The sequence below is a fragment of the Schistocerca americana genome, chromosome 1 (genome assembly GCF_021461395.2).
Source record: "Schistocerca americana isolate TAMUIC-IGC-003095 chromosome 1, iqSchAmer2.1, whole genome shotgun sequence".
Lineage (NCBI taxonomy): Eukaryota > Metazoa > Arthropoda > Insecta > Orthoptera > Acrididae > Schistocerca > Schistocerca americana.
The window spans coordinates 1,111,037,004-1,111,109,092 of NC_060119.1; the positions used below are offsets into that span (position 1 = coordinate 1,111,037,004).

General features: G+C 41.6%; 1 protein-coding gene across 1 annotated transcript; it reads left to right on the plus strand.

Moving 5' to 3' along the window:
* Window positions 1-3,998: 3,998 nt before the first annotated feature.
* On the plus strand, window positions 3,999-43,198 carry LOC124596684 (uncharacterized protein DDB_G0290685-like). Its single transcript, XM_047135888.1, has 5 exons — window positions 3,999-4,007; window positions 19,247-19,327; window positions 24,768-25,977; window positions 26,045-28,423; window positions 43,011-43,198. The coding sequence occupies exons 1-5, from the start codon at window positions 3,999-4,001 to the stop codon at window positions 43,196-43,198; spliced, it is 3,867 nt and encodes a 1,288-aa protein (XP_046991844.1).
* Window positions 43,199-72,089: the final 28,891 nt, after the last annotated feature.

The window sequence follows — 72,089 nt, forward strand, 5'->3', positions numbered from 1 at the left end:
AAGTTCTTTAAACATCATTCTAACATAGATAGGTCTGCAGGTAATTATTATTAACATAAACTTTAAATCTTCATCTTGGGACACTCGGATTGCACAACATGTGGAAAGGACCCTGTCTAGGTTAGTTGTGAGGATCATTAATTGATAGGACAGTTCTGGTAAAATTTAAGTTGTTATTGACCAGTATGTAGCAAAAGTGACACTGGCCCACACGAATACAGTACTAAAACTTTCAACCTGTTCGTATCGATGAGGCGGTCGGCAGGCGGCGAGATGGCGAGGCACAAAGCACACATGCATTTACAGCAATGGCTCTTGAAATATTGGCACTTCACTTCTTCATAGCGTCGCAATACTTTTCCATTTAGTGCCTATGGAATATTGCCATGCTGTATAGGCATCGGAAACGGCGCATCCGAGGCTCAACGAAATCACGTTTTCCAGGAGAGCCTCCTCGATCCAGAACGTGTTTCTTAGACCGACGCCCAACTCCGACTACCACTGCTGAGCCCGTTGTGCCGTACCGCGCCCGTGTGCATTTTCCCGCGCTCGCCTGCCATCCACCTTTTACCGCTCCCCTACAGACAGGGTATTCACCAAAGGTTTTGCATTCCACATATCCTAATACATTGCCTACGTATGGACCAGGCATACAATTACAATTTTCACATCTTACAATAGTTTCAACATTAGTTCCACTTCCCTTCGATTACAACATTGCTGGAAATTGAACATAAACATTAAAATTCACATCGGAAATTGTTTATATCTTCTTCAACATAATGGCATGAAACAAAGAAGAAATGAAAACAGAACATCGATTAGGCTAATTTATTGAAATTCAGGGGAAAAATTTATTATAAGTACAATAGTATAGCGTTAGTGTTGTTACAAGTGGATCGCAATGGTTTAGTCAAAATGGATTGCTGCTTCGTAGCCTCCATCCCTGTCGACGGTCTCAACAATGGAACTTGACCCGTGTCGTTGCATAGAAACACTTGGCTGCTTTGATTCCTTGCAGTGATTCGTTCTCGACGCTATCACTCAAGTTTGTGAGAAGTTACCATCTGTATACGAGGGGCACTGGTGACAGCGAACTGCTCAGTGACGGCAGTGATCACTAAGAGAAGCTAACTATTGTCGACGACTTCTGCTGGGACGCAGGAGGAGGCGGTGGCGCTGTCCGGACACAGGGACGGTGAGTCAGCACAGCAGCTCACAGCTAATGGCTGGCTGTGTAGTTAAACGTGGAACAGGCGAATAACGAACGCGAGGGATGCGAGAGGGAGCACCGGCAACAAAAATGAAAAAGATAGCAAACAGTCTAGCTCGGATAGGGAGCCTACATGTACACGGTGAATGTATTCGTAGCAAGCCAACTTACGGTGTGTACCACTACTATCCAGTGCGTTTTCTGTTGTATTTCCGAAAGGAGCATCCGAAGAACGAAAGTGAGTTTAGGCACGAATCCTTGGAGAGAAGAGATGACCAGCGTTTGCGGCAGACTGCAGTTTGATTCTGCTGGCTCTAGAGTCGGGTCAAGAGGAATTCCCGATACTATAACACCGGCTTTGAGCAGCAACGTACTGGTAATGTCTACCGTGACGTCATTTCTTGGGCTGCTTTTTCAACTGCATCTTTTATAGCACTATTTGATGTCATATTTTCATTGCTTTCGAAATTTTGTAAACTTCTGCTGGGTATCTACTTCTGCAGCTACATAACTGCTCTACAGTACACACTAAAGTGCATAGCAGAGGTCATAGTCCCATCAGATTAGGGAAAGACGGGGAAGGAAGTCAGTCGCGCCCTTTCAAGGGAACCATCTCGGCATTTACCTGAAGCGACTTAGGTAAATCACGGGAAACCTAAATGAATATGGCCGGAAGCGCTTTTCAAGCGTCGTCCTCCCGAATGCGAGTCCAGTGTGCTAAAGACTCCGAAACCTCTCTCGGAGGAGGGTACATAAAGCGTGTCGAGCGGATGCGGAAAACAGTGCAGCCAATGTCGCAATGCGGAAACCGAGTGATTTATCTAATGTTCAGAACGGCATGATCATTGACTTGGGGTCAACGGCGGACGCGTTTCCGAAATGGTTAAGTTCGCAAACTTTTCGCGTGTCCTCGTCGTTAAAGCATACCGTCCACTGCAAAATGGAGCTACACTATGTGATCAAAAGCATCCAGACACCTGGCTGAAAATGACTTGTAAGTCCGTGGCGCCCTCCATTGGTAATACTGAAATTCAATATGGTGTTGGCCCACTTATAAGTCAGCTGCTAATTCCCAAGGTAAAAAGTCAGGATGTGAAAAAATGGCAGCAAAAGAGGATGTGTTCATCACACAGAGGGTATTCACGGGTGTTGCAATGATGAAAGCTTAACTTCATGATGATGATATTGAAGCTGAAACCATCTCTGAATGGTAGATTATCACAGTGTGTCAAGGGAAATGAAAAATAATATGTTCAGAATGTTATCTTAAGGATGTGGCTTTTCATATGAAAACCATGCAAAACTTTTTCCTTCCCGTATATGGTCAACTTACTTAATGTCCTGTATATGATAATACTGCCGACGGCCTTGCTGCAGTGGTAACACCAGTTCCCGTCAGATAATCGACGTTGACCACTGTCGGGCTGGGCTAGAACGTGGGTGGGTGACCATCCGGTCTGCCGAGCGGTGTTGGCACTCAGCCCTTGTGAAGCAACCTGAGGAGTTACTTGATTGAGAAGTAGTGGCTCTGGTCTCGGAAACTGACATACGGCGGGGAGAGCGATGTGCTGACCACATGCCCCTCCATATCCGTAGTATCCAGTGACGCCTGTGGGCTGAGGATGAGACGATGGCTGGTCGGTACCTCTGGGCATCCTGGCCTGTTCGGGAGGAGTTTAGTTTTTAGTGTAATACGATAATACTAATAGCTGAAATTACTGGCATTATGTTTTGATTCTTGTATGTTTCCACAACAAACAATGCTGTAAAATGTTTATCTGTTGACTGCTTATTTCTCATCCTCAACTATCTCCCAGAGCTGATGTCCAGTTTACACATCAATGGAACGGGAAGAAGCCCTAAAATCTGGTACAATGGGATGCACACGCTTTTTCATGTACTTCAGAAGGGTTAACAGAGAACAGATGTAGATCTAGATGTACGTTAATAAATATTTTGCGTGTAAGTGCTGATTTGAGACGAAGAGGTCAGTGTAGGAGAGGAGTAATGGCCGCATCAGAGCAGCTGGAAGAACACTGTCCCAAAGGTAAAAGGTTTATTCCTTCATTCTTTGTCGCTCTTGGGTCTAAGCTCACTTTTAGCTGCACACCAGCACCACTTTCAACAGCCTTGAGCAGTGAAACTTCTATTACAAAAATAAACAGAAACGGTGAATATGAAAGTACACTTTTAAACTATGTATCAGTTTGTTCATCATTTTAGGAAAAGAATTCTCCTGTCAGTCGTTTGATTAATGTCTTGAATGCTGTGATTATTCCAAAGAACTATGATTACAGCGAACCATTTATGTACAGTCAGATCAGTGGGTCGCAGTGGTTTAGTCAAAATGGATCGTCGCTTTGTAGCCTCCGTCCCATCGACGGTCTCAACAATGGAAAACCGCGCCACTTGACCCGTGTCGCTGCATAGAAACACTTGGCTACTTTGATCCCTTGCGCTGACTCGTTCACGAAGCTACAGCTTAAGTTTGTGAGAAGTTACCATCTGTATACGATCGGTACTGGTGACAGAGAACTGCTCAGTGACGGCAGTGTTCACTACGAGAAGCTAACTGTTGTCGACGACTTCTGCTGGAACGCAGGAGGAGGTGAAGACGCTGTCCGGACACCAGGGACGGTGAGTCAGCACAGCGGCTCACAGCTTATGGTTGACTGCGTAGTTAAACGTGGAACAGGCGAATAAGGAAGGCGAGGGATGCGAGATGGAGCACCGGTAACAAATATGAAAAAGACAGGAAACAGTCTATCTCGTATATGGAGCCTACATGTACACGGTGAGTGTATTCCAAGCAAGCCAACTTACGGTATGTGGCTGAGGGTACATCTAGTACCACTATTATTGAGTATGGGCCGCAGCTCGTGGTCGTGCGGTAGCGTTCTCGCTTCCCACGCCCGTGTTCCCGGGTTCGATTCCCGGCGGGGTCAGGGATTTTCTCTGCCTCGTGATGAGTGGATGTTGTGCGATGTCCTTAGGTTAGTTATGTTTTAGTAGTTATAAGTTCTAGGGGACTAATGACCATAGAAGTTAAGTCTCATAGTGCTCAGAGCCATTTGAACCATTTTTTATAATTCAGTATGTTTCCTGTTGTATTTCCGAAAGGAGCATCCGAAGAACGAAAGTGAGTTTAGGCTCGAATCCTTGGAGAGAAGAGATGACCAGCGTTTGCGGCAGACTGCAGTTTGATTCTGCTGGCTCTAGAGTCGGGTCAAGAGAAATTCTCGATACTATCCACCGGCTTTGAGCAGTGACGTACTGGTAATGTCTAACGTGACGCCACTTCTTGGTATGCATTTACAACTGCATCTTTTATAGCGCTATTTGATGTCATATTTTCATTGCTTTCGACATTTTTTAAACTTCTGATGGGTATCTACTTCTGCACCTACATGATTGCTCTACAGTTCACACTCAAGTGCATGGCAGAGGCTTCATCGAAAGCTCCGTTTCGCTGCCGTTCCACTAACGAATAGCGTGTGGAAAAATGAACACTTAAATCTTTCTACAAGAGGTTTGATTTCTCTTATTTTGTTGCAATGGTCATTTCTCTCTATGTAGGTTGCCAACAATAAAATATCCTGACATTCAGTGGGAAAAGTTGGTGATTGACATTTCGTCAGTAAACTGAATAACCGGCATCCCAACTCGCATCTCATACCTGTGACAGTATCTCGCCAATTTCTTGATAATATAAAACGAGCTGCCCTTCTCTGAGCTTGCTCGATGTCCTCCGTTAATCCATTGGTAAGGATCCCGTACAACACAGCAATTCCCTAGAAGAGGACGGACAACATTAGTGTTGTCTCTTTCGTCGATTTCTTGCATCTTCTGTGTATTCTACCAATAAAAGGCAATCTTTGGTTCACCTTCCCAGCAACATTATCCGTGTGATCATTCTTAATTAAGTCGTTCGGAACTCTTACTGCTAGGTATTTAATCGAATTGATAGCCTTTAGAGCCGGTGTGGCCGACTGGTTCTAGGCGCTACAGTCTGGAATCGCGCTACCGCTACGGTTGGAGGTTCGATTCCTGCCTCGTGAATGGATGTGTGTGATGTCCTTAGGTGAGTTGGGTTTAAGTAGTTCTAAGTTATAGGGGGCTGATGACCTCAGAAGTTAAGTCCCATAGTGCTCAGAGCCATTTGAACCATTTGATAGCCTTCAGATTTGTGTGATTTATCGGGGAACCCAAATTTAAGAGATTCATTTTAGTACTCATGTGGATGATCTCATATTTTTCATTATGTATGGTCAATTCCCATTTATCGTACCATATAGACATCTTTCCGAAATGATTTTACAATTTTTTTCATGTTCTGATGACTTTACTATGGGAAACAAAATATTATCTCTTCTTTTTATGAGGGCATTACAGTATTTAGTCGATTTGTCAGTCTTTTTTTTCTTTGTGATAAAGACGTTTTTAATTCCTCTTCTGTATTATGGTCTCCACTGCAGTTGTGGTGCTATATTTAGCGATACTATAGTCCGATCCACTAGCTATGGCAGTTCGCCCATGGTCGAGGCACAGGTCCGGATTGCGTTGTTCACTATTCGAAACGGCAGTTGCGGTCCGCGCGTGGGCGTCGTTTCCGTTTGAAGAGAGTGTATATCCTGCAAATTATGTCTCTCGCTTGCTTCTGCAGAATTTGTCACTTACCACCACCACCCCGAATGAGGTGGGCCAGTAGTTAACATACTGGACTCGCATTCGAGAGTTAGGTTTTCCCTGATTTCGCTACGTCGCTTCAGGCAAATACCGGTCTGGTTCCTTTGAAAGGGCGCGGCCAATTTCCCTCTTCCTTCGTCCCTAATTTGATGGGACCAAAGACCACACTGTTTGGTCTCCTCTCTCAAACCAACCAACCAACCACCACCATCAGCGATGACAATATGCGACGAATGGAATAGAAATTCACCAAACAACTCGCTACGATCACGTTTAATGCTCGCATTAGCTATGGCATTAACAGCAGAGCGCTCACAAAACTATTGAATGCTCATTGGCTTTCGGCGAATGTGTGACGTAAGTGCACAGAACGAACCTAACTCGACCGTTATCGTTCGTGACTCCAACTATAGATGCGTATTATGTTTATGTTGTTTATGTGTGATTGATTATAATAATTGCAATTCGAACTATTTTTCCCAGTGTAGTGAACTGTGGTAACCAAAACTGCCTGTGACATTTACATTTCAAAATATCGCGAATGTTATGACGCTATAGTCACCGTGCCCTTTACAACGTAAGTCGCATGTTCGCTACGGCACTGGTCAAAACCGACGGACAGTACTGCAAGTCCATCTCGCATAAGGATCGTATGGACAAAATAAGTGAGATTATAGCTCGTACAGGGGCATACAGACTGATTTGCAAATGGAATAGGAAGTGGAGTGACTCTGCAGTGTTTTGTGGAGTGTGTTCTGAAAGGGTTCGTGGTAGAAATAGCATATATAATCTCGATAAGGGTATCCTCATAAAACCTTAATTAATAACTGTTCTTCTGTTTCTACTTTTTCAGAGTGATTTTCGACGATATAACAATCTACATTTAGTGTTTTCTTTTGCACAGAGATGATGTATATTGAACTGATGCCATACTCACATTAACTTCAAATTTTAAAAGCATTTCGAGTCGACGTTGTTGACATTGCTTTCTTGAGTCTTCACTGGTGACTCTTGTAGTTTAGTATTCCGATGCCCTACTTGGAATTTGGTGTGATGTTGATAGCTCCAGTCAGCACCTGCTGTGAGGGAGGGACGGTTGCTGACGAACTGCAAGTGCCACACGCCGCCCAAGGAATATTTCAAACAAATTATAATATTCGAAACCTATAGTTGACTAATACAAAATATGATAAAAGTAAAAAAGACGCTTTTGTGTGACATTTTGTCACGTAAACTTTATTAAGAACTTATTATAGACCCGCATGCTCATTTAAGGATGATGAGGGTACAGGAAACGTCGCGTCTCCAACGCTGAAAGGAAGAATTCCGAATTTAACGCAGCTAAATTCCATACCTTCACAGTATACAGATGTAGAGTTTGCGACGGAAATACTAACGATTAATCTTAGACGAAATGAGCTGTTGTTAGTTGACTAACATGTACTTTCAGTACGCTCAGAAAATACAGCCTTACCTTGCAGGTCTAAAGATTTGGGCAATATCTGGATGTAGAAGCAAACGCGTTTTCACTTCGCATGCTAACGCCAAATTCAGGTTTTGATATAGTGGAAGAACAACTGAAAGCGGGTTTAGCTAGAACAACATACCAGAAAGCAGCAGGATAACCCGAGTGTCAATTAACAATACGAAAAAGAGATGAATCACTGGAAATAATTGGTGAAAGATATATGGAGAATGCCCTGCAACGTGGCAGCAAACGAAATAAATAACGAACTGTATTTCCGCACTAGGAAAAAATCTGGGCTATTACCTACTGATCGGGAATCATTAGCCAAAGCATTAATGGAGTCTCGGATCAATGATCACAAAAAGGTTGACAATACGAAAAAGCAGCGCTAGCATTCGATAGAAAAAGTCCCCTACAGAGTCAAAGAAGATGTACGAGTGATGATAACGAAATATAAAGAATCAGAGAGAGGCGATTTTTGGCGTTCTCCCAGCGTAATGGATGTCCACGAAGTTTTGGGATTGAAACCGGATGACCATGGTTTCCAAGTTTCAAAATATCGACTTACAACCATTCAGCCGTCTTCTAAAGATAGCCGAATGTTGTCAGCCGAATTATCGTGGCAAGATATCGACATCATGTGGCTGTAATCCCGAAACCTTTAGGTATAAACGCAGAGGTATTACAAGCGCCCACATTTCTCGATGGTCTCTTCCTGCAGGGGAGAATTTGTCGAGTATTGGAGACAGCAAAAGACGTTTCCTTATCGAAAGAGAAACCACACGTACACAGGAAACAAAATCTTACAGGCCGAAATGTTATTATGAATATTATTGGAAGTACAGCAGGAACTGTAATGTAGCAGGCTGCAAGAGCGTAGACACGTTTTTCGTGTGAAAAATTTTAGTTCGGAAGATAAACGAAATCCGCAGAAGAGTTGCTTTGAAATTCAAAACATTTGCCGAGGTGGGCCGGGAGAGACCTTGGTGATTGCAGGCCGTTTGCCGAATGCACACGGTTTTCAGTGTGTACGTAAATATCACCTGCAAAGGGTACATATAACCTGCAGATGAAATTTCCTCTTCCATTTTTTAGCTCAGTCAACAGTTTAGTTAGTAATTAACGTCAAAGTTTCTCGATTATAGGAGCCACTTATGGAATCCTCTTATGACCAGAACAGATACTGTACTGGAGGATGACTTAATGGACGATGGATTGACGGCATATATAAAAAAGCAGGCCAAACTTGGATAAGAAAAGCAGAGTATTGAGACGCATGGGAAAGTCCGAAAGATAAATATATCTAGTAGTGTTGCAGTAGCTGATGACTGACTACTTGTTTGTATTGAAGGATTCCTCTGTCGTAAAAGAGAGTTTTTAAGGAGATACGATGTTATTCTACGCTGGAATACATTTCTTCTGTCTTCGAAACACTTTATTTCCATGAGCAGATTATGAAATAAGTGAATGAAAATATTTAAAATACATTAACTCACTGATTTCTGTGTTCACAAAGTTAGTAATTATTCTTAGGGCAAAAAACAGATGAACGTAAAGATTCATATGTTTTTTTTTCTTTTCAGTTTACATTTTTATCGAAAGGTATAGACAAGATCTTAGGACTCTCTGTCCTGTTTATTAGTTTTTGTTGTCTCACTTTACCAATAGGAGGTGGGGTCCTTTCGAAATTACAAATGTGGATGAACTGTGTTTTCTCGCACTTTAAAGACAACCCATTTCTCTTGCTATTTTCTCTGTTTGTCTGTCTTTACTCAGCTCGAAAATAATGTTTTTATAATATTCTAAATGTACTAATGATCTCTCCTGATTCAAATAAAATGGTACATCATTAGCACAGAGCAAAGAAATTAATGGGTCTATGCTCGAACAGTGCAAAATGCCCATTGTGGCTTTCTACCCATGCACATGACATAGCGTTCCCCCTCGTATTACTCGAACTTTTCTGTGCAACATTCTGCGTCTTGTTTGCTAAGTATGAAGAGAAACTTAATTGAAGAGAAACATCGAAGAGAAACATAATTTCGCTAACAGAATGCTTTGACTAACACAATCATATGCATCCGTGAAGTTGCTGACGGATCCAACAACTCATCTAAAATTTTTATTGTCCGTTTAGAGAAGTATAGCGATGCCACAGTAGTGAAACCCATTTGAACTTCAAAGCGCAATTAAGTAAATATAGTACTTCAGCACAGTTGAGTGATGGCCATTAAGTACGTTACCTTCGTAGGAGGTTTTCGAAAGTGATATAAGGGGTGAGACTGACCAGTAGTTATTGACATCTGTGGAGTCAGCTTCCTTTTATAGATATCTAACAGTGGCGTATTTTAGTGAGGCTGAGCGAGCCCTCTGATTTAATGATGCGTTCTGCATGTGGTTAATAACATTACATATTATTTGATTTGTTTGTCGAAAACGTCGCCAAAGCCTGGAAATGACAGTCGATGACTAGGAAATACTAGGCATCTCTAAAGCAGCTGAAATATCTGATGAGGCGGTAAGGCAAAGGCAACACTTCTTGGTGCGAACTGAGCGCCCGTGCTAACAGCTGAGTTATTTCTCAGTTACAGGCCGTACTATATGCATCAGAGCTGCAATTCGACAAACTCCTTGGTTGCTCAGTTATCCCTTTCGGGACCACATCGAGAATAACTGCAAACTGTCCACCGCTGTACGTCGCGAGCTATTTTGCTACACCGAAAGACCTTCAAAAATCGATCTGTCTCCAGTGGATAATGGGCAACATCGGCATAAAAAATGAAGTCGCGCTCGCTAAACTGCCGAAACTGCGCAGAAAGTGTCATCCACTGTACGAGTAGTGTCACAAAATATAAGAGCGAAAGCAGGAATTTCAATAATGGTAGACCAGAAATGAAAAATAAAGAATAACAGCATAACCTTATGTCAGTCCGTTTTAAAATAGCCAGAGGACATATGACGATAGTAGGGATTTATAGTTCAGAAGAAGGCAGAAAAGGAGAGATGGAAATATTCTACCAGAAATTACAATCTGTTATCAAAGAGGTTAATAAAACTGATATACTATACTTGTATGGAGACTCATGTGAGAATTTTGCACATATAACGTCTTTAAGGTAACTAATACACTCGATATGGAAAGGGATATTCAAAGTACACGTGGCCTGGCAGAGGTTCTAGATCAGTCATAGTCTATGTGGTAGATGATAGAAAAGGAGAAATTCTAGTGGACAGTGTTACAGCATATAGGCCTAGAGGTTGTGATATATATATATATATTAGAGAGAGAGAGAGAGAGCAATCATTATCTGCTGATGTTTAAAATACTTCTAAGAAGTATATGGTCAAAACTCAAGAAACAGTTTACAGCTAGAATAGAAAATGAAGGAAATTACAGACCTCTATCAACAAAGATTAAACAGATATTTGGTAGAGAATGACAAAAAGAAGGATACTAATGAGGAAAGTCAGGATATAAATAACTGTATGAAAGAAGCAGTAAACGAGGTAATGGGCAAACAAATCACCTAGAAGCGAAAGAAAGATCTGAGAACATGGTACAACGAAACTGAAAAGCCTAAGACGGATCCAGCTAGACAACACTGCATAGCTTATAGAAATATTGCAAAACCCCTAACAATAACAGCAAAGGGTGACATTTGGTAAAAATTTGTGAATGAGGTGAAAAATGATGTGTATGGGAGTCAACACTTCGCCCATAAATTATTAATGAATATAAATAAAACAGAAAGAGACAACTCCCGAATGGATGTGATAACACATATGGATGAACTGAGCATTATAAAAGTATTTTGTTTAACTCTGAGGCAGATATTTGTACTAATCCTGAAATTAGGAGTGGAGAATTAGTAAAAAATATTGACTACCTTAATTTAGGAGAGTAAGAGACATTAATAAAAAATCCAAATAATAAAAACAGAGGGCATAAATATAAAACTCGTAAAGAATGGTGTATTTTTATTCAAACTCCGTCTTCTTCTTCTTTTTCTACTAAAGATCTACTGGCTTACAATATGGATCCCCGATGCAAGGTTAACGGCCACTATCTCTTCTATGTTTACGATGGCGAAACCGATAAACCCACAAACTATAGAGTTATAATTATTTTAAATTCTATCTGTAAATTGTGCACCGATATATTAAAATACTGGTTAAAGCCAATTGTGGAATCACTTTTGGAAGAACAACAAAAACATTTTCGAAAAGGGAGCACTTGTACTGATGACCTCTCACCCTATTAGTGAGAAATTGTACGAACATTCGAGCCTGAAATCGTATTTTTTAGTTCTTTAGTCTTTTTAAAAAGATACTTCAACATTAATTTAAGTTTTTATTTCTTCCCTGTTTGATTCTGTAATTTCAGTTCGTGTGTGGAATAATAATCATTGTAAACGATGCAACACTCGTTTTATTTATATCCACGCTATCAATCTGTGCAATTATCATGTTAATCTTTTTCTCTATGTTCTACGTCTTATATACGAAAACCCTTCAAGTTAATCTCGTCTCACACTTGCGTAACTTCGTGTTTGTTTGTATGGGCCACGGTCCGAAACCATTTAAAGCAGCAAAAATAGGCACGACGTAGTTCATCTAACGCTGCTGAGACCGTGACTTGGGTCTCAGCTGGTTCGGGGCATCCTAAATTTCTAGTAACAGATGACATCTTCATGCTATTACGTTATGAACTCTGTCAATAGGATGCATTGTGTTGACGACAAAAGTACAGACACGACTGAGGCATTCTGGGTTCATCAGACAGTTTGTCCAAGCAGGTAGTATGGATTTCCTATGCGGAGAGCTGAATTTTTTGATCTGGAATAAACATGGCCATCTTTTGCAGTGACCACTCAACTTTTCACTTTCCATTCCGTCTTGATACCTGCATACACTAATGGGATTTCGAATAAGGAGGCGATCTGGAATGTAAGGCCCATTTTCTCATTAAAAACCCATTCATTCAGTAGAAAAAGCTTTAAAATTTGTAGAGTCCCGGTCATAAATTTCCAGATCATAATATGGTAAAGCGGGGGAATTTCAATCTACCGGATATTCACTGAGACACTCAGGTGACCAAAACCGCTGCCAACTACAGAGTTTTATGTGGAATGATAGCTTTATCGAAAATTACACCAAGCATGTAAAAAAGGGACGACGAAGTCGTTAGAGACGAAGTACAGGATCAGACTGGAGAAGGGTGAGGAAGAAAATCGAGCGTATCCTTTTCAAAGATACCATCCTAGCATTCCCCTCGAGTTATTGCGGCGAACCCCGCGAACGTAAATCTGGATGGCAAGACGGTGCTTGAACCGCCGAATGGTTCAAATGGCTCTGAGCACTATGCGACCTAACTTCTGAGGTCATCAGTCGCCTAGAACTTAGAACTAATTAAACGTAACTAACCTAAGGACGTCACACACATCCATGCCAGAGGCAGGATTCGAACCTGCGAACGTAGCGGTCGCACGGTTCCAGACTGTAACGCCTAGAACCGCACGGCCACTCCGGCCGGCTTGAACCGCCGAACTCCAAAAGGCGCTTCCTGTGTCATAACAACTGTGCCACCTTTCTCGGTCTTTGTTTAGAAAAACGACTCACTAGCTTTAAGTCTTTCATCTTCCGCCGACAACCAAACACGAAATCTTCTGCTCAGTTAATGCAGGAAATCTGTGTCCAGTGTTATGTCATCATTTACTACAGGCTTTATAAGTACTGTTACGTCCACCCCCGGTAGCTGAGTGGTCAGCGCGACACAATGTCAATTCTAAGGCCCCGGGTTCGATTCCCGGCTGGGTGGGAGATTTTTCTCCGCTCAGGGACTGGGTGTTGTGTTGTCCTAATCATCATCATTTCATCCCCATCGACGAGCAAGTCGCTGAAGTGGCGTCAAATCGAAAGACTTGCACCAGGCGAACGGGCTACCCGACGGGAGGCCCTCGTCACACGACATTTATTTAGGACTGTTACGATAGCTGGGAAAATATTTGCCTTTATCAAATGCAACAATAAACAGACAGCAGATTACCTGCACAGTCAATAAAAGACATCCATTTTTATGGCTGTCAAGGTGTACTATCAAGAGAGAAAAATCAGAGTACTGTACAGTACGCTGTAGAAACGTAAATATCGTTCAGTATCAAGCAAAATCCGAAAGCACCTCTTATTCAATACTGGTGACGCGAAGTTACTATGAAAGCATACTTCAGGAAATCAAAATCTTAATCACAATCAAAACATCAATGAAGGCAAAACAAGTATAAGCTTGACACAGCGAGAAATGTCCAATGAGTTCGAAATAAGCGTTTCTACTTACCAACGTAATCAAAAATTGTAAGATGTTTGGTTTCTGTATATTTTTGTGATTCATTAGTCTTCTGATTGGTTTCACACTGCCCACAGCGTATTCTTCTCCATTGCCAATCTCTTAATCTCAGAGTAGCCTTGCAACCAACATTCTCAATTATTTTCTGGATGTATTCCAATCTTTGCCTACCTCTACAGCTCTCTCTAGTACCATGGAAGTTATGCCGCCATGTCTTAACCGGTGTGTACCATTCTGTTCCTTCTACTTATCAATGTTTTCTCTACGTTTCTTTCTTTGCCGATTCTGTAGAGAACCTCCTAGTTCCTTATCTTGTCAGTCCCTAATTTACGACATTGTTCCGAAAAACCACATCTCAAATTTTTCGATTCTTTTTCTGTTCCCGTTTTCCCACTGTCCCTGATTCACTACCATACAATGCTGTGATTCGGACGTACATTCTCAGAAACTTCTTACTCAAATTAAGATCGATGTTTGATCAGCAGGCTTTTTTCAGTCAGGATTTCCCTCTCCGATGGCTGGTCTGCCTTTTATATCCCCATTGCTTTGCGGGTCATGGGCTATTTTGCTTCCAAGGTAGCAGAATTCCTTAACTTCATCTACTTCATCATCACCAGTCCTGATGTTAAGTTTCTCGCTGTTCTTATTTCTGCTTCTTCTCATTACTTTCGTCTTTCTTCGATTTTAGTTTGATTCAACATCTCCTGTAAGTCTTCCTTACTTTCGCTGAAGATAGCAGTGTCATCGGCGAATCTTATCATTGATATCCTTCATTCAGAATTTTAATTCCACTCTTCGACCTTTCATTTATTTCTGTCACTGCCTCTTAGATGTATAAATTAACAGTAGGGGCGAAGTGCACAACCCTGCCGTACAAACTTTTTAGTCCGAGAACTTCGTGCTCTGTCTTCCAATTTTATTGTTCCCTCTTGGTTCTTGTACATGTTGTGTATTACCAGTCTCTCCCTATAGCTTACCCCTATTTTTCTCAGAATTTCCAACATTTTGCACAGTTTGACATTCTCGAATGCTTTTTCCTGGTCGACAGATCCCATGAGTGCGTCTTGATTTTTCGATGTCTTCGATTATTTGCAGGAATGTTAGAACTATTACTTATCGCAGTAGTATAGCCTTAACGAACTTCCCTTTATTCCTTAGTACTTCCGTAACCCACTTTTTTGCGCATTTATCTTAAACTTCAGCATAGTCTTCATCATTATTAAAATGTGATACGAATCTATATCTGCTCCTGTGTTCGACTACAATCCAGTATCTGACTCCGGAATCTGTGCCTGACCACGAGGTAAAGTAATTGAAATCCTCCCAGCATTTTTCAAGCACACCTCCTCCTCTTGTGAATCTTGGAATCTTGAACATAGGATTGGCTAGTACTAGCTGAAATATACTGCAGTACTCAATTCGTCTTTCTCCTCTCTCATTTCTAGTACCAAACCCATATTCTCAAGTAACTCGTTCTTCTACTTCTTCCCATAAAACCGTGTTCCAGTCACACATGACTACATTTTCATCTCCTTTTATGTACTGCATCACCCGTTCAATACCCTCACACACTTTCTCTATCTTTTCATCTCCAGAGTGCGACGTCGGCGTGTATACCTGAACGATCGCTGTCGGTGTTAATTTGCTCTTCAGTTCTGATGAGGACAATCTGTCACTGAATTGTTCACAGCAACTCACTCTCTGTCCTACTTTTCTATTCATAACGAAACCCTTCTCTCGTTATTTCATTTTCTGCTGCTGTTGATATTACCCTATATTCATTTCACAGGAAATATTTGACATTATTCCATTTCATTTCACTGACATCCACATTGAACCTTTTCATTCCATTTTCAGATTTATAGCTTCCCCCCCACGTTCAAACTTTTGACATTCCACGGCCCGACTCGTAACACGTTATCCTTTCATCGATTATTCAGTCTTTTTTTCATGGCCACCTCCCCTTGGCAGCCGCTCCCAGAGATACGAATGGCAACCATTCCGGAATATTTTGCCAACATGGAGATCGTGTAACGCCGGATATGCATATCCTCCTATTTCCATCTATTGTACTATAAATGTTTTCCTTATTTTGTTACCTGAAGATATGACATTTCTGTGTCTTTATATATTGTAATTGTTTTGCTTATATATATATATATATATATTTATTTATTTATTTATTTATTTATTTATTCCACACGACCTATCGATGTAGTCGTTCGATTGCATAGTTTTCCCTAGGCAAGACCCAGCGTAAAAATACAAATAATATTTACAAAACAAACCAATTATATATTATATATCGATAGGTCGTGTGGAGAACCAAAGTATTTAGGATCTTTGGTAGTGTTATCTCTGCCGCATGGAGTGCGGGCAGAGGAGAGTCTGGCTGGAGTAGGGCGCTGGAGTAGGAGTGTTGTGTGACGCTCCAGCGAGTTGCCGCGCTTTCGGGGTTTGGCAGCATGTAATTGCGCTCGACTTGCTATGATAGTTTCTGACACGATGTCGCGGACGGGAAGCATTAGCTGGTGCACATCAAGAGCCCGTTTCGCCTGGTGACCGTGTCGAGAAGAAGGCGCGCCAACATCCAGCTTCTGCAACAGCGACAGCCGACAATGAGTAACTGTCCCCACCTCCCTGATCGACGACTCCAAACCTTCAATCAGCCAACAAGGAAGACTAAAAGCACGTAAAGTCTTAGAACTATATGCAGACATCAGCTTTTCAAACTGTTTCATCACAAAAATACAGCAACTTAGCATGAAACTTTGTTGCTCATTGTCCCAATTGCATTACCAAGCAGGGTCCCTTCCTTCTCTGGAATGAACCGGAGTGTCGTTGAAATTCATACGCCAGCAATAAAGTAATATCATTCCATTTCACTGCTTTAATTTCAAAGTTCAGTTAAAGTATTCATAGCTGGCTACAATATTTAGATTACACAAGCAGAAATTAAGAGTGCGAGTTTTGTTACCATATTTTAGCTTATCTGTGACTTCAGCTCAGCTTGGTATGTACTAAATTTTACTATTGTTAAATGTTCAAAATCATGTAATTCAAGTTCAAAGTTAAATCTCTTATTTCTAAATTGCATAGATTCAAGTAGCTTTTGAAATGACTGTTGAGGTAGCCCAAGACTAACCTTATTTTGTTGAATTTCGTAGTGCTTCAGAAACAAAGTTCACTATTAATTTCAGTCACTAAATTAACTTTCAGCTTTCTTTTGCTAAACTAACTCAGAGTGTAGCGAAATTTATTACTTCCGACAAACATTCAGTTTTCACACAACACGTGTCAACCTTCAGTTGCCACGCTTTTAGTGCTAATTATATGTGCATTAATCTTTCATTTTCAGTTATTATAGTAGTTGTCCATAGGACTGGCGACCGTAATATTCCCCAAATCTAAAAATATCTAATTAACGCCAATTAATTGTCAACGTAAAATTAATTCCCACCAATTTCATTTGCATTTTTCCTTTCAGTTTAGATGTAACCCTTTCCTCCCTCTTTACCGACAGATTAACTTCGGTGACGATTGTTTTTCGCAAATTTCCATTAGGTACACGCGGTTTAATTTTTCACTGTCATTGAGGTCGATAAGTGAGGGGGAGGTTACAATCGTCATTACACTTCTTCAATTACAAACCCACGTCTTGGCGATTACACAATATGTGTGTGTAATACAGTGGTTTTCATTGCCTTACGCATCCTCATGCCGTTGATCATTGCTGATTCTTCTGCCTTTAGGTCTGTCTTGTTTCCCCGAAGGGCAACCATTCCGGAGAATGAATATGTCCTCTGTAGTTCTCACGATGGACTGTGAAAACAGAGGTCTTGCAAATCCCAGCTCGTTATGTTCCTTCATGAGATCGAGATGACAGCAGATGACGGCACCCAAGTTAACGCCGTGTTCCATGACTTGCAGAAGTCGTTCGATACAATTCCGCACTGTCATCTAGAGAAGAAATAACAAGTTTCCAGTATATTTGGCCAGACTCCTGACTGGACGGAGGGCCTCCTGGCAGACAGAAATCAACACGTCGTTATTAATGGGGCGTATCAGTCAAGTGTAAAATCATCTTCAGACGTACCCCAGGAGAGTCCTGGAAGTCCATTTCAGTTTAGGGGACAGATAAATGCTCTCCTGTATGTCGCCAGAAGTTACTTGGCGCTGTCCGCGGGTGGTACTGTTATAAATAGAGAAGATGAAATGAAAGAAAATTTTAGAGAAATGCGGCAAGATCTGCCCAGGGTCGACTCTTGGTACAGGGACTTCCAGTTGAACTTTAGCGTAAACCACTGTTAGATACTGTACACAAATGGGCGTGACAGCTCAATTATTATTGCTGGATATAACCCACTGTGAACAGCATAAACCGAAAAGTAGGTAGGAGTATCCGTGAGTAGCGGCCTAACGTGGAAACCGATATGAAATTTTTCTAACAACAGTACGTGCCATACTGGGGTTTATTGTAAGTATCCTGTGGTGACTTCATTCATACATGACGGAGGTAGCTCAGGCGACAGCCGTTGGGCCCATTTATGAGTATTTTTCGTCATTGTGGGACCCTTACTAGGTAGGATATTAAAGGCAGTCGATAAGATCGAAAGAAGCACGGCACATTTCGTCACGGTTTCGTTTAGTGACCACAAGAGCTTCATGACTATGCTCATCAAGATTCAGCAGTAGGCGCCACGAGGGAAGCAGTCTGCTTCACGGTGTGCACCACTACATAGATTACATGAGCGTACGCCTCAGAAAGTTCAAGTGACACGTTTCCTTCCAAATACTGGCACATACAGTCACAAAGACAGGAAAACCAGAGAAATCTGTTTTGTTCTCGATGATTATATTGTGGGGCGCTCAACTGCATGGTTAACAGCACCCATACAAATTCCCAATCTTTTCTCAGTCCAATCTCGCCACTTTCATGACAACACAAACACCCAGTCCCCGGGCGGAAAAAAAAATCCCCAAACCGGCCGGGAATCGAACCCAGGACCACGTGATCCAGGGGCAGTAGCGCAAGCCACTTTTTTTCTGATCTCATTTTGTTCGTTATTGTTCGTTGAATTTGTGGGGGCGGACGTCCTATGACACATGATCAAGTGATCATTGACCCGTTCACTCAGTTTTTTAATACTGAGGGTAACTAACCCTCTGACCGAACACACTGAGCTACAGTGTCGGCGCCACTAGACCACGAGCTGCAGACGAATTGTTTTGGAGGCTTACTGACAGTCGCAGTCCGGAACCGCGCGACTGCTACGGTCGCAGGTTCGAATCCTGCCTCGGGCATGGATGTGTGTGATGTCCTTAGGTTAGTTAGGTTTAAGTAGTTCTAAGTTCTAGGGGACTGATGACCACAGAAGTTAAGTCCCATAGTGCTCAGAGCCATTTTTGCTTACTGACAGTATATTTCTCCGATGCTCCATTGGGAATGTGACATCTGAAAGGGAAAACGACCTCAAAACAACATAATATGCAAAAGATTCAGAACAACACCTGAGGTGATGTCTTCTCTTTGCAGATGGCTCCTCTTTGGAAGAGGATATTGTGTCCTTGCCGAGAATGTGAGGCAGACGAAGATGAAGGAAGTGATCATCAACAGGTAAGCGATGCCTAGGAACGTAAAACTCAACGGTAATGCCTAGGAGCACACAAATTTCATTTATTGCTACCACTGGCTATCACATCACAATGTAATTTGGTACAACACATAGTGCAGGTTGTAAAGCTTCCTTGATGAGTGGCATTTAGTAACAACAAGTCTTCGATTTGCTGCTTCCCCTTTACCGTCTACCCTCTGAATCTTCCTACCGATGTACCTCTTAACAGTAAGCAAAGAACATGTTGACCGAGACACGTATCCAATTGCCTGTACGTTAGCTTAGTTCGTCCTTCGTATCCATCAGCAGGTGTCAAAATTTCTACTGTATTAGGAACCTCTTGTTTTCTCTTTGGCTATAATGTTGCTGTCATCGTCAGAGAGTATTTTTTCTTCATGACTAACGCTATTAGAAAGGTCACCCGCGCGGTGTGGCAGCGCGGTTCGAGACGCCACGTCACGGATTACGGGGCCATTACCGCCGGAGGTTCGAGTACTCCCTCGGGCATGGGTGAGCGTGTTCTTCTTAACATCTACATCTACATCCATACTCCACAAGCCACCTGACGGTGTGTGGCGGAGGGTACCTTGAGTACTTCTATCGGTTCTCCCTTCTATTCCAGTCTCGTATTGTTCGTGGAAAGAAAGATTGTCGGTATGCCTCTGTGTGGGCTCTAATCTCTCTGATTTTATCCTCATGGTCTCTTCTCGAGATATACATAGGAGGGGGCAATATACTGCTTCAGTCTTCGGTGAAGGTATGTTCTCGAAATTTCAACAAAAGCCCGTACCGAGCTACTGAGCGTTTCTCTTGCAGAGTCTTCCACTGGAGTTTATCTATCATCTCCGTAACGCTTTCGCGTTTTCTAAATGATCCTGTATCTAAGCACGCAGCTCTCCGTTGGATCTTCTCTATCTCTTCTATCAACCCTATCTGGTACGGATCCCACGCCGGTGAGCAGTATTCAAGGAGTGGGCGAACAAGTGTACTGTAATTTACTTGCTTTGTTTTCGGACTGCGTTTCCTTAGGATTCTTCCAGTGAATCTCAGTCTGGCATCTGCTTTACCGACGATTAATTTTATATGGTCATTCCATTTTAAATCAGTCCTAATGCCTAGTCCCAGATAATTTATGGAATTCCAGTTGCTGACCTGCTATATTGTAGCTAAATGTTTAGTTTAAGTAGTGTATAAGCCTAGGGACCGATGATCTCAGCAGTTTGGTCTCTTAGGAATTCACACTCATTTGACTATTTAGATTCTAGTTCCTGTAGCTGGATTTTAAGGGTGCAATGCCGATTAAAGAACATTTATTCACAAAAGCGACGTATCGTTTGGTGGCCCCTGCCACCCTCCCTTGTAAACATTAACCAAAGCCAGTTTTCGGAGCTAATTATGACGCATTTTACACATTGATGCCTCAGATGCTGCCCTCATCTTGCGACCCCAAGCAACCACTTTTGTCTCTTGGGCCTTAAGCTAGATATGTATTTTACAGTATTCAGGAACATGCTACAAATCATTTCGTAGCTGCTGTAAAAGTTTGCATACTCTGCCTCATTACGACTCTTTTTTCCTGGAACTGAGGACTTCCTAATGCCCTCCGTTATCCACTCGTTTTTCTGCCACATGTGGGTACTTTTGAAGGTGTCTTTTCAGAGTTCAGTGTAAATAATATTTTGTGGTAATGTTGATTTCTCTGTACATTTTATCTTAGTTTCAGATTCCTAGTTCTCTTAACAAAACTTGCACTTTGTGTTCAGATGAAAGTCTTTTATACGCCTTTAGTGCGTGGAATTTTTTTCCACTCTTGATTTAATAATAATCAGCTGTGAGAATCTTACGTATTTCTACAGTTACGTAATCTTTTTCCTGCCTTATTTGTTGCACGAGATTAATAATCCTGTCCTTTCACTGTTCACCAATAGTGACAAACCAAAGTTGTGATGGATGTTTGAAATGCAACTCATTTCATCCGTGACATTGGTGTTAATGTTCGCAATTTCTGTGCAGAATTAAGTTTATTTTGTGGTTGATCTTTATTTCGTGGTTGATATTTTATCTACAACTTCCATTACATGATTTTAAAAAATACACTCACTACCATTAGGTGATCTACACAGAAAGAAAATTATTAATTTCTTTATATTTCTGAGCCTGATTATTTCATTATCTGCTAATTCAATGTGATTGTCTTTATCAGCTTTGTTCCTTTCTGACTTAAATGGATATTCCTCTACCGTTTGACGAAGTTCTACACTTAAGAGTCTGTTCTTTCATACAATGATACTAATATATGTTTTATTTCTTTGCCTCTACGTCAGTTCTCACTGATGCAATACGTCGCATTTGTAGGATTGAGGGTCAACTTCTCGTATATTTTATTTTTTATCACTTGCATATTTTGATGAAGAACCGTTAAGTCTCGTAGAAAAAGGCTAGCAAAGCTCCTTACATCGACAGTCCCGAATAGCAGAAGCACATGCACGAAGTCAGCTGGCATCACCACCATTTCTAACACCGCATCATTCCATCTGATAGCTACATTAAGACATTTCAGGTCATGACGTAAGAGCAGCTCGACTGAGCGAACATTTGTGCCATGAGTCAGGCCAGCTATCACATCCATCTCTCAACAATGTGATTGATTAAAATTATCGGTAAAACGTTTTTGTTAGTCTGGATAAAGAGTTGAACTCATACAAGTTTTTCGTAGACAACGATCATTGAACTTTGCTTCTTAATGTGCAACAAACATACACACATCAAAAGACGTTTTGCATCACCTCGCTTCCGAGAGTTCCAGAACCTGTAAAGAAAATTTGAATAGAGATCAACATAAATATCATTTCTGCCCTCTTTATTGCTCATGAAAACCACACCTTGCATGTTGTACCACCATACAGCGAGACATTCAGAGATGGTGGTCCACACTGCTGTACACACCGGTAACTCTAATGCCCAGTAGCACGTACTCTTGCATTGATGCATGCCTGTATTCGTCGTGGCATACTATCCACAAGTTCATCAATGCACTGTTGGTCCAGATTGTCCCACTCCTCAACGGCGATTCGACGTGAATCTCTCAGAGTGGTTGGTGGGTTACGTCTTCCATAAACAGCCCCTTTCAATCTATCCCAGGCATGTTCGATAGGGTTGATGTCTGGAAAATATGCTGGCCACTCTAGTCGAACGATCTCGTTATCCTCAAGGAAGTCATTCACAAAATGTGCACGATGGGGGCGCGAATTGTTGTCCATGAAGACGAATGCCTCGCCAATATGCTGCCGATATGGTTACACCATCAGTCGGAGGATGGCTTTCACGTATTGTACAGCCGCCACGGCACCTTCCATGACCACCAGCGGCGTACCTCGGCCCCACATAATGTCACCCCAAAACAGCAGGCAACCTCCACCTTGCTGCACTCGCTGGACAGTGTGTTTAAGGCGTTCAGCCTGGCCGGGTGAAGAGAACGTGATGCTAATCCTGAGCAGTCCATTTGGCATGTTGTTGGACCCTTTTGTACCACGCTGCATGGTGTCGTGATTGCAAAGATGGACTTCGCCATGGACGTCGAGAGTGAAGTTATACACCCTGTAGCCTATTGCACACAGTTTTAGTCGTAACACTACGTCCTGTGGCTGCAGGAAAAGCATTATTCAACATGGTGGCATTGGTGTCAGGGTTCCTCCAAGCCATAATCCGTAGCTAGCGGTCATCCACTGCAATAGTAGCCCTTGGCCGACCTGAGCGAGGCATGTCATCGACAGATCCTGTCTCTCTGTATCTCCTCCATGTCTGAACAGCATCTCTTTGGTTCACACGGAGAGGCCTAGACATTTCCCTTGTTGAAAGGCCCTCCTGGCATAAAGTAACAATGCGGACGCGATCGAACTGCGGTATAGACTGGGCATGGTTGAAGTAAAGGCAACACGAGCCATGTATCTCCTTCCTGGTGGAATGACTGGAACTGATCGGCTGTCGAACCCCCTCCATCTAATAGGCGCTGCTCATGCACGGTTGTTTATGTCTTTGGGCGGGTTTAGTGACATCTCTGAACAGTCAAAGGGACTATGTCTGTGATACAATATCTACAGTCAACGTCTATCTTCAGGAGTTCTGGGAAACCAGGGTATTGCAAAACGTTTTTTGATGTGTGTATGTAAGGCTGTAATAAAGAGCGTTGTACTCACAACGCTACTGTGGGAAGTAACGCTCTATCATGGAAGTTGGTGAGAGTCAACTTGGTATCTGATATACCATTCAGACAAAGGCGAACGCAACAATATAGGCAGATGCTCATGAAGTCCCCAGCTGGTACCAGTTGGTATCATTTAATTTTTCAGATTGAGGAAGATTCAAAGTGATGTAACGAAGGGAAGACTCTTATATCACTCCCTTAACACTGTCGAATGTGGACTGGTAGTTCTAAAACAGAGACCGAAAATGGAATATTAACCATCTGATTTCGTGAATCCACACTAGAGGTCTTACTTTGGTGCTGGAACACTGTCATAGCTGTTTACGACCATAAATCCAGACAGTAAACCCCTGTTCAAAATTTGTCAGAAGTACATATAAAAGGTCCTTTTGTCTCAGTGCTTAGTGGGCATCACACACCACGGTGTACTCTGACTGACTGACGAAGTGTTTTGTGTAGAGCAGACAGTGCAGGTTGTAGATTCAACATAGAGAAGAAGCTGTTATACAGTTCTGAGACTAGAATGAGTGTCCATTCTGATATTTGCCCTGTACTTCCATCATTATTGGAATCTGGGTCTTATGTTGCAGGAGGAGGTGAATATATAGGTAAAGGCACTCATCTGTGTCACATTCTTCGGTGTTGTTTCAAATGCACCATTGTTCAGTGTGGCTGATATTGTATGTAGATTCTATTTATTGATAAGCTCCTGATAGATTGTCACCTGCTGCTGAATGGTGTCTGCAAGGGCAGAAGGGAACACATAAAACCCTAAAGTGGAGACCAGCCTATATATATAAAAAAAAAAAAATCCTTCGTTTTTCTAGCGTTTAGTCTTGCAAGCTTCCTCTGACAGTAATAGACTCAGTGGCTAGACTATATTCAAAATTATAGAGGATCTCCACATAGCTCACTCAGGGCATAATGTCTGACAGTTAAATGAAATATATGCAGGAACTGTCTCCTAAACAATGTTAACACGTCTTGCAGTGCAGTGCACAATGTAACTCACTTTTTGGTGAATGTTGTTGGGAACACTGTCTTTGTAGCAAATGAAAAGGTTTCAGATCAAAAACTACAAAAACAAACTTTCTTCCCACCATTTACACATATCAACTCTTAAGTCTTCCCAAACACTAGTATTAGAAACAACATGTTAATTTATTGAATTTCTCTGCAAGCATGTGTAGTATAATACAAAGACATCTTTTTAATGTAACGTGTATTTCATTTAACAGGACGAAACGAAGGCCGAAAGAGCTGTGGCACACAGTGACCAACGTCGAGCTGAGGACGCGGAAGGTGACAACCAGGCTGGGGGTGATCAAACTCAAGGTAACAGCTATGGAGGAGCTTATTCCGTGGCAAGAGATCTCCATGATGGAAGTAAAGATGCGAAGGGCAATGACCAAACTCAATATCATGACACAGAACATGTCAGGTGCAATAGTATTTATGATGTGGCATGGGGCACTTTGGTTAAAGATGGTGTCTCAAATAGCAATGGCCACAATGCACTTAATGCTACTGAAGGTTACAGAGATACAGAAGCAGCATCTGCCAACATAACTGGGGGGAAATATTATAAAGCCAGTGAACGTTACAAAGCTAGTAATGATGCAGGTGACAGCGGAGATGGAGACAAAGACAAGGCAGCTGTCAGACAGAACCAAGGCCATGATTTGAAAGAAAAAGCCACTTATCAAAGTGAACATGCTGCAGGTGACAGCACTGATGGAGACAATAATAAGGCAGGTGCCACACAGAATCAAGTCCTTGATTTGAAAGAAAAAGCCACTTATCAAAGTGAACATGCTGCAGGTGACAGCACTGATGGAGACAATGATAAGGCAGATGCCACACAGAATCAAGTCCATGATTTGAAAGTAAAAGCCACTTATCAAAGTGAACATGCTGCAAGTGATAGCACTGATGGAGACAATGATAAGGCAGGTGCCACACAGAATCAAGTCCATGATTTGAAAGAAAAAGCCACTTATCAAAGTGAACATGCTGCAGGTGACAGCACTGATGGAGACAATGATAAGGCAGGTGCCAGACAGAATCAAGTCCATGATTTGAAAGAAAAAGCCACTTATCAAAGTGAACATGCTGCAGGTGACAGCACTGATGGAGACAATGATAAGGCAGGTGCCACACAGAATCAAGTCCATGATTTGAAAGAAAAAGCCACTTATCAAAGTGAACATGCTGCAGGTGACAGCACTGATGGAGACAATGATAAGGCAGGTGCTACACAGAATCAAGTCCATGATTTGATAGAAAATCCCACTTATCAAAGTGAACATGCTGCAGGTGACAGCACTGATGGAGACAATGATAAGGCAGGTGCCACACAGAATCAAGTCCATGATTTGAAAGAAAAAGCCACTTATCAAAGTGAACATGCTGCAGGTGACAGCACTGATGGAGACAATGATAAGGCAGGTGCCACACAGAATCAAGTATGTGAATTTGAAAGAAAAAGCCACTTATCAAAGTGAACATGCTGCAGGTGACAGCACTGATGGAGGCAATGATAAGGCAGGTGCCACACAGAATCAAGTCCATGATTTGAAAGAAAAGGCCACTTATCAAAGTGAACATGCTGCAGGTGACAGCACTGATGGAGACAATGATAAGGCAGGTGCCACACAGAATCAAGTCCATGATTTGAAAGAAAAAGCCACTTATCAAAGTGAACGTGCTGCAGGTGACAGCACTGATGGAGACAATAATAAGGCAGGTGCCACACAGAATCAAGTCCATGATTTGAAAGAAAAAGCCACTTATCAAAGTGAACATGCTGCAGGTGACAGCACTGATGGAGACCATAATAAGGCAGGTGCCACACAGAATCAAGTCCACGATTTGAAAGAAAAAGCCACTTATCAAAGTGAACATGCTGCAGGTGACAGCACTGATGGAGACAATGATAAGGCAGGTGCCAGACAGAATCAAGTCCATGATTTGAAAGAAAAAGCCACTTATCAAAGTGAACATGCTGCAGGTGACACCACTGATGGAGACAATAATAAGGCAGGTGCCAGACAGAATCAAGTCCATGATTTGAAAGAAAAAGCAACTTATCAAAGTGAACGTGCTGCAGGTGACAGCACTGATGGAGACAATAATAAGGCAGGTGCCAGACAGAATCAAGTCCATGATTTGAAAGAAAAAGCCACTTATCAAAGTGAACATGCTGCAGGTGACAGCACTGATGGAGACAATGATAAGGCAGGTGCCACACAGAATCAAGTCCATGATTTGAAAGAAAAAGCCACTTATCAAAGTGAACGTGCTGCAGGTGACAGCACTGATGGAGACAATGATAAGGCAGGTGCCAGACAGAATCAAGTCCATGATTTGAAAGAAAAAGCCACTTATCAAAGTGAACATGCTGCAGGTGACAGCACTGATGGAGACAATGATAAGGCAGGTGCCAGACAGAATCAAGTCCATGATTTGAAAGAAAAGGCCACTTATCAAAGTGAACATGCTGCAGGTGACAGCACTGATGGAGACAATGATAAGGCAGGTGCCACACAGAATCAAGTCCATGATTTGAAAGAAAAAGCCACTTATCAAAGTGAACGTGCTGCAGGTGACAGCACTGATGGAGACAATAATAAGGCAGGTGCCACACAGAATCAAGTCCATGATTTGAAAGAAAAAGCCACTTATCAAAGTGAACGTGCTGCAGGTGACAGCACTGATGGAGACAATAATAAGGCAGGTGCCACACAGAATCAAGTCCATGATTTGAAAGAAAAAGCCACTTATCAAAGTGAACGTGCTGCAGGTGACAGCACTGATGGAGACCATAATAAGGCAGGTGCCACACAGAATCAAGTCCATGATTTGAAAGAAAAAGCCACTTATCAAAGTGAACGTGCTGCGGGTGAAAGCACTGATGGAGACAATAATATGGCAGGTGCCAGACAGAATCAAGTCCATGATTTGAAAGAAAAAGCCACTTATCAAAGTGAACATGCTGCAGGTGACAGCACTGATGGAGACAATAATAAGGTAGGTGCCACACAGAATCAAGTCCACGATTTGAAAGAAAAAGCCACTTATCAAAGTGAACATGCTGCAGGTGACAGCACTGATGGAGACAATGATAAGGCAGGTGCCACACAGAATCAAGTCCACGATTTGAAAGAAAATGCCACTTATCAAAGTGAACGTGCTGCAGGTGACAGCACTGATGGTGACAATGAGAAGGCAGGTGCCACACAGAATCAAGTCCATGATTTGAAAGAAAAAGCCACTTATCAAAGTGAACATGCTGCAGGTGACACCACTGATGGAGACAATAATAAGGCAGGTGCCAGACAGAATCAAGTCCATGATTTGAAAGAAAAAGCCACTTATCAAAGTGAACGTGCTGCAGGTGACAGCACTGATGGAGACAATAATAAGGCAGGTGCCAGACAGAATCAAGTCCATGATTTGAAAGAAAAAGCCACTTATCAAAGTGAACATGCTGCAGGTGACAGCACTGATGGAGACAATGATAAGGCAGGCGCCACACAGAATCAAGTCCATGATTTGAAAGAAAAAGCCACTTATCAAAGTGAACATGCTGCAGTTGACAGCACTGATGGAGACAATGATAAGGCAGCTGTCAGCCACAATGAAAAGCATGATTCGGAAGCCAACAGCTCTTATCAAAGTAATGATAATGCAGGCAACACCATTGATGATGTCAATCATGTGGAAGGTGTCAGCTGCAATGTAGAGTTTGATCTGAAAACTAATGGCTTTAGTGAAAGTGGTCTTTTTGCAGGTGAGATCTACGATGGAGCAAACGATGCAGCAGATGTCATCTGCAATAGTGGGCATGATTTGGAATGTATTGGTGATGACGAAAATGGTGATGCCGCAGGAGGTAATCAGGATGCAGTTGATGATGTAGTAGGTGTTGACCTTTCTAGAGATGTTGATGTGGTTGTCTCTCATGCCTCCACAGAGGTGTTGTTTGAAGAAACAGCTTTTCCTTCAGAGGGACAAGTAATCAATTTCGCAGACCCTCCACCTTTTGCTGCAGCTTTTTCGCTAACTGGAGCCCCAGCTAAATGTGCAATTACAAAAAAGTGAAACTTAAATAATGTGTTTTGTTTTGAATCTACATTATTTGTCTTTGCTCCATGTATTTTGAATAAAAATTTTCATTTTATGTTCCATTATTATGAGTTTACTATATCTTTCTGTTCTGGTAGTAACATTCTGCACACATAAATTTAAATCCACATATATTTTACTTACTGATTCATTGTAGGTGATCCTTTCTCCACCTGTTTATATGTGGAAGATATTGCTTCAGAAATAAGTGGCAGGTGGGCTGAAGTGGGTCACCATTTTTTATACATACAGGGTGATAGGGTGATAATGTTTTTAGGTATTCTGAGATATTTACAAAGGTATATAGTTTTGTTAGCCTTCTCTAATATATACCTTGAAAATCTTAATATTGCAACAAATCTTCTTTCAGAAGTTTTACTCTTTGACTGGTTTGATTGCTTTATTTAACCTAGCTTCTCCTAGATAATATTTGTATATCACTGACAATGATATCTTTTTGGATGCCATTTGTGAAGTGAATAAATTAGCCTTGTATCAGGTGGAATGAATGAATTGAATGTTCTGCCACACAGTGTAAGTCTGCCTGTATAACTGAGTAGTCTCGTGATACCAGTTGAGGAGCTACTTGAATGAGAAGTAGCGAGTGCAAAATTTGTAAGGCCAGGAGAGGTCAGTGTTCTGATTTCGACTCACACCATACCATACTCAAATGACGCCATGGGCTGACATGGTGATCATTTTTTCCTTATGGCCAGTTTTTCAGTATATGACTAGGTGTCCTCTGACATTGTTTTGTATTCCAGTTTGATGGTGAGTTGATGATGCCAACAAATGTGGTTGCTGGAAAACTGGTTGTGATAATGGACTAATCTGTAGTGTAGCCCAAGGTCTAGGTTAGGTTCAGATGTAACAGCTTGGATGTGAGTTTGTAAAGCAACCAAATGAGAGTGTAAGAAAACTGGTTGTACTGGCAGACCACTCTGTGGTGTTGGGATTGTCATAGGTTAGATTGAAATAATGTGGCTCAATTGTGAGTTGGTGAAGACAATGAATGTGACTGGAGGAAAATTGGCTGTGGGGATGGACTGATCTGTAGTGCAGCCCAATGATTTTCAAAAACCTTTTGGAGTATTTTCAAAATGTCCTGACTTCTGAGGTTGTGGTTACATGGGAACCTAAGAATAGATTTTAAATATTACAAAATATTCTGTTTTATAAGACAACACAATATATTCCATTATGTCAACAGGTACCTTCACACACTTCACATCATGACTTTTTATCAGATCCTAACTTCTCATTGATTTTGCCATATTCACATCACTGACTGTACAAACAGTTACCAACTGCAGTATGCAAAACAAAAGCTGGTGACACTGTAAGTGCACTTTTACCATCATTTCGATACTATTTCAATACTATCATCAAAAGAACAGGTTTGTACTCCTTCACTTAAAGTAGTATGAGAGAAATCTACAACTTGCATCTCATTATTACATTTGTTATCTATTAGATTTTCACTTTGACAGCCCATCAGTGACAAAAATTTCTAAATTCAAACATGAATTTTCTCTTACATCTTCATTTAGTTGCATATTCTGAATTCCAATACCTAATTTGTTGCACATATTGTGTATATCTTAAATTAAACTACCAATGTCATTATTAATTTTGTCCATTTTTGAACTCAGTACTTTCATTAACTTTTAGCATTTCAGGTGGAAAGCCATCATTTTCTGTCACTTTGTGCTCTCTACTCCCAGACACACTGTCTTTTACTTTTACGTTGTTCATTTTGCCAGTCAGTCAGTTTACCTTTTATTGTCTTTCTGTAACTTTGCTGTTATCATCTGTAGTTCATAAATATGATGAATGATGGTATCCCTTAGGGAAATGGCAATTAGGGACAGGAAAGGACACAAGGTGCACTCACTGTGTATGCCTGACAACCTCATTCAGTATGTTGAAGAGCCTATTCCAGGAGCCATTGAGGGAACAGTGTGCAACAAACTGCACATTGTGGCACATATTAGAACAAATGATGCCTATCATCTCGGCTCCGAAGTCATTCTTGGGTCATTCCAGTGACTGGCAGAGAAGGTTGAAAAGACTAGCTTTATGTGTGGAGTTTCAACAAAGCTCACCATTTGCAGCATTGTCCCAGAACTAATCATCCCTTTGATAGTGATTCGAGGGGAAGACCTGAACCAGAGACTTCGAATGTTCTGTGACAAACTAGGCTGTGACTTCCTGGACTGGCATAATGGGGTGAGAAGTATAGGGTCCCCTAAATAGGTCAGGTGCGCACTACGCCTCAGAGGCTGCTACTAAGGTAGCTAACTGTGTGTGCAGTGCACGCAAGGGTTTTTCAGATTAAGTAGCTCTCCATCTAATCCAGATAACAATGGCTACAGGAAACCCTGAAGTATCAGAGTAAAAGAAATGCCTCTCACAGGTGAGAGTATTAAAATCCTAATGGTAAACTGCTGAAGTATTCATAAGAAAGTACCAGAGTTAGAAGCATTCCTGAAAGCACTGAAGCTCACATCCTAGGTACAGAAAGTTGGTTAAAACCTGAAATTTATAGCAGTGAGGTTTTTGGGGGAAAATTAAATGTTTATTGAAGAATAGGCAAATGGGAAATGGAGGTGGCATATTTGTCACAATAGACAAAAAACTCAAATCCACTTAGATAGAAACTGAATCTGCATGTGAGATTGTTTGGGCAAGACCCATCATCAGGGGTGGGCATAAAATGATAAAGGTAGCCTATTGTCCACCAAGCTCATCTCCTGATGTAGTCAAAAACTTCAGAGAAAACCTCAGTTCAATTGTAAGTTCCCCAATCACACTGTAATCTTTGGTGGAGACATGAATTGGGAAAATTACAATTTTGTTAGTGGTGGGTGTGATAAGACATCCTGTGAAATTTTACTAAATACCTTCCGTGATAACTACCTAGAACATATAGTTAGGAACCTCATTCTTGATGGAAATATATTGGATCTAATGGCAGCAAATAGATCTGACCTCTTTGAGGATGTCCACATTGAAACTGGTATCAGTGACCACGATGAGGTTGTGGAACCAATGCTTATCAAAGTACAAAAGTAAACTAAAACAAGTAGAAAGATAATTTTTTTCTGTGAACTAGATAAAAAAAATCAGTAATGTGTTATCTCAATGAGGAACTTAAAACTTTCAGCACAGGTCAGGAGCCAGGAGCATGTAGAGGAACTATGGATAGATATATACCCACTAAAACAGTTCACAATGGAAGGGAACCTGCATGGTATACAGTCACTATAAAGAAACTTACAGTATATATATAATAGGTGTAAAATAAAGTGTAAGGCTATTGTAGATAGAGAGATGCTGAATGAAACACATTTGGCTGTCAAGAAAACAATGAGTAATGCCTTCAATGACTGCCATAGCAGAATATTGTCAAATGACATTTCACAAAATCCAAAGAAATTCTGGTCATATGTAAAAAGGCTGTTATTGGCACCAAAGTTAGTATACAGTCCCTAATGAACGAAACAGGAACTGAAATTGCAGGTAGCAAAGCAAAAGCTGAAATGCTGAACTCCATTTTCAAATGTTCCTTTACAAAGGAAAGCCAAGGAGAAGTGCCCAATTTATCCTCATACCACTGAAAAGATGAATAAAATCAGTTTTAGTATCAGTGGTGTTGGGAAACAGATGAAATCATTAAAACTGAACAAAGCTCCAGAGCTGGATAAAATCACTGTCAAATTCTACACTGAACTTGCGGCTGACTTAGCCCATCTTCTCACTATAATCTATCATAGATCCCTTGAACAAAAGATGGTGCCCAGTCCTTGGAAAAAGACACAGGTCACATCCATCTACAAGAAGGGTGGTAGAAGTGATGTACAAAACTACTGTCCAGTATCCTTGATGCTGATTTGTTGTATAATCTTAGAACATATTCTGAGCTCGAACATCATGAGATATCTTGAATACAATGACCTCCGCAATGCCAACCAGAACAGTTTTTGAAAACATCAGTAATGTGAAACACAACTCACATTTTTCTCACATGACATACTGAGAGCTTTGGATCAAGGTAACCATGTAGAGGCAATGTTTCCTACCAAAAAGCATTTGACTCAGCACCACACCTATTCTTGTAGCCAAAAGTACATTCATGTGGGTTTTCAAGTGAAATTTGTGACTGGACTGAGGACGTTTCAGTAGGAAGGACACCGCATGTTATCTCGGATAGAGAGTCGTCATCAGATGTAGAAGTAACTTCGGGTGTGCCTCAGGGAAGTGTGCTGGGACTCTTGCTATTCATGTTGTATATTAATGACCTTGCAGACAGTACTAATAGTAAAATCAAGCTTTTTGGAGACAATGCAGTTATCTACAATGAATATCTGAGAGAATCTATATAAATATTCAGTCATATCTAAAAACAAAGATGATGTGACTTACCAAACGAAAGCGCTGGCACGTCGATAGACATACAAACAAACACAAACATACACACAAAATTCTAGCTTTCGCAACCAACGGTTGCCTCGTCAGGAAAGAGGGAAGGAGAGGGAAAGATGAAAGGATTTGGGTTTTAAGGGAGAGGGTAAGGAGTCATTCCAATCCCAGGAGCGGAAAGACTTACCTTAGGGGGAAAAAAGGACGGGTATACACTCGCACACACACACACATATCCATCCACACATATACAGACACAAACAGACATATGCAGCATATACAGCAACAAAGAACAACATGCATCAATTAAACAGTCAGAGGAAAACAAAATCTTAAGACGGCCACCAGAACAAGCACAAATAGAACACGAAGTGACACACATGTTAGATATAGAAGAAAAATTTCAGCTGACATATACAGAATACAAAGACACAAATACAGACATTAGACCATTCTTGCATAGACCACCTAATAACCCAAAAGTTGAAACAAATATAACAACTATCAACACAATCATACACAACAAAATAAATGAAAATACAACTATGGAAGAGTTACAACTACTGGTTTATACAGGAGCACTCACTACACTAAATATACACACTAGGCAGAGATCAGAACCAACCAATACACAGAAGAAACCCACAAAACCAGCATGGCAACACAGGCTACAGATTAGAATAGAAAAACTGAGAAAAGACATCGGACAGCTAACACAATTTATAAGAAATGAAATATCAGACAAAAAACGAAAAAGGTTAGGCGAAATCTCTCAACAAGAAGCGATAGAGCAATTAGATGAAAAGAAGCAGAAATTACAAGCATTGACCAAATGACTTAGAAGATACGAAAAAAGTGAAAATAGAAGGAAACAAAACCAAACATTCAACACAAACCAAAAGAAATTTTACCATACAATAGATAACACACATATTAAAATAGACAATCCACCAAACATAACAGACATGGAACACTTCTGGAGCAACATATGGTCAAACCCGGTACAACATAACAGACTTGCACGGTGGATACAAGCAGAAACAGACACATACAAGATGATACCACAAATGGCTGAAGTGATAACTTTGCAACATGAAGTCACCTGAGCAATTAATTCTACGCACAATTGGAAAGCCCCTGGAAAAGATAAAATAGCAAATTTCTGGTTAAAGAAGTTCACCTCAACACATTCACATCTAACTAAATTATTTAACAGTTACATTGCAGAACCATACACATTCCTTGATACACTTACACATGGAATAACTTATCTGAAACCTAAAGATCAAGCAGACACAGCAAACCCAGCAAAATATCACCCCATAACATGCCTACCAACAATATACAAAATATTAACTTCAGTCATTACACAGAAATTAATAACACGTACAACACAGAACAAAATTATAAATGAAGAACAAAAAGGCTACTGCAAAGGAGCACGAGGATGTAAAGAGCAACTGATAATAGATGCAGAGGTGACATATCAAGCTAAAACTAAACAAAGGTCGCTACATTACGCATACATTGATTACCAAAAAGCTTTTTATAGTGTACCCCACTCATGGTTAATACAAATATTGGAAATATACAAAGCAGATCCTAAATTGATACAGTTCCTAAACATAGTAATGAAAAATTGGAAAACCACAATTAATATCCAAACAAATTCAAATAATATCACATCATAGCCAATACAGAGTAAGTGTGGAGTATACCAAGGAGACTCATTAAGTCCTTTCTGGTTCTGCCTTGCTCTGAACTCACTATCCAACATGCTAAATAATACAAATTATGGATATAATATTAATGGAAGATACCAACACAAAATCACACATTTGCTATACATGGATGATCTAAAACTACTGGCAGCAACAACTCAACCAATTACTAAAGATAACAGAAGTTTTCAGCAATGATATAAATATGGCTTTCAGAACAGACAAATGTGAGAAAAATAGCATAGTCAAGGGAAAACACACTAAACAAGAAGATTACTTATTGGATAACCACAGCGACTGCATAGAAGCGATGGAAAAAACAGATGCCTATAAATATTTAGGATACAGAACAAAAATAGGAATGGATAATACAAATATTAAAGAAGAACTAAAAGAAAAATATAGACAAAGACTAACAAAAATTATGAAAACAGAATTGACAGCAAGAAACAAGACAAAAGCTATAAATACTTATGCTATACCAATATTGACCTACTCATTTGGAGTAGTGAAATGGAGTAACACAGACCTAGAAGCACTTAATAATGCCACAAATATAGAATACATCACATACATTCAGCAACAAAAAGATTCACATTAAGCAGAAAGGAAGGAGGAAGGGGATTTATCGACATAAAAAACCTACATTATGGACAGGTAGACAATTTAAGAAAATTCTTTATAGAACAAGCAGAAACTAGCAAAATACACAAAGCAATCACTCATATAAATACATCGGCTACACCACTACAGTTTCATAACCACCTCTCCAACCCTTTAGATCACATAACATCAACAAATACAAAGCAAGTAAATTGTAAAAAGAAAACACTACATGGCAAGCATCCGTATCATCTAACACAGCCACACATCAATCAAGACACATCCAACACATGGCTAAGAAAAGGCAATATATACAGTGAGACGGAAGGATTCATGATTGCAATACAGGATCAAACAATAAACACCAGATATTACAGCAAGCATATTATTAAAGATCCCAATACCACAAAAGATAAATGCAGACTTTGCAAACAACAAATAGAAACAGTAGATCACAAACAAGCGGGTGTACAATACTAGCAAATACAGAATACGCCACAAGACATGACAATGTAGCAAAAATAATACATCAACAACTTGCCATACAACATAAACTTATAAAACAACACGTTCCCACATACAAGTATACACCACAAAATGTACTGGAGAATGATGAATACAAATTATACTGGAACAAAACCATTATAACAGATAAAACAACATCACATAACAAACCTGACATCATACTCAACAATAAAAAGAAGAAATTAACACAACTAATCGAAATATCCATGCCCAATACAACAAATATACAGAAGAAAACAGGAGAAAAAATTGAAAAATACATCCAACTGGCTGAGGAAGTCAAGGACATGTGGCATCAGGATAAAGTTGACATTATACCAATTGTACTATCAACCACAGGAGTCATACTACGCAATATCCACCAGTACATCAACGCAATACAGCTACATCCAAACCTATATGTACAACTACAGAAATCTGTAATTATTGATACATGTTCAATTACTCGAAAGTTCCTAAATGCAATGTAACATATACCGTACAGTTAAAAGGAAGTCACACTTGATCAAGGTCACTTTCCATTTTTGACCAGACGTAATGTCTGAGAAAAGAAAGAAATAATAGTAATAATTTTTGGCGAGAGAAAAAACATAACAGCTGGAAAAGATCCACCTGCACGGTTACAGCACGTCTTAATTTTTCTTCACTCGAGATTCCATTATCAACTGCAATGTCAGAATTGCCTCCTTGGTGCCTTTGCTTTTTATAAAGCCAAACTGATCATCATCTAACACATGCACAGTTTTATTTTCCATTCTTCAGTATATTATTCTTGTCAGCAGCTTGGATACATGAGCTGTTGGGTTGACTGTGCGATAGTTCTCACACTTCTCTGCCCTTGTCATCTTTGGAATTGTGTGGATGATTCTTTTTTTTTTCTAAAAATCTTATGATACATTGCCAGTCTCATAGATTCACACACTAACTTGAACATTTGTTTGGTTGCCACTTCCTTCAATGATTTTTAGAAATTCCAATGGAATGTTATATGTTCCTTCTACCTTATTCGATCTCAACTTATCCATAATTCCTTTAAGTTCTGGCTCTAATACTGGATCTCACATGTCTTCACTATCAACAACAATTTCTTCTTCTATCGTGTCTTCAGATAAGTTCTCTCAATGTATTCTTTTCACTCATCCACCCTCTCCTCTGCATTTGATAGCAGAATTTCCATTGCACTCTCGATGTTTCCACACTTGCTTTTAATTTCACCATAGCTTTATTTGACTTTTTTATGATGCTTCAGTCCTCTTGATGATCATTTATTTTTTAATTTCTTCACATCTTTCCTGTACCCATTTCTCATTGGCTGCCCTCTCTTTTCTGTTTATTTCTTCTCTCATCAATTTCTTCTGTCATCCAAGGTTTCTTTGCAGTAGTCCTCCATGTGCCTATGTTTGTTTGTCCAGCATCTATGATTGCCATTTTTGGACATGTTCACTCATCTCCAACCAAACTGCCTGCTCTGGTATTCCTTAGAACAGTATCCACATGTGAACTTAAAATGCCTCATTCTTTCTCACTACTTCAGTATCCCACTTCCTTCCACACTTATTCTCCTGTATGATTCTTATAAACTTCAGTCTACTCTTCATCATTACTAAATTGTGATCCTAGTCTATATCTGTACCTGGGTATAACTTGCAATACAGTATCTGATTTTATAACCTCTGACCATAATGTAATTAAGTTGTGATCTTCCTGTGTCTACAGGTGTGATTCTTGGTCAGAGTATTCGCTATTACCATCTCAAATTTATTGCAGAACTCAGTCTTTCTTCTCTCTCATTCCTAGTGCCAAGCCCGTATTATTCTTTAACCCTTTCTCCTATTCCTTTCCCTACAATCATGTTTCAATTCCCCCTTTACACACTGAATTTCCTGTTCAGTATGCTCATGTAATTTCTCTGTCTCTTCCTCTTCTGCTTGCAACATTGGTATGTATACCCGAACTACTGTTTTCAGTATTGGATTGCTGTAGAATTTGATGAAAATAACGCTATTTCTGCTGCTGTTGATATTACTCTATATTCATCTGACCAGTAATCCTTACTGTCTTTTTATTTCGCTTTACTGATCCCCACTAGATGTAGCCTTTGCATTTTCCTTTTTTTAGATATTATAGATTTCCAACTATGTTCCAATGTCTGAGATTCCAAGCTCCAGACCATAGAATGTTATCTTGTCATTGGTTATGACATATTTTCCTCATGGGCACCTCATCCTTGGCAATCCCTTCCTAGAGATCTGAGTGAGGGATTAATGTGGAATCTTTTGCCAATGGAGAGATCATCATGACACTTTTTCAATTACAAGCCACATGTCCTGAGGATACAGGTTGTATGTCTTTAACTCAGTCTTCTTGCATCCTCATGGCACTGATTATTGCTGATTCTTCCACATTTTAGGGGCAGTTTTCCGTCTGAAGGGCAAGAGAGTGCCCTCATACTCTGTCTACTTCTCTGCCCCCTTTGACAAGGCCGTTGGCAGAATGAGGATGACGTTTCATGCCGGAAGGCTTTGGTTGCACGCCATTACTGGTGATTTTTGTTCTAAATTTAAGCAGTTGTTGGGTTTGAACCCAGGACCCAGGAATTTTTTATACCGGTCAAAGACTACTGATCAACTGCAGATCTCATTCCACTTAAAAGATGATTGATATAGAGAGCAAGCAAGCAAGGGGAAACTACGGCCGTAATTTTTTCCGAGGGCATGCAGCTTTACTGTATGGATAAATGATGATGGCATCCTCTTGGGCAAAATATTCCAGAGGTAAAATAGTCCCCTATTCAGATCTCTGAGCGGGGACTACTCAGGAGGATGTCGTTATCAGGAAAAAGAAAGCTGGCATTCTACGGATCGGAGTGTGGAATGTCAGATCCCTTAACCGGGCAGGTAGATTAGAAAATTTAAAAAGGGAAATGGATAGGTTAAAGTTAGATATAGTGGGAACTAGTGAAGTTCGGTGGCAGGAGGAACAAGACTTTTGGTCAGGTGAACACAGGGTTATAAACACAAAATCAAATAGGGGTAATGCAGAAGTAGGTTTAATAATGAACAAAAAAAAATAGGAGTACGGGTAAGCCACTACAAACAGCATAGTGAACACATTATTGTGGCCAAGATAGACACAAAGCCCACGCTTACTACAGTAGTACAAGTTTATATGCCAACTACCGCTGCAGATGATGAAGAAATTGATGAAATGTATGATGAGATAAAAGAAATTATTCACGTAGTGAAGGGATACGAAAATTTAATAGTCATGGGTGACTGGAATTCGAAAGTGGAAAAGGGAGAGAAGGAAACATAGTAGGTGAATATGGATTGGGGCTAAGAAATGAAAGCGGAAGCTGCCTGGTAGAGTTTTGCACAGAGCATAACTTAATCATAGCTAACACTTGGTTCAAGAATCATGAAAGAAGGTTGTATACATGGAAGAATCCTGGAGATACTAGAAGGTATCAAATAGATTATATAATGGTAAAACAGAGATTTAGGAACCAGGTTTTAAATTGTAAGACATTTCCAGGGGCAGATGTGGACTCTGACCACAATCTATTGGTTATGAACTGTAGATTAAAACTGAAGAAACTGCAAAAAGGTGGGAATTTAAGGAGATGGGACCTGGATAAACTGAAAGAACAAGAGGTTGTACAGAGTTTCAGGGAGAGCATAAGGGAACAATTGACAGGAATGGGGGAAAGAAGTACAGTAGAAGGAGAATGGGTAGCTCTGAGGGATGAAGCAGTGAAGGCAGCAGAGGATCAAGTAGGTAAAAAGACGAGGGCTAATAGAACTCTTTGGGTAACAGAAGAAATATTGAAGTTAATTGATGAAAGGAGAAAATATAAAAATGCAGTAAATGAAGCAGGCAAAAAGGAATACAAACGTCTCAAAAATGAGATCAACAGGAAGTGCAAAATGGATAAGCAGGGATGGCTAGAGGACAAATGTAAGGATGTAGAGGCTTATCTCACTAGGGGTAAGATAGATACTGCCTACAGGAAAATTAAATAGAACTTTGGAGAAAAGAGAACCACTTGTATGAATATCAAGAGCTCAGGTGGAAACCCAGTTCTAAGCAAAGAGGAGATAGCAGAAAGGTGGAAGGAGTATATAGAGAGTCTATACGAGGGTGCTGTACTTGAGAACAGTATTATGGAAATGGAAGAGGATGTAGATGAAGATGAAATGGGAGATACGATACTGCGTGAAGAGTTTGACAGAGCACTGAAAGACCTGAGTCAAAACAAGGCCCCGGGAGTAGACAACATTCCATTAGAACTACTGACAGTCTTGGAAGAGCCAGTCCTGACAAAACTCTACCATCTGGTGAGCAAGACGTATGAGACAGGCGAAATACCCTCAGACTTCAAGAACAATATAATAATTCCAATCCCAAAGAAAGCAGGTGTTGACAGATGTGAAAATTACCGAACTATCAGTTTAATAAGTCATAGCTGCAAAATACTAACGCGAATTCTTTACAGACGAATGGAAAAACTGGTAGAATCTGACCTCGGGGAAGATCAGTTTGGATTCCATAGAAATGTTGGAAAATGTGAGGCAATACTGACCCTACGACTTATCTTAAAAGCTAGATTTAGAAAAGGCAAACCTATGTTTATAGCATTTGTAGACGTAGAGAAAGCTTTTGACAATGTTGACCGGAATACTGTCTGTCAAATACTGAAGGCGGCAGGGGTAAAATGCAGGGAGCAAAAGGCTATTTACAATTTGTACAGAAACCAGATGGCAGTTATAATAGTTGAGGGGCATGAAAGGGAACCAGTGGTTGGGAAGGGAGTGAGACAGGGTTGTAGCCTCTCACCGATGTTGTTCAAGCTGTATATTGAGCAAGCAGTAAAGGAAACAAAGGAAAAATTTGGAGTAGGTATTAAAATCCATGGAGAAGAAATAAAAACTTTGAGGTTCGCCGATGACATTGTAATTCTGTCAGAGACAGCAAAGGACTTGGAAGAACACCTGAACAGAATGGACAGTGTCATGAAAGGTGGGTATAAGATTAACATCAACAAAAGCAAAACGAGGATAATGGAATGTAGTCGAATTAAGTCAGATGATGCTGAGGGAATTATATTAGGAAATGAGACACTTAAAGTAGTAAAAGAGTTTTGCTATTTGGGGAGCAAAATAACTGATGATGGTCGAAGTAGAGAGGATATAAAATGTAGACTGGCAATGGCAAGGAAAGCATTTCTGAAGAAGAGAAATTTGTTAACATAAAGAGTATTGATTTAAGTGTCAGGAAGTCGTTTCTGAAAGTATTTGTATGGAGCATAGCCATGTATGGAAGTGAAATGTGGACAATAACTAGCTTGGGCAAGAAGAGAATAGAAGCTTTCGAAATGTGGTGCTACAGAAGAACGTTGAAGATTAGATGGGTAAATCATATAACTAATGAGGAGGTATTGAATAGGTTTGGGGAGAAGAGAAGTTTGTGGCACAACTCAACTAGAAGAAAGAATCGGTTGGTAGGACATGTTCTGAGGCATCAAGGGATCACCAATTTAGTATTGGAGGGCAGCGTGGAGGGTAAAAATCATAGAGGGAGACCAAGAGATGAATACACTAAACAGATTCAAAAGGATGTAGGTTGCAGTAGGGACTGGGAGATGAAGAAGCTTGCACAGGATAGAGTAGCATGGAGAGCTGCATCAAACCAGTCTCAGGACTGAAGACCACAACAACAACAACAAGGATGCTCCCAGAAGCACATTACAAAATAAAAAGATAATTACATGTTGGATTCTTTCCGTTTTCTTAAAATTTCCACCATGGTTTGAAATCATTCTTTTAAAGTATTTTTGTTTCTGTAGTTTATGTACATACCTCAAAGACCACATACTTTCATAAAAGTAGGATATATGTTTACATCCAAATATTTAAATACATAGTTCTCAAGATACATAGTTTGCAAGTATGGACACACATAAAAAGAACATATACCTCCATTAAAAGGGAACATAAGCATACACATAGAACGTAATGTAGAAAAGACAGGAAAACAAAACAAATGTAATATCTCCTACTTGTCTTCCTTGTTTATAAAATCATCCACACTGCAGTAGCATTTGTTTTTTAAATATTTTTCAATGTTTGTGCAGGTGGATTCCAGCTAGCAGTTCTTCAACTTTGAACAGATTTTATTGCTAAACTTCAAAGCCATGTAATATGGAGTATTTTCAAATAACATTAGCCTGTGGCAAGTTAACATGTAATCTTGTTTGTGCCTTGTTTCATAAGTATGTATAAATGAATTTTCCTCAAAAAGATGTGGGTTTTTTTAACTCAAAAAGAAGTGCTTTAAATGATGCAAAAATAGAGGACTTTGACCAATTTTCAGTAGCATCGTCACAACTTCCTTAACAAAGTTCACAGACAATGGGCATCACTGCACATTCTCTTATGTCCGGTAAACATTTTCAAGGACAACTTACTCAATACACCATTCAGTCGACAGGTTTCTGAGTGCATGATAATGCTGCTGTGTCACAAAATCCATTTGTTACCCTTTCAAATTCTAACCTACAAATGATGCCGTCGGCTCTGCACCATGGTGCCACACTACTGGCAGATTCACATAACATCATTGAATACAACAATAAACGATAAGTATTCAATTCAGTGCAACAACAATGGTACTTGAACAGTGACTTTTTATTAATAAAGTGATTCTACTGCTCCTAGAGCAAGCATTCCCAGTGCATCAGAACTAGTAAACAAACCTCTACAGTGTACTGTGTCACGTGTAGCAAATCTCTGGCAGCCATGGCCATTTCTACCCCACCAGTCATCCCTGCAACCACACCTACCACATTGGTTTATATGTACAAGCATCAAGAATAGTGTAAATTCAAATGTCCAGATATTCTGCAGGCTGCTGCAACACCGTCTGTGTTCACTGCTCTGGTCCTGCATGTTCTTTCAGGACGTCTACCACAACTGTCTCCACTTAACTAGGATAGCCCAAAGACATGGTTTGCTCTTGTGGACAGCATCTTCAACATCCATGGAGTCTTATTCAATGAAATGCTGTTCGTATCTTTGATTGCAGCTCTGCACAAGCACACGGATTTGACATCTGATCTCATCCTCACAGCACCAATGAGAGACCGCTATAAACACAAAAAATCTATTATTCTCAAGTGCTTGTTAAGAACTCCACAAGAAGCAATTAATCACATACTGCAGGAAGTATTGCTTAGTGAGCTCATGCCATCGCAGTTGTGGGCAAAGATCTGAGCATCAATCAATCCCTCCTTCCTGTCTGACGCTGCTTTGTGGTCGCTATGGATAGTGAAAATACCAGAAGCTCTCCAGCTGCAACTTTTATCACATGCCATCGACCCATTAGAGATGCACCTACAGAGAGCAGACGATGCCTATAAAATCATCAGATGTGAACAAATCACCACACTGCATGGTTCTTCACTGACAGTTGGCAATACTACACACATCCCAGCACCTACTTTCATGCGAGGCCACACGAGGCCATCCAATTGACAACCTCAGTCAAGGCACTACCTGGTGACCATAGCGGTAAACTGGCCACCCCATCCACACCTCCTCACCCAGGCACCCTCTCCACCTCACCTGATTCTGGTGCTGCAATTACAGCTGCAACTACAGCCATATCCTGTATATCTGCTGTGTTGGTACCAGTCACATCACAGAGATGCAGCTCAGAAGTGTTGTCCAGCATGTGCCCTGCACACAAACTTCTGTTGCGGATGAGTTAGGCGCATCATCTTATTTGTTTTCTACAGGGTGCCTGCAGCAACACCAATTGTCACACAATAAACAACTACCTCTGGGCAGACTGTATGTAGTGTCCTCATCAGTGACACATTCTACCTGATCAAAACTGGTGCAGATACCAACGTCATATTTCCAGCGTTGTCAGCTTCACCACTGACACCTTCCGTCATGACACTGTGAGTAGCAAACAAGCCATCAGTCACCGTCTATAGCTCCACAAACCTTCACCTCAAACTTAAACCAAAATTTTGTTTTCAATGAACATTCAATGTGGCTGACACTGATGAGACAGTGTTGGGCATTGATTTTTTATGACACTATGGCCTCTCTCCAAATTTATCATTGGGAATGCTGCCCCATCACTCTTCTGAAACACACATCAAGGTCTCCTTCAACACAACCACCACACATTCATGAGCAACAATGGCTGCCCCTTCATGACAGTTGGCTGAACTCACATCCCTCACTTCAGACCTGGTGGATTCATTGGCAAGCTACTCAATCAACGACATGACATTGCAACCCTACATGCGGCCAATGCATCACTGCAGACACCAATCACCAACACTTCCATGGACCTGGCACATGCATGAATGACCATCGCAGCACTTTTAGCAGTTACCACCACTACAACGCCAGCTACTGCTCTGCTCTTGCTCTCTACGGGCAAGTTCAATGTGAACTGTCTTCTTGCTCCCACAGCAAGCAATCCATCTCCTCCACATCGGCAGACTATGCTCACTCTACAGCTGTCAAACCGATGAGCTACACAGCCACTACTAACAACACTGTCCCAAATGCTCACGTCAAGCCCGCACACCCTTGTGGCACCTTGCACACTGCCAATGCAGACTAAGCCCTTCTCACTGTGCTGACTCTGCATACAACATGGTACCTGATGGCACAGAACCTTCATCACCTTCACCACCTATTCTACAGGTCAGTTCTGTTTCACAGTGCTGCGTGTGATGTTGTTCCCTGCTCTGGAGTGCCTTCTGCTCATGTAGGCCCGGCGAGGTTCTCCATTAAAGTTATTAAGAACAATATACGTCATAGGCTACATACTATGGAAGAACCCCCTGTCCGCGCAAAAGCACGCCGTCTATCTGTTAAGAAACTTCGTGCTGCAAAAGAATGTATTCAGGAATCTTACAACCTTCTGACAGTAATTGGACATCACCTGTTCTTCACGTCCCCAAAAAGTACTCATCCTTCTGACTTTACAGAAATTACTGTAGGCTCAATCCCCACATCGTTTTAGGCAACTTCCCCACCCTCCACATCCAAGATTTTGCGTTGCAGTTACATGGTGCTTGGCATTTTAGCATCATTGGCTGTCATAAGGCATATCATCACATTCAAATGCACAAAGACAACATTCCTAAGACAGCCGTTGTAACCCCATTTGGGTTGTTCCAACATTGCTAAATGCCTTACAGACTTAAAAATGCAGCTCAGACGTGGTGACATTATATAGACTCATTATTTCACCAGTTCCCATTTTGTTATGCTTACCTTCATGACATATTAGTTTTCTCCACTTCTGCTAATGAACGTACTCTGTGTGCTCTCAGATAATGGCATGGAGATAAACAAGGACAAATCCCAGTTGCACCAGCCAGAAGTTACAGTCCTGGGCCATACAGTGAACTCTGAAGGCATAAGCCCCACATCTGAACATGTTGCTCACAATCCATGCTTACCGCCATCTGTCACTTTTTGTGACCTATGTAGCTTCTTGGGCATGATCGACTTTTTCAGGCAACACATCCCTCATGCCACCTCCCTGCAGTCTCCTCTAATTGATACCTTGAAAGTCAAACATACCTCGGGCGATCGCAAGGTTACGTGGACCCAAGACATGACTTCATGCCTTCAGTGGCCTAAAAATGGTCCTAGCTAATGCAGTCACACTACCCCATCCCAATGCCGATGCGCCTATCTCAATCACTACAGATGCCAGTGACACCGTGATAGGCGCTGTGCTGCAGCAACACCTTCACAAAGACTCTTGACCACTATGTTTCTTTTCAAAAAAACTATCCACCTCTCAACATTAAGTGGTCGGCATTTGATAGGGAGCTACAGGCCATTTATGAATCATACCCTATTTCTGAGAGCATATTGACGCACATGACTTCACTACTGACACAGATCACCATCCCCTAATTGATGCGCTGCATTATCCTGCTAGTGATCTCCCTTCACGTCACTCCATGGATATGGATTTCACCAGCCAATGTACAACAGACATACATTTTATCAGAGGCACAGATAACACTGTAGCAGACTACATGTCACTCATTAATACTGTTACGAGCCTGCTCGATCCAATGGAGCTCGTGCAACTGCAAACTACTGATCCAGAGATACAGTCGCTAGTTACTAACAACTCCACCTCTCTCCACATTCCACCATGCCCTTTCCCTGGTGTCATACAACTGATTCTTTGTGACACTTTGAATAACATACCACAACCACTCATACCCTGTCCCCTTCGACAGGCCATTTTCTCTCCGCTGCACGGTCTAGCTCATCTGAGCATCAGAGCAACAGTACACCTGAACATTTTTTTTGGCCACACATCAAGAATGACTGTCATCAGTGGGCATAAGCCTGCATATCTTGCCAACAGGCTGAAGTTGATTGACATGAACATCCCCCTCGGACACATTGAAAACTGAAGGGATGGTTTCAAACATGTACATATGGATCTTATACCCCCTTCCAATGGTCACCGTTACATTTTCTCAGTCATTGACTGTATGACATGGTGAGTAGAGGTGGTTCCTTTGAATGATATCTTGGTGGACACTGTGGGTCAAGCATTCATTACCTGCTGGCTCTCTCATTTGGGCTGCCCTGCAATTCGAATCTATACTCTTCAAATGATTGTGTGTCCTATGCGGTGCCAAGTGTTTCCATACAACAGCTACCACCCCCAAAGTAATGGATTAGTGGAGGCTGGCACCGCACACTAAAGGCAGTATTAATGTGCCACTCTAACTCTTGGTCAGATGCACTTACGGGAGTACTGCTAAGCATTCACACAGCATATAAAGACGATTTAAAGGCCTCTCTGGCAGAGATCCCTTAGGGCAAACCCCTAGTGCTCCCAGCAGAATTTGTCAAGGACACTACTTCTCTTCATGAAGAGAAGCTACCCTCCATAACTGAGCAAGTTTGCTCTCATATCTCGTGTATACACATACCGCAACTAAGAGCACATACTCGTCCACCAGTCTTCTTCCAGAAGGAAATTGCAGAGTGTGAGTTTATTATGTTGGAAGATGACACTGTTCGTCTGGTTCTTACTCCACCCTATTCACGATCTCACTGGGTTCTCAACCGCGCTGCAAACTCTATGACCATCTTGCTAAATGGCACACCACAAACAGTCTCTCACTGAACACATCTCAAATGACAGGGCCTCAGAGCTTCCTCCAACTGTCAACACAACAAGTGAACCAGTTCGGCCCACATCTCGTGGTCGTGCGGTAGCGTTCTCGCTTCCCACGCCCGGGTTCCTGGGTTCGATTCCCGGCGGGGTCAGGGATTTTCTCTGCCTCGTGATGGCTGGGTGTTGTGTGCTGTCCTTAGGTTAGTTAGGTTTAAGTAGTTCTAAGTTCTAGGGGACTGATGACCATAGATGTTAAGTCCCATAGTGCTCAGAGCCATTTTTGAACCAGTTCCCAGTGCGTGTTCAACAGGCACTTTCCTCCCATCCTCCTTTACATCTTGTGGAACCAGTGTTAGTGGTTGTGTCTCTCCTAGTGACAGTAATGCATGTGATAAACTTTCTGTACCCTTCTTCTCACTGCCAACATCGCACTCAACTATGATCACATTTACTGTTGACGTCTCGACATTCCCAGTGGATGACATTTCAGTGCAATGTCATCATCACTATCTGTTAGTTTTTTATGCACCTTCTCATGTATATAAATTTAAGGATGTTAACCTCATGCTCATCCAAACTTTTCACTTACCCAAAGATTTTGTCAAAGGCTCCCTTTGAGCTTTTATCGATGAGGATGGCATACTGTCAATTGTCATTCTATGTGACCATCCCCAGTCCCTCAATTCCCATACTATTCAGATCCCACTCTCCCATGGCCGTCCCCAGTGTCAGCTGATGTGGATGAGAGATTACGTTGTGTCTTCCTTTGCCTCCCTGATAAAATTCCCTTCTCCTTTTGCTCCTACATCATGCTCCACACTCCCAGGGGAGGGGGGGAGGGAGCCTCTGTGGGTGTTTGATACACTGATCCATGTGATCTCTATTCATGATGATCTTTGAACTCACTTCATTTCTAATTTTGTTCTGTGTTGTTACGTTTTGTGATCACAAAGCGAATAAAGTATATAACTATGATAAAGTGGTGTTAAATGTTATTATTTCGCCGTAATATCATTACTGCTACAAATATATACACAAGAAACAAGAATGGTCCAAGTATTCTTCCCTGTGGGACTCCACATTTCAGAGTTCTGTATGCTGATTTTACTGTTTGGATATTAATTTCATTGTTATAACTTAGTTCAGTGCACTGTCTTCTGTCTTGGAGATAAGCACTAAAGAATTTTAGTGCTACCTCGCCTATACCGTAAGTTTCTAACTTGGATAATAGTACTGCATTATACCCAGAATCAGATGCCTTAGACAAATCTAGAAAATTGCCAATAACTTTTTTTTCCTTTATCCAGTCTCTTCAGCAGTTCATGGAAAATATTTGCTATGGAAAAAGTTGCTCTGGAAAAAGTTGCTACTCCTGTTATTGTCAATCATCCTTTTGAGAACCCATGCTGCAAGTTGTATAAAACATTTCATTTACAGAAGAAGGATTCCATTTAGTGTAGAATTACTCTTTGAAGCAACCTTCCAATTGCTGAAATCAATTAGATTGGCCTGTAAGTATTTATGTCAGTAGTTGCACACTTTTTATACACTGGTCTTATCTCAGTAATTTTTAAAAGTTCAGGAAAGGTCACTGGCCAAGTAAACTGTTTATTAAATATGTTATTGGTTTTATTAATTCACTTTTGCATTTTTTAAGTAATGTAGATGATATGTCATGCCAACCACTAAATGTTTTTATTCAGAGTTTTGATATTATTTTCATGACTTCATATTCAGTTACACTCCTTAGGAAAAATTAGTTACTGATTTTAACTGAGGTTATTTGTAGTGCTGATTCATCAGTTTCTTCTCTGCATGTCTTACTAATATGTTTTATGAAGCCATCACATACTGTCTTTGGCTCATTTCACAATATTCCATTTTCTCCTAGTACTGTATTGGTGCAGTCTGAATTCTCTCTATGTTCCCATTCTTTGTGTACAATGTGCCAGTCTGTTTTGCTAACATTACTGGATTTACTTATCTATTAAGCATAATGATTTGATTTTAGTTTCTTCAGGGATTCTCTGTATGTTTTCCTGTTCCTTTTGTTGTTTGTTAGGAAGTACTGCAGTTTTGTATCTTGGAACAGCATTTATAGGTCTTTCATATTTTCTTTTGATTTGTGTATTTTTGGTAGAATTTTAAGTTTTTTTGTGTGATCTGATTTCTTAGTTCTTTTTTTCATGTTGGAGATACCCAATTGAAACTATCATTAAATATTTCATTGAAAAAGCCCCACTTTCCATTAATATTATACAGTCCGTATATCTTCCACCTGTCTCTTTGTGCAGGTTCCTTCTTAACTTTATTACAGTTGATTTTCCTTTTATAAGTGAGTAGGTCACTCTGCAGAACTATCTTGTGGTCTGTATTAAACTTTATAGATAGAGCCCTATGTTCTGAGAGATACATTTCAATAGTTCTTACCACCATATCCTTAATACACAACTGGCCATTAAAATTGCTACACCACGAAGATGACATGCTACAGACGTGAAATTTAATGGACAGGGAGAAGATGCTGTGATATGCAAATGATCAGCTTTTCAGAGCATTCACACAAGGTTGGCGCCAGTGGCGACACCTACAATGTGCTGACATGAGGAAAGTTTCCAACCGCTTTCTCATACACAAACAGCAGTTGACTGGCGTTGCCTGGTGAAATGTCATTGTGATGTCTCGTGTAAGGAGGAGAAATGAGTGCCATCATGTTTCCGACTTTGATAAAGGTCGGATTGTAGCCTATCATGATTGCGATTTATCGTATCACGACTTTGCTGCTCGCGTTGGTCGAGATCCAATGACTCTTAGCAGAATAAGGAATCGGTGGGTTCAGGAGGGTAATAAGGAACGCCATACTGGATCCCAATGGCCTCGTATCACTAGCAGTCAAGATGACAGGCATCTTATCTGCATGGCTGTAATGGAGCGTGCAGCCACGTCTCGATCCCTGAGTCAACAAAAGGGGACGTTTGCAAGACAACAACCATCTGCACAAACAGTTCGATGACGTTTGCAGCAGCATGGACTATCAGCTCAGAGACCATGGCTGCGGTTACCCTGCCGCCATTGGAAAAGCAGCTGCAGCAGCAAGTCGTATACTCCCAGCTCACGCATTTGTTACATAGTTTAATTCTTAATTTCTTTGCTTGTTTTTGGTACTTGCATTCTTTAATTCATAAATTTCGGGCGTATTATAGTATTTGAGAGTTGTAGCATCGCGTTTTAGTACCTGAATAGTGTAAATTTGCGTAGTCGTCTGTCTTCTGTTTTTGTTTTGAATGGCCAGTGTCGGTTGGTCAGAGTCAGTGTGCTCCCTGCCGCCGTTGGATAAGCAGCTGCAGCAGCAAGTCGTATACTGCTAGCTCACGCATTTGTTACATAGTTTAATTCTTAATTTCCTTGCGTGTTTTTGGTACTTGCATTGTTTAATTCATAAATTTCGGGCTTATTATAGTATTTGAGAGTTGTAGCATCGCGTTTTAGTACCTGAATAGTGTAAAATCACGTAGTCTCCTTCCGCCGCCAAGCAGTGTGTCAGCAGTGCGAAAGTAGCAGCATTACTGCATTTATTAGGCAATCTTGTATTTTAATAACCGTTTAAATTTTGTGTCGATTTGTTTGCGCTCTCTGTAGATTAGTTCAGACGTTCTTTGCTCAACAGTTTTTAGCATGGATAGGGACTGCAACTGCTGTGTTCGGATGCAGGCTGAGTTGGCGTCCCTTCGCTCCCAGCTTCAGGCAGTGTTGGCTTCGGTCACACAGCTTGAGGCTGTTGCCAATGGGCATCACTGTGGGGGTCCGGATGGGGGTTTGTCAGGGACGGCCAGCTCGGCCCACGCATCCCCCAATCGAACTACGACTGTGGTTGCCTGGGACACTGCCCGCATTGAGGCTGATCCCTCACCTGTGGTAGAGTGGGAGGTCGTCTCAAGGTGTGGCAGGGGGCGAAAGACGTTTCGGAGGGCTGAACGGAAGGCCTCTCCAGTTTGTCTGACGAACCAGTTTCAGGCTCTTTCTCAGGCTGATATTGATCTTTGGCCTGACATGGCTGCCTGTCCTGTTCCAGAGGTTGCCCCTCAGTCTGCAAGATCCGGGCGGATGCAGAGGGTGGGCTTAATGGTAGTTGGGAGCTCCAACGTCAGGTGCGTAATGGGGCCCCTTAGGGATATTGCAGCAAGAGAGGGGAAGAAAACCAATGTGCACTCCGTGTGCATACCAGGGGGAGTCATTCCAGATGTGGAAAGGGTCCTTCCGGATGCCATGAAGGGTGTAGGGTGCACCCATCTGCAGGTGGTCGCTCATGTTGGCACCAATGATGTGTGTCGCTTTGGATCAGAGGAAATCCTCTCTGGCTTCCGGCGGCTATCTGATTTGGTGAAGACTGCCAGTCTCGCTAGCCGGATGAAAGCAGAGCTCACCATCTGCAGCATTGTCGACAGGACTGACTGCGTACCTTTGGTACAGAGCCGACTGGAGGGTCTGAATCAGAGGCTGAGACGGTTCTGCGACCGTGTGGGCTGCAGATTCCTCGACTTGCGCCATAGGGTGGTGGGGTTTCGGGTTCCACTGGATAGGCCAGGAGTCCACTACACGCAACAAGCGCTACACGGGTAGCAGGGGTTGTGTGGTGTGGGCTGGGCAGTTTTTTAGGTTAGATGGCCTTGGGCAAGTACAGACAGGGCAAAAGCCTCAACGGGTGTGGGGCAAAGTCAGGACATGCGGGGACCAAGCAGCAATCGGTATTGTAATTGTAAACTGTCGAAGCTGCGTTGGTAAAGTACCGGAACTTCAAGCGCTGATAGAAAGCACCGAAGCTGAAATCATTATAGGTACAGAAAGCTGGCTGAAGCCAGAGATAAATTCTGCCGAAATTTTTACAATGGTACAGACGGTGTTTAGAAAGGATAGATTGCATGCAACCGGTGGTGGAGTGTTCGTCGCTGTTAGTAGTAGTTTATCCTGTAGCGAAATAGAAGTGGATTGTTCCTGTGAATTATTATGGGTGGAGGTTACACTCAACAACTGAGCTAGGTTAATAATTGGCTCCTTTTACCGACCTCCTGACTCAGCAGCATTAGTGGCAGAACAACTGAGAGAAAATTTGGAATACATTTCACATAAATTTTCTCAGCATGTTATAGTCTTAGGTGGAGATTTCAATTTACCAGATATAGACTGGGACACTCAGATGCTTAGGACGGGTGGTAGGGACAGAGCATCGAGTGACATTATACTGAGTGCACTATCTGAAAATTACCTCGAGCAATTAAACAGAGAACCGACTCGTGGAGATAACATCTTGGACTTACTGATAACAAACAGACCTGAACTTTTCGACTCTGTATGTGCAGAACAGGGAATAAGTGATCATAAGGCTGTTGCAGCATCCCTGAATATGGAAGTTAATAGGAATATAAAAAAAGGGAGGAAGGTTTATCTGTTTAGCAAGAGTAATAGAAGGCAGATCTCAGACTACCTAACAGATCAATACGAAAATTTCTGTTCTGACACTGACAATGTTGAGTGTTTATGGAAAAAGTTCAAGGCAATCGTAAAATGTGTTTTAGACGGGTACGTGCCGAGTAAAAATGTGAGGGGTGGGAAAAACCCACCGTGGTACAACAACAAAGTTAGGAAACTATTGCGAAAGATAAGTGAGCTTCACTGCAAGTTTAAACGCAGCCAAAACCTCTCAGACAAACAGAAGCTAAATGATGTCAAAGTTAGCGTAAGGAGGGCTATGCGTGAAGCGTTCAGTGAATTCGAAAGTAAAATTCTGTGTACCGACTTGACAGAAAATCCTAGGAAGTTCTGGTCTTACGTTAAATCAGTAAGTACCTCGAAACAGCATATCCAGACACTCCGGGATGATGAAGGCATTGAAACAGAGGATGACACGCGTAAAGCTGAAATACTAAACACCTTTTTACAAAGCTGTTTCACAGAGGAAGATCGCACTGCAGTTCCTTCTCTAAATCCTCGCACAAATGAAAAAATGGCTGACATCGAAATAAGTGTCCAAGGAATAGAAAAGCAACTGGAATCACTCAACAGGGGAAAGTCCACTGGACCTGACGGGATACCAATTCGATTCTACACAGAGTACGCGAAAGAACTTGCCCCCCTTCTAACAGCCGTGTGCAGCAAGTCTCTAGAGGAACGGAAGGTTCCAAATGATTGGGAAAGAGCACAGGTAGTCCCAGTCTTCATGAAGGGTCGTCGAGCAGATGCGCAAAACTATAGACCTATATCTCTGACGTCGATCTGTTGTAGAATTTTAGAGCATGTTTTTTGCTCAAGTATCATGTCGTTTTTGGAAACCCAGAATCTACTATGTAGGAATCAACATGGATTCCGGAAACAGCAATCGTGTGAGACCCAACTCACTTTATTTGTTCATGAGATCCAGAAAATATTAGATACAGGCTCCCAGGTGATGCTATTTTTCTTGACTTCCGGAAGGCGTCTGATACAGTTCCGCACTGTCGCCTGATAAACTAAATAAGAGCCTATGGAATATCAGACCAGCTGTGTGGCTGGATTGAAGAGTTTTTAGCAAACAGAACACAGCATGTTGTTATCAATGGAGAGACATCTACAGACGTTAAAGTAACCTCTGGCATGCCACAGGGGAGTGTTATGGGACCATTGCTTTTCACAATATATATAAATGACCTAGTAGATAGTGTCGGAAGCTCCATGCGGCTTTTCGTGGATGGTTCTGTAGTATACAGAGAAGTTGCAGCATTAGAAAATTGTAGCGAAATGCAGGAAGATCTGCAGCGGATAGGCACTTGGTGCAGGGAGTGGCAACTGACCCTTAACATAGACAAATGTAATGTATTGCGAATACATAGAAAGAAGGATCCTTTATTGTACGATTATATGATAGCGGAACAAACACTGGTAGCAGTTACTTCTGTAAAATATCTGGGAGTATGCGTGTGGAACGATTTGAAGTGGAATGTTCATATAAAATGAATTGTTGGTAAGGCGGGTACCAGGTTGAGTTTCACTGGGAGAATCCTTAGAAAATGTAGTCCATCAACAAAGGAGGTGGCTTACAAAACACTCGTTTGACCTATACTTGAGTATTGTTCATCAGTGTGGGATCCGTACCAGATCGGGTTGACGGAGGAGATAGAGAAGATCCAAAGAAGAGCGGCGTGTTTTGTCACAGGGTTATTTGGTAACTGTGATAGCGTTACGGAGATGTTTAACAAACTCAAGTGGCAGACTCTGCAAGAGAGGCGCTCTGCATCGCGGTGTAGCTTGCTCGCCAGGTTTCGAGAGGGCGCGTTTCTGGATGAGGTGTCGAATATATTGCTTCCCCCTACTTATACCTCCCGAGGAGATCACAAATGTAACATTAGAGAGATTAGAGCGCGCACGGAGGCTTTCAGACAGTCGTTCTTCCCGCGAACCATACGCGACTGGAACAGGAAAGGGAGGTAATGACAGTGGCACGTAAAGTGCCCTCTGCCACACACCGTTGGGTGGCTTGCGGAGTATAAATGTAGATGTAGATGTAGATGCATCGTCAGACAGGAGCACCTGCAATGGTGTACTCAATGACAAACCTGGGGCATGAATCACAAAACGTCATTTTTTCGTATGAATCCAGGTTCTGTTTACAGCATCATGATGGCCGCATCCGTGTTTGGTGACATCGCGGTGAACACACACTGAATGCATGTATCCATCATTGCCATACTGGCATATCACCCGGCGTGATGGTGTGGGGTGCCATTGGTTACTTGTCTCGGTTACCTCTTGTTCGCATTGATGGCACTTTGAACAGTGGACATTACATTTCAGATTTGTTACGATCCGTGGCTCTACCCTTCATTCGATCCCTGCGAAACCCTACATTTCAGCAGGATAATGCACAATCGCATGTTGCAGGTCCTGTACCGGCCTTTCTGGATACAGAAAATGTTCGACTGCTGCCCTGGCCAGCAAATTCTCCAGATCTCTCACCAACTGAAAACGTCTGGTCAATGGTGACCGAGCAACTGGCTCATTACAATACGCCAGTCACTACTCTTGATGAACTGTGGTATCGTGTTGAAGCTGCATGGGTGGCTGTACCTGTACATGCCATCCAAGCTCTGTTTGACTCAATCCCCAGGCATATCAAGACCATTATTATGGCCAGGGGTTGTTGTTCTGGGTACGTATTTCTCAAAATCTATGCAACCAAATTGCATGACAATGTAATCACATGACAGTTCTTGTATAATATATTTGTGCAATGAATACCGGTTTGTCATCTGCATTTCTTCTTGATGTAGCAAATTTAATGGCCTGTAGTGTATCTAGATTTGTAAAACAAGGTCAGTACAGGATTGCAAGTTATGTGTTATTCAGGTTGGTTCCTCATTTATTTTCATGTGCTTATAGCAATGCAACAGGTCAGAATATCTGAGATAATTTATATTATAGCTTGAAGAGTCTGCATCTACATCTCCTATTCTTATAAGCTGTTTTTTGATTGTGGACCTATACAGGCCAGTAATTATTACACTGTTTTTGCCTATCTTAATTTTAACTGCTGTTACTTCAAAGGCTATCTCCATTACAAGATTATCAATCCAATCAGTGTCTTCACAATGAATTTTATTTCTAACATAAAGGCCAACCCTTGCGTATCTTTCTGTAATATTCACTCATAATTTTGTAGTTGTTTAACTGAAAACTACAAGCCTTTTAATTCTTGCATTCTAGTTCATTCATAATATATAAATGTGGTTTACTTTCTCCTAGAATTTCATCAACTTGTTCTATTTAGTTAGTGATGTACTGGACATTTTGGAAGATTTTTTGTGTATCTTGATGCTATCAGTAAGTCCTTTGCCTTCATGCTTGCACAATGAAGCCTGTTTGCACTAAAAGAAGGGATGACAGTTTGACTCTATAACAAACTGTTTTCCTATATTAAGCGTCTGAGTTTGACCTTTCCTCTAATCAATTTTCTTAGGTTTTCAAACAGAAAACTCTTACCCACATAGTTCAGAGATGGTCCATTTTTAGTGTTCGTGGTCTTATGTAATGTGCCTATATCTAAAATTAAACATTTTTCATAAGTTGAACATAAAAATTTTATTCTTGCATTTGTTTTTCTTATCTCTTTGTTAACACACTAGTTGTACATTAAACCATGTTGATGAGGGATGGTAGCAACAATAGCCTCATCCTGAGAAACTGAACCAGAAGAAACACCATCATTTGCTGAAATGTTTAGGTTCAGTGGCATTAGGGAACCATCTGATTCCACCCGTCTACTTTGGCCCAAATACCTTATCAATATGACAGAAACACCTACTTCCAAAGTATGCAAAATGGTGACTATATCCTCATTACATACACATGTCAGTAAACATGAACCAAAATAAAAACAACATAATAACCTCTTGCTCCAACAATAAAATGAAACAAATGAGACAGCTGTGGAAAATCGGGGTTTTAGAGAACACACCATTCACAAAACCAACAGGAAACATACAACTCACTTGACGTTTTTTTTTTGTCTTTTGTCTTCTGACTGGTTTGATGTGGCCCAATATGAAATCTTCTCCTGTGCCTACCTCTTCATCTCAGAGTAGCACTTGTGACCTCGGTTCTCAGTTATTTGCTGGATGTGTTCCAATCTCTGTCTTCCTACACCATTTTTACCCTGCTACGGCTCCCTCTAGTACCATGGCAGTTATTCCTGGATGTCTTAACAGATGTCCTATTGTCCTGCCCATTCTTCTTGTTAATTTTTTCCATGTATTCCTTTTCTCTCTGATTCTGTGCAGTGCCTCCTGATTCCTTACCTTATCAGTCCACCAAATATTCAACATTCATCTGTAGCACCACAACTCAAAAGCTTTGATTCTCTTCTGTTCCAGGTTTCTCACAGTCCATGTTTCACTACCATACAATGCTGTGCTCCAAATGTACATTCTCATAAATTTCTCTCTCAAATTAAGACATATGTTTGAAATTGGTAAACTTATCTTTGTCAGGAATGTCATTTTTACCAGTGCTAATCTGCTTTTAATGTCCTTTTTACCAGTGCTAATCTGCTTTTGATGTCCTTCTTGCTCTGTCCATCATTGGTTACTTTGCTGCCTAGGTAGCAGATTCCTTATCTTGATCTACTGTGTATCCACCAATTCTGATGTTAAGTTTCTTGCTGTTCCCATTTCTATTACTTCTCTTTTCTTTCATCTTTCTTTGATTTACTCTCAGTCCATATTACATACTCATTAGACTGTTCATTCCATTCTGTATAGCATGTAAGTCTTCTTCACTTTCACTCAGGATAGCAATGTCATCAGTGAATCGTATCATTGATATCCTTTCACTTTGAAGTTTAATCCCACTCCTGAATCTTTCTTTATGTCCACCATTGCTTCTTTTATGTACAGGATGAACAGTAGAGGTGAGAGACTACCATACATCCCTGTCTTACACCCTTTTTAACCCAAGCACTAGCTGAAATTTATTATAGAAATCAATTCGTCTTCCTCCTCTCTCATTTCTTGTCCCAAGCCCATATTCTGCAGTAACTGTTTCTTGTACTCCTTTCCCTACAACCGAATTCCAGTCCCCTGCAACTGTAAGAGTTTCATCTCTCTTTTTGTACTGTATTACCCTTTCAGAATCCTCATATACTTTATCTCTTCACCTTCAGCTTGCAATGTCAACATATATACCTGAACTATCATTGTCGATGTTGGTTTGCTGTTGATTCTGTTAACAACCCTACCACTGCAATGTTCACAGTAACACACTCTCTGCCGTACCTTCCTATTCATAACAAAACCTACTCCCACTATACTATTTTCTGTTATTACCCTTTAGTCATCTGACCAGAATCCTTGTCTTCTTTCCATTTCACTTCACTGCCCCCTGTGTGAGAAATGTAACTTCTGGTTACATGAAAAGTGTGTGAATGTGAATCTCAGGTTTATAAATGATGATATTAAGTGGTCATGTCATAACTGTGTTAGTGATGAACATGAAGATTTTCTCAATATGATACATTCAAAAGATGAAATTATCAAGTTACTGCAGAGTGACATTGAGACTAAAACAATTAGTGATCTTGAAGAGAGAAAACACAAAACTATTAAATGAAAAACGTTTAAGGATTCATGGAAACAGTGAATCAGTGATGGAAAATGGGCAAAAAATCAGTCAGATTCGAAGTGTTAAAAGTGATATGCAATCAAAATAAGCAATACTAATGACAAAGGTGATGTAGAAAGAAATACAAAATATGTCGAACCTAGAAATAAATATAGGTGGATTGCAGAAATGTACAAAACAAAGGAAGAAAGCATCAAGAAAGTAACAAAGAAAGTACTGACTACTAAAACTGACATCCACCCAGGGATAAGTATAAATCAGTTAAATAATGACATGCAGACAACACTGGAAAATTGCAATGAAAACTATCAAGGTGTTTTCGTCCACATAGGGATGAACTCACTTCAAAACAGCAGTGAAGAAGAGATCATAAACAAAGCACGAAATGTAATCAAGACAGAGAAAAATGTGTACCCAGCACCAAAGCTAACCTGCTGTTCTGTTCACTTTTACTATACATATGTACTGTTCGGTTCAATATGACCCAACATCATAAAATGCTGAAAACAAGCTTCTGCTCACATGTATTTTTCTTACAGATGGAGGCCATTGACATATCATTATAGCAAAAACATCAACAATAATAATAATAATAATGATACACAGAACTACACCAAAGAAAATTTATTATTTTCATATTCATGCAGAGTATATTAGGAGCAACAGATATTTCCACCAAAAAGTCATTCTCAACAACTATCTGTCCATTAGCCTGAAAGGAGTGTCAAGGTGGTAAGGTAATGACCACGGTTCTCCCTTCTAATCGTCAATACTTTTATTACACAACAAACATACAGCTCGAAGACTCTAAGACTAGGCGGGAACTCAGGTCCCGGAAGTATACAAACAAAGATCAACTCGAAGACATAATACACATATGATGATGTTCTGGTCTATCGATCCATGGATCGACGCCACATAGCACCCCCCCCCCCCCCCACCCCCACCCCCCGTGCAGTATGGAGTACGTACCCGAAGGTGGAGGTGGGGGTTGGCGAGAGTTTAAGTGGGTTACAATGAGTTCCTCCGTGTCTAACTACATGGGCCTTGTGGGAGGAGAATGTGGAGCAAATCCTGGAATGCTGATGCTGAAGTCTTGAAGCGACGTCGGCGGTCATAGTCGTCAGCCAGTGTGGGAGCGCTGGTGTGGAAGGGTGTCGTCGGCAGGGAACCTAATGATCACCTTTCCACTTGGCCTAACGTAAGCATGTAGGTTGCCACACGTAGCACTTCGAGAGATTTTGAAACACTTCACTACACGTCCTGACACTCCACCTAATGAGTCACACGAATTGTCACACGCAAGCAGCACTAATGTGGTATCACCACTAACAATGACAGATAAACCACAAATGTTATTAGGATGAACGTGGATAGAGATCTCGTAAGTGGTGCCTGCTAACGGAGAGGTATGCTGAGCCGGTGGGGTGGGAAACCGTAGCACAGTAAGGGCGGTGTGCTGCGAGTAGAGGGGTGAGGGTCAGACGGTGAGGTCTGAGTGGGCGTGGCAGGAACCTGCGGGCTGCACCGGTTAGAAGAGCGGCACGGTGTGCTGTCGCACGAAGATGGAACTGTTATATTAGAGCCCTGGGGGCTGGGGCCTCTGCTATGGGAGCCAGGAGGCGGAAAACCCCAGAATGAGTGTGGGCTTGTTGATGGAGCCAGTGTAGGCGTGAGTTTACTTGAATCATGAGCAGAGGAAGAAGGCCAATGGTGGCCAGAGAGCATGGTCTCTTCAACGGTGGGTGAGGTAGGGGAAAACTTGACGCGAGCGGGTTTAACCCTGTTGAGGGAGACAGTAGTTACTGAGCACTTAATTACGATGTCCATTGTGTAACTGATTCATTTGAAAACTCTGTATGGGCCTGTGTAAGGGCGCTGTAATGGGGCTTTTACAGTGTCATCACGAAGGAAAACAAATTTGCAGGTGTTGAGCGGCTTGGGAACATATGTGTGCGGCGGAGTGTGGCTGGAAGGGGGCGGCGGTTGAAGCTTGTTACAGTGTAACCTCATCCATTCTACCAAGGACGGCAGTTCAGACGGTTTGGCGACTGGAGTAGGAGCAACAAGTTCACCTGGCAGTGTAAGGGACTGGCCATAGACGAACTCGGCCACTGAGCCTTTAAGGTCTTCCTTGAAAGTGGTCCGCAAACCGAGTAAGACGAATGGCAGTGCTTCCATCCAAAGGAGGCCATGGCAACGTAGGGCCGTCTTAAGTGTCGTATGCCAACGTTCCACAAGGCCATTGCTTTGGGGGTGGTATGTTGTTGAATGAATTTTCTTGATGCCTACATAGTTCAGAAAACAAGGCAGACCCAAATTGACGGCCTTGGTCAGTCGTCAAGTAAACAGGGCAGCCAAAGCAGGAAATCCAAGTGTCTATGAACGATTGTGGCACTGATTCAGATGTAATATTGGGTAGCGGTGCAGCTTCTACCCAATGAGAGGTTGTGTCTATAATAGATAGCACGTATCTGTAACCTTCAGAGGGGGTGAGGGGGCCCACCAAGTCGATGTGAATGTGCTGGAAGCGACTGGGAGGAGCAGTGAAGCTGCCTTGTGGGGGCGATGTGTGCCGCAAAACTTTATTTTGTTGGCACGGAATGCAGGCACAGGCCCAGGCCTGGCAGCCACAATGCATGTCGCGCCAGACAAAGTGATCTGAAATAAGTCTGGTAGAGGCTCTCACACCTGGATGAGCTAGGTTGTGTAATTTGTCGAACACTTGTCTCTGTAGAGGTTTGGGTATGAAGGGACGCAGTGTACCAGTTGATTCGTCACACCAAACCTTGCCAATGACACCGGGAAAGGTGGATCGCACAGGTTTGAGTGACGAGTTGTGATGAGAAATAAGGTCCATAGTGTCCGTGTCGGCAGACTGCAGCTGAAGCAAGTTAGAGAGATCTATCAGAGTTGTGAGAGCGCTGACACAAAACAAAAAATTTGCAACCACATTATCTGCACCCTTGATGTATCGTATGTCAGAGGTAACTTGCAATACAAAGTCCAAATGACAGAAGCGTCTAGGTGGAGAGTCGGTCGGGGGGGTTCTTTACAGCAGCAACCAAAGGTTTATGGCCGGTTAAAATATAGAAGTCCCTACTCTCAACCTCAGTGTGAAAGTGTTTCACAGCCTCGTATACTGCCAAGAGCTCCCTATCAAAGGCTGCGTACTTTTATTGAGTGCCGTTGAGCTTCTTAGAAAAGAACTGCAAAGGAGAGGTAGTATCTTCGATGGTTTGGCTGAGGACAGCACCTACTGCGGTATCACTGGGATCCCCGGTAATAAAAAATGTAGCGTCTGGATGTGGGTGGGCAACAGTCACTGCATTTGCTAGTAGTTGCTTCAGTTTGTCAAAAGCTTGTTCCATGGCAGGGGTCCAGGGGACCGGGCGGGTACCGGTCGTATTTTTGCCAGCAAGGGTGTCTGTTAGGGGAGCCTGAACCTCAGCTGCGGCAGGGAAGTGCTTCCTATAATAGTTAACTGTTCCGATGAGCCTGCACAGCTCCTTAAATGAGTGAGGGTGTGGCAAATCTAGAACAGGTTTGATTTTATCCTCAGGAGGAGTGAGGCCCTTAGTTGACTCGATGTGGCCTAAGAATCTTACCGAAGTCTGGTGTAACTGGAGCTTCTTATTATTCAGTTCAACACCGGCAGTGGAAAGAGTGTCTTTGAAAATAAGAATGTCGTCCAAGCAAACGAAACAAAAATTCAGATGAAACAACACCTTGTTTATGAATCTCTGCCAAGTTTGTGCAGCATTGCGGAGGCCAAAGGGCATGAACCAGTTCTGGAAAAGGCCGAAATATGTTGTAACAGCTGTCTTTTCAATAATAATAATAATAATAATAATAATAATAAAGATTTTATTGTCTTTAGGCCATTACAGCAATTGACAACGTCAAATGAAGATACAGTTTATAATACAGTGTGATAAGGTATTGACTACTGAAATATTTTAGCTTATATTACAATAAATGTACAGTGGGTCATCTGTTGGATTACTGCATTTTACAGTTAAAGAATTCATTGATATCATAGAATGGGTGGGCAATAAACCATTCATGCAGTCTTTCTTTGAATGTATGTTCAGGAAAACCCTGTATAGCTTGTGGCAGCTTATTAAATAGTTTGTGCCCTGTGACTTCCTAGCTATTGATTGATTTTGATAATCTGTGGTAAGGCATGTATATGTGTTTGATGCTTCCTGTGTTGTAACAATGTGCATTTTCTCTACGTTTCACATCTTGTAGGTTCTTCTTCCTAAAGATTAAGACATTGTATATATAGAGGTTTATTACTGTCATAATTTTTGTTTAATAAATAAGGGTTTGCAGTGAGCCTTATGTGAAGAATTTGTAATTATCCTAATGGCTTTCTTCTGCAATAATGGGATGTCATGTATATGACTACAGTTACCCCACAAGATAATGCCATAGGATATTATACTTTGGAAAAATGCAAAATAAAATGATCTGATGTATGTTTCAGGTACACAATTTCTGAGTTGTCTTAATAAATAAATTACTCTAGATAGCTTACTACTAATATAGTTTACATTTTGGACTCAGGATAACTTTTCGTCTAAATAAACTCCCAGGAATTTAACAGAACTAGGGTCATCAGATAGTGGCTTGTCTCTTAGAGTGAAGATTATCTGCTGCATTTTATTTTCATTTAGCAGGAAACCATTTCCTCTGAACCAATATGCTGCGTGAGTGAGTGTATTTTCAGCACAGGTTTTAAGATCATTAAGATTGTTATTGCTATGAAGAAAATTCATGTCATCTGCATACAATACAGTGGTTGATCTAATAAACGAGGGAAGGTCATTGATCATTATCAGAAAAAGGAAGGGGCCCAGTACAGATCCCTGAAGCACACCTATTTTAACATTTTCTATGCTTGACATTTCCTTACCAACACAAACAACCTGTTTATGGTTGTTGAGATAAGCTTGTAATAGTCTGAGACTGTTTCCTTTGATGCCGTAGAACTCTAGTTTCTCTAGTAGTGGCGTGTGCTCAGCACAGTCCAAGGCGTTGCTTAGGTCACAGAATGAGACCTGAGCAAAGCCTTTGTTCTCAAAAACTTTGAGGATGTAACTGACTACCGTGTTGATTGCATCAATGGTCGACAGATTCTTCCTAAACCCGTATTGTGTAGCATTAATTATTCCTAGATTCTCAAAGTGAGATGATATTGTTGGTACATGGTACATTCTATTACCTTGGAGAATGTGGGTACTATTGAAATAGGTCTGTAACTAGATGGAGAGTCTTTATCTCCCTTTTTGTATACTGGGACTACCCTAGACAGTTTTAACTCATCAGGAAAATATCCCTCAAGTAAGCTCTTTTTTATGCAATGGGTTAAAGGGTACAGAATGCAATCACACACTTTTTTTAGCAGGTTGCATGATACGCCATACATATCTAAGCTATCAGATGATTTCAGTTGTTTTATGACCCCTTGTACAAATCTAGGCCATACTTCGGAGAAGGTTAGCATGCTTGTATTTAGTGACTGTCCACCCCAGTTTTGGGAGAGTAACTCTGATGGACTAATGTCTGGTTTGATAATTGCATCTCCTATTTCTTTCACTGAATTAATAAAAAACTCATTGAGTGTTTGAGGTGGGATATTAATTTTGTCTTTTTTAGTATCTGTGGCAGCACTGTTAATTTCTTTCCAAGCAGTTTTGCATTTATTGGTGGAATTATGTATGCTGTTGGCATTGTAGGTTTTTTTGGCTTGCAGGATGGCTTCTTTGTATTCATTCCTGAATTCCACATAGGCTGATTTGGCACAGTCAGACTTCATACTATCGTATGTGTTGTACAGTAACAAAACTTGTTTCTTTAGATCTGTCAGCTGTTTAGTGTACCATATATTTTGTCTGTCTTGAGATCTGGATTTGTGGCTGTTGTCCATTATTTTGATTTTCTTTATGGGAATACTATGGTTAAATAGGGTCAAGAATGCATTAAAAAATCTATCAAATATTATTTTGCCTGGCAGGTCATTACTTGATGTGTAATGTCCATCGACACTACAATGGCCAAACCAGTCTCTGTCAGCAAGGGAATTGTGAAATGTGTTAATTTTATCCTCAGTTACGGGTCTGGTAATGACAACTGTTGGGACAGTTCTGTTTGCATTGCTCCTATTGAGGGGAGTTTTACTTGCATAATTTAGAGATACGGAGTCATGGTCAGAGAATGGGAACACTACAACTTCGCATGCGTTTTCAGTGGTCTTGAAGTTTACAAAGATGTTATCTAAACATGCTTTGTTTCTTGTAGGCCTGTTATTGACATGATAAAAATGGTATTGTCTTAGTAAGTTTTCCAGATCTGCAACACTACCCTTACATTTAGTAACATCAAAATCAGCATTCAAATCATCTCCTATTGCAATATCATAGTGTAGCCATTTAATATTACTTAATTCACTCAGTAGCATGTCCATTTTTTCTAAAAATATGTTAATGCTTCCTTTTGGTGATCTGTACATGGATACTACTATTAGCTTATGACTATTAATGATTACATCCATAACTTCAAAGTGCTGTTCATCACACAAGGAATTTAGGTCTAGTTTGGTTATTGTACAATTGAGTGACTGGTTGGAATAAATTTCCACACCACCTCTAATGTGCTCTTTCCTACAGTAGCTATTTACTATACTAAAATTGTCAAATTTGGTAACTGCAAGTTTATTCTCATTAGCCCAGCGTTCACACAGACAAAAAATATCAAACTGGTTACCAAGACCAAACTCATTTATGATAAGTTCTTTATCTTTCAGTCCTTGAATGTTAAGGTAACATATTTTAGGATCCACACTCCTATTGCTTACACACTGAACACTATGGTGATTGGTTTTCAAACCTTTTACAAGGCTTATCTTTTGGATTTCTGCCTCTTGTTGCCTTTTACTAAAAAATTGTTCACTTGGAGTAGTAGCACATCTACTGTTGTATGCCTACTCTTCCCTCCTTGTGATGGTATTGTAGATAAGGCTGCTACCACAGGAATTGATGGAACTGCTGTTATGGTGTGTGGAGGCTCTGTTGTGGCATCTGGTGACTGAGGAGATTTGGACGTTGCTTCATCTTCTGCTGCTGTTGAATCCTGTAGATGAAGTGTGGTAGGTACTGCTGCTGAAGCGTTTGTTATGTGTGTAGGTACAATGGCTGCTTCCACCTCTACTGCTGCTATAGAAGTAACCATTTCTTCAGGCTCTGCTTGCGTCAAGCAAGGAACTGGAAGAGCAGCAATTACTTCTTGGTTGTCAGATGCTTTCAGTATCATGCTCATGTTTTGGCACAGAATCTTCTTGTCTCTGTTATTAAGGTGCATGCCATGTCTCGTGTAACAGTCTCTTTGCAATGAGCCCATACTTATAAAATATGCATTTTGGTAGGCCCTGCAAATCTTTGAGTATTGTCTGTTTGCTTTTATGATTTCCACATTCACACATGACCATTCCAAAAGGTCATGCATGTGTGGTATTCCGACTACAAAAACTGATTTCTCTTCTGTTGAATTTAGTATTGCCTTAAGGTTTTTATATACATTATTGGCTCCAGCTTTGACGACAATATGACGATCATTTTCAGTTTCTATGTTTCTAATGAGTTCTTGGATGGGTGCACCTGGTTTGACAATACTAGTTGCTTGTATACAATGACTGTAATGTAGTATTTTTGCAATTTCACATCCATGGCTATCAGAGAATATTTTTACTTTGAGTTTGTCTCCTCGGGTGCCATCAGAATTTGATGATAGGCCCTCCTAAAGTCCACTACCGAGAAATATTTGGTGCCTGCAAGAGCATGGTTAAAATCCATGACGTTAGGAACCAGGTACTTGTCTATGATAGTACGAGAGTTCAACTTAGTATAGTCGCCAACCATACGCCAGGTGCCTTCGCTTTTTGTGATGAAGTGGATAGGCGAGGCCCAGCATCCAGTAGATGGTTTGATGACACCAGCTGTTAAGAGATTGTCTATTTGTTCGCAATCCACTTTCATGAGTTCTGGCTTGAGACAACGTGGTTGGCAAGAGATAAGCGGTCTGTCTTGCTAGCGAAGTTTGTGGGTGGTGCCGTCTGTAACCACGGAAACGGGCAATGCGGTACACTGTCTGTGGTAAAGTGTGCGTGGTGGTCGCTAGGCTGGGTTGTGGCACAGGTGGCGAAAATTTGCCAACTGTTGGGTGGCTGGGAGTGACAAACAAGTGAGCTACGTGAAACAAGGTTGGTACACTGTTTATTAGTAACCGAAGGTGCCGCTGTCGAGCTTGGTGGCGGTAGCGGGTGCAAATGAACAGCTGATGGCAGTAAATCAAAAAAATTAACCTGCACCTGGGAAGTTAGCTGCCCAAGAGAGGAGGGGGATGAATGTGCACTCGAATTAACACAGTTAGAGCTGGCGGGAGAGCGGATACTGTACAGTTTAAGTGGCACACAGTCACAACTGCACTCAGGCGCGAGAACACTGTAGTGGCACCAACTAACCTTGTGTGTTGCCGAAGCGTCATCTGCTGCAAGCTGCTGCCGTGCTGAAGATAACTCATTATTTAAGTCGTTGAGGCGAGTGTGTAGCTCAAGTTGTTCCAAGCACAGGCATGTAGACTCGACACACTCCGTGAGTCACTTATTGGTCCATGACAAGAGCTCTGGGGAGAGGTTATTACACTTCCTAGCCAGGTGGACCTGTGTAGCAGTACTATTGACACTTGACGAAGCACACTGGATGTGTTCCTGCATAGGGTGGCAGAGCACTGTATTCTTGACGAGTTCAGGCCACAGTTTGTGGTGTTGTAGAAAGTCGATGCCCAAAATAGGATCTTCGATGTCTGCCACCAGGAAGAACTACTTCAGGTTGCACTCAGGTGAGAGGGACACTGCATATGAAGTAGAACCTAAGCACGACAAACTAGATGAGTTTACAGCACATAGGACAGTTTTGTGTAGTCGGATCTTTCCAGCAGCAAGACGAGATGGAAGTAGGGAAACATCTGCGCCCCTGTCGATTAGAAAGTTTGTGCCAGAGCTCAAGTCATGGACATAGACTCATCCATTCGAAACATTAGTGTTCAACACAGAATGGAGCATGGGACGGCGCCTGTTGTTTATGTCACAGGAGGTGGTGCTGCTGTCTACCTGCAGTTGAAGTTTGGGTAGGAGCACAGTGGTTTACAATTTCGTGCTTGTTCCCCGAATTTTGCATGGAAGAAACAGTATTTATGGGCGGACGTCTGCTCCTGCGAGTGGTCAGATGGCGGTGCCCCAGAATCTTCTGCGGAGTCAGATATGCTGTTTACAATTGCGTGCTTGTTCCCTGAATTTTGCATGGAAGAAACAGTATTTACGGGCGGACGTCTGCTCCTGCGAGTGGTCAGATGGCGGTGGCCCAGAATCTTCCACAGAGTCAGTGTGCTGTTTACAATTGAGTGCTTGTTCCTCGAATTTTGCATGGAAGAAACAGTATTTATGGGCGGACGTCTGCTCCTGCGAGATGTCAGACGGCGTCGGCCCAGAGTCTTCCGCGGAGTCAGATGTGCAGACGCAACAAGCGGCTACACAGGTAGCAGGGGTTGTGTGGTGTGGGCTGGGCGGTTTTTTAGGTTAGATGGCATTGGGCAAGTACAGAAAGGGCAACAGCCTCAACGGGTGCGGGGCAAAGTCAGGACATGCAGGGACCAAGCAGCAATCGGTATTGTAATTGTAAACTGTCGAAGCCGCATTGGTAAAGTACCAGAACTTCAAGCGCTGCTAGAAAGCACCAAAGCTGAAATCGTTATAGGTACAGAAAGCTGGCTGAAGCCAGAGATAAATTCTGCCGAAATTTTTACAAAGGTACAGACGGTGTTTAGAAAGGATAGATTGCATGCAATCGGTGGTGGAGTGTTCATCACTGTTAGTAGTAGTTTATCCTGTAGTGAAGTAGAAGTGGATAGTTCCTGTGAATTATTATGGGTGGAGGTTACACTCAACAACTGAGCTAGGTTAATAATTGGCTCCTTTTACCGACCTCCCGACTCAGCAGCATTAGTGGCAGAACAACTGAGAGAAAATTTGGAATACATTTCACATAAATTTTCTCAGCATGTTATAGTCATAGGTGGAGATTTCAATTTACCAGATATAGACTGGGACACTCAGATGCTTAGGACGGGTGGTAGGGACAGAGCATCGAGTGACATTATACTGAGTGCAGTATCCGAAAATTACCTCGAGCAATTAAACAGAGAACCGGCTCATGGAGATAACATCTTGGACTTACTGATAACAAACAGACCTGAACTTTTCGACTCTGTATGTGCAGAACAGGGAATCAGTGATCATAAGGCCGTTGCAGCATCCCTGAATATGGAAGTTAATAGGAATATAAAAAAAGGGAGAAAGGTTTATCTGTTTAGCAAGAGTAATAGAAGGTAGATTTCAGACTACCTAACAGATCAATACGAAAATTTCTGTTCCGACACTGACAATGTTGAGTGTTTATGGAAAAAGTTCAAGGCAATCGTAAAATGCGTTTTAGACAGGTACGTGCCAAGTAAAACTGTGAGGGATGGGAAAAACCCACCGTGGTACAACAACAAAGTTAGGAAACTACTGCGAAAGCAAAGAGAGCTTCACTGCAAGCTTAAATGCAGCCAAAACCTCTCAGACAAACAGAAGCTAAATGATGTCAAAATTAGCGTAAGGAGGGCTATGCGTGAAGCGTTCAGTGAATTCGAAAGTAAAATTCTATGTACCGACTTGACAGAAAATCCTAGGAAGTTCTGGTCTTACGTTAAATCAGTAAGTGCCTCGAAACAGCATATCCAGACACTCCGGGATGATGAAGGCATTGAAACAGAGGATGACACGCGTAAAGCTGAAATACTAAACACCTTTTTCCAAAGCTGTTTCACAGAGGAAGACTGCACTGCAGTTCCTTCTCTAAATCCTCGCACAAACGAAAAAATGGCTGACATCGAAATAAGTGTCCAAGGAATAGAAAAGCAACTGGAATCACTCAACAGAGGAAAGTCCACTGGACCTGATGGGATACCAATTCGATTCTACACAGAGTACGCAAAAGAACTTGCCCCCCTTCTAACAGCCGTGTACAGCAAGTCTCTAGAGGAACGGAAGGTTCCAAATGATTGGGAAAGAGCACAGGTAGTCCCAGTATTCAAGAAGGGTCGTCGAGCAGATGTGCAAAACTATAGACCTATATCTCTGGCGTCGATCTGTTGTAGAATTTTAGAACATGTTTTTTGCTTGAGTATCATGTCGTTTTTGGAAAACCAGAATCTACTATGTAGGAATCAACATGGATTCTGGAAATAGCAATCGTGTGAGACCCAACTCGCTTTATTTGTTCATGAGACCCAGAAAATATTAGATACAGGCTCCCAGGTAGATGCTATTTTTCTTGACTTCCGGAAGGCGTTCAATACAGTTCCGCACTGTCACCTGATAAACTAAATAAGAGCCTACGGAATATCAGACCAGCTGTGTGGCTGGATTGAAGAGTTTTTAGCAAACAGAACACAGCATGTTGTTATCAATGGAGAGACATCTACAGACATTAAAGTAACCTCTGGCGTGCCACAGGGGAGTGTTATGGGACCATTGCTTTTCACAATATACATAAATGACCTAGTAGATAGTGTCGGAAGTTCCATGCGGCTTTTCGCGGATGGTGCTGTAGTATACAGAGAAGTTGCAGCATTAGAAAATTGTAGCGAAATGCAGGAAGATCTGCAGTGGATAGGCACTTGGTGCAGGGAGTGGCAACTGACCCTTAACATAGACAAATGTAATGTATTGCGAATACATAGAAAGAAGGATCCTTTATTGTATGATTATATGATAGCGGAACAAACACTGGTAGCAGTTACTTCTGTAAAATATCTGGGAGTATGCGTGCGGAACGATTTGAAGTGGAATGATCATATAAAATTAATTGTTGGTAAGGTGGATACCAGGTTGAGATTCATTGGGAGAGTCCTTAGAAAATGTAGTCCATCAACAAAGGAGGTGGCTTACAAAACACTCGTTCGACCTATACTTGACTATTGCTCATCAGTGTGGGATCCGTACCAGATCGGGTTGACGGAGGAGATAGAGAAGATCCAAAGAAGAGCAGCGCGTTTCGTCACAGGGTTATTTGGTAATCGTGATAGCGTTACGGAGATGTTTAACAAACTCAAGTGGCAGACTCTGCAAGAGAGGCGCTCTGAATCGCGGTGTAGCTTGCTCGCCAGGTTTCGAGAGGGTGCGTTTCTGGATGAGGTGTCGAATATATTGCTTCCCCCTACTTATACCTCCCAAGGAGATCACAAATGTAAAATTAGAGAGATTAGAGCGCGCACGGAGGCTTTCAGACAGTCGTTCTTCCCGCGAACCATACGTGACTGGAACAGGAAAGGGAGGTAATGACAGTGGCACGTAAAGTGCCCTCTGCCACACACCGTTGGGTGGCTTGCGGAGTATAAATGTAGATGTAGATGTAGATGTAGAAGGTGCGAATAGTGTGGCGAGCTTGACAGACTTAAGTTTAGTGGGGCGTCGATGTTGGGGCCCTGGTTGTGGTTGGAAACTGGCGTAGCTGCTGGACTGCTGGGCACGGCGTTCACATAGTAGAGCGGAGTAAGCTCAGTCGGCAGCATGCAAGGGTTCACTATTTGGTCTATCTTCATAGGCTGAGATGGCAGTTTGGACAGACACAGGCAGCTTTTCCGTCCAAATCTCGGTGAGCATGGTGTCTGGCACGTCACATTCACCGATGAGAAGTTGAAGGCATCGCCACAGCTGGAACAGAGATCTGTCGCCGAGATGTTCTTCATAGACGAGCTGTCGAATGTTTTTTTTTCTTGTCTTGGAGACACGTTCCAGTATTGCTTGTTTAGCTGTAGCGTACTTCTCGTTTGGAGGAGGTGACTTAACCAGGTCATTAATTAAGTCGACACAGTCGTGGAGGTGGTTCATGAGGCATGTGAAATGGGCGTTGTCATCAAGTGCGTAGATACTGAAAGATTGCTCGACCAGGTTGAACCAGAATTATGGGTGAGCAGGTTTGAATGCCGGAAGTTTTGGTAGATTCGATGAACTGGTGGTCGAAGAATGCTGGCAGCCACTCGTGGACACAGGAGTAGGTAAGTCAAAGTTAACTCTGCGTTGTGAGGGTGGTAGAGAGGAAGCAGACGTGCCAGCTGTGTTCATAGTAGCTGGAGCGGAAGCGAAATCCGTTAGCAGGAAGCCCAGCCTGGAGCGAAGCGGGACCGGTTGTTGCGGCGGGTCAAAATGGTTACGGTGGTTGCTCAACAGGTTATTATGCAATTGGTCCTCCACATCTGCAGCGAAACTGTCCATCACAGGGTCACTGATGAGCTTGGTGGAACCTGACACGCTCAAATTACTGCACTGATGAACACTCGGAGTAACAGGCTGGCGAATGTCATTCATGTAGTGTGCAACCAGCGCAGAGTGATACACATGTGGAGCTTGCACATTCAAAAAGGTGTCCTGTTGTGGTACATTATGGAAACTATGCTCCCCACTATTTACAGTGCTTGCATTAAAGTTCGGTATCAGTGTTTAGTGGTTTCTTGTACTGCTGTGTGGTGAAAACTGAAGCACTTTGGGGCTAACAAAGCCGGAGTCGGAGACCGCTGGCGTCATGTTGAAAACCACTGCACCTGATGAGGCCCCTGGGTTCTTGAGGCTATAGGACTGCAGAAATTCATGTCAGGCAATGACTACAGCTGGTGTGCTTGAATTTAGTTGCTGTTGCTGGTGAAAACTGGGTGACGGCAGCATGTTGT

What these genes read in the sequence shown, in the direction of transcription:
- LOC124596684 (XM_047135888.1), top strand. An exon ending in AAGGAAGTGATCATCAACAG is followed by an intron (nt 19,328 to 24,767) that starts GTAAGCGATGCC and finishes TTCATTTAACAG; the next exon opens with GACGAAACGAAGGCCGAAAG. An exon ending in AAATGGTGATGCCGCAGGAG is followed by an intron (nt 28,424 to 43,010) that starts GTAATCAGGATG and finishes CTTTGATTGCAG; the next exon opens with CTCTGCACAAGCACACGGAT.